The sequence below is a fragment of the Ostrinia furnacalis genome, unplaced genomic scaffold (genome assembly GCF_004193835.3).
Source record: "Ostrinia furnacalis isolate ACB-3 unplaced genomic scaffold, ASM419383v2 OfSCF1217, whole genome shotgun sequence".
NCBI lineage: Eukaryota > Metazoa > Arthropoda > Insecta > Lepidoptera > Crambidae > Ostrinia > Ostrinia furnacalis.
The window spans coordinates 513,038-568,749 of record NW_021131456.1 but is presented as its reverse complement, the minus strand read 5'-3'; the positions used below and the strand labels follow the sequence as shown (position 1 = coordinate 568,749).

The window sequence follows — 55,712 nt, the reverse complement described above, 5'->3', positions numbered from 1 at the left end:
TCTAAGCGTTTACCAATAGACCGGTTTCAAGCCTCTCAAGTCTACACCTGCACGTTTCGGTATTTCTATTATTATGCCATAATTGTCTATTAAGTCATAGACAAAGTTCATCAACTGCTTGATGGCTTTATTTAAAAGCTAGTGCTTTTGCCCTCGGCTTCGCCTGCGGGAAATTCAGTTTGTCACAGATCTAAGAGAAGTTATTCTGATGTATTTAATTTTAAACAATAACCCCCTTACTAATAAAACTTACGCGCTCGTTGAACTGTGTTTTAAAGTGACGGTATGGAAATGTCATTTTAAAACAGTGTTCAACAACTGTGTAACTTTTTATTAGTAAGGGGGTAACACTGTAAAGTTTAATTCTACTATAACTTACCGCATCAAAATCGGTTACGTAGTTTTAAAGATCTAAGCATATTACATAGGGACATACAGCGGAAAAAGTGACTTTGTTTTATAGGATTTTATGTGATTTAGGTAAGCGAGTTGTGATACAATTTTCCGTTCAAGACAACTTGTCCAGTAGAGTCTAGATGTAGGTATTTAAAAACCTACCACACTGGCCTTTGCGGTATTATGTTTACACCCGGATGTCCTTGTTTTTGTCGTAAGTCACTTACGATGTGTCTACAATGATGCGTTAAGTTCTTACAACGTTGACCTTGACTATCAAATTAAGTATTTTGATTAATCACTGACCAAAAACTTTGCTAATTGCATTTTTGGCAGCTCGTATTCTTTTTTTAAGATTTGACGATTTGCAAAAATCTTGTAAGTTAGCCTCTAATTTTATTAGTTATTCTGAAATACGGTACAAAATCAATTAAGTTAAAAGTGGTAGATTGATGTGCTAGCGATCATTGTAGAAGGTAGATGTTATAAATACCTATAACATACAACTTCGATAAAGGCAAAATTAATAAAAAAACGTTTTGTGAATTCGTGGAATCAGCCCACAGATGATATAAAATTCCTATTTAAAGACGTAAATAAAGTATTTGAGTTTCCTTCCTTAAGATTCTCTATATTTATTGGCTATTTTTTAATTGCTACAATAAAATCTATACTATCTATACTAATAATATTATAAAGCTGAAGAGTTTGTTTGTTTGTTTACTTGAACGCGCTAATCTCAGGAACTACTGGTCCGATTTGAAAAATTCTTTCAGTGTTAGAAAGCTCCTTATCGAGGAAGGCTATAGGCTATATACAATCACGATACGAGTAATAGGTGCAGAGCAACAATGAAAAATGATGCAAAAACGGGTTTTCCGTGAACGAAGTCGCGGGCACAGCTAGTCTAAGTATAAACATATTGTTATGACCTAGGTGTGTTATGATTAGATCTAGACATCCTTGCTCCGACCTACACCTGTGTTCCTATAATAAATAAAGTGTGGCGTGGTCACGTTTATGTCAATATCAAGGTATGATCTAATACCATACCTTAGCTAAGTATATTGGCCAAAGCTGTGTGTACCTATTATTGGCATACATACGAGTACATACTAAACTTCTATAAGCAAGATTTTCATGTAAATACTTTGTATGTAATGTTGTTGGTATGCCTCAATCAATAAAATAAAATAAAATAAAATACCGTAAATAGGCTAAGAGCTTAAAGGTGCTAAATTATGACATACTAGCTTTCCGCCCGCGGCTTCGCCCGCGTGGAATTTTGTCTGTCACAGAAAAACTTTATCGCGCGCGTCCCTCTTTCAAAAACCGGGATAAAAACTATCCTATGTCCTTTCTCGGGACTCAAACTATCTCTATGCCAAATTTCATCAAAATCGGTTCAGTGGATTTGGCGTGAAAGAGAGACAGACAAAGTTACTTTCGCATTTATAATATTAGTATAGACTAGTATAGATTTATACACCATTGCGTTGGATCTCTCCAACATTTATTATATGTAGAGCTAGTCGAATAAAGATTTGGTAGCTACTGGTATACCTACTCTTGATCAGTGAACAAATTACAAGTAACAAATTAGATTTGCCACAGCTGGGCATTGTATTTTTCATTAAAAATATCCATGAACCTAAATAATAAGAAGAAACGTCCCAGTTANGCTCGGAATATTTATAAATACATATATAAAATTAATATTCATACATAAAAGTACAAGGCAAAATATCGGGAGAGTTTAGGCTCCATTCACCAGGTGTATAAATTGACATAATAAGTTTATTATATTTGCTGCTACGGAACCCTTTGTGCGCGAGCCCGACTCGCACTTGGCCGGTTTTTTTGTTTTAAGTGGTTCCTACTTATTTTATTGCTTACTTGGTGTGGTGTCCTACTTATTAAAGATTCTCTAATCTAACTTTGAGACTATTTATTTCTCTTCTTTCTCTACAAACCGACATTAAATTCATATTTTATTCAACAAAGTAAAAGCTAACTATAAAACATGTTTAACTTTGACAGTGACAAAGTTATTTCAAGAAAACCCAATAATTTTTTAAGTTACTCAACCACAATCTCTTCCTGCGTATTTCGTAATGCACACAAATTGATACAGTTTATTAATAACACTTTCAAGTTACTTTCCATTTACTAAAAGCCACCTCTTCGTTACATTTGGATGGCCAAATAAGAATTGGAAAACGACATTTAGGGAACTTTACTTTTGAAAAATATTATTAAATCAATTCAATAGAGTTAAACGAGTCCTTGAACAATTCAATTTTAATCGATCTTCTTTATAAATTCTCATTTCTTAGATTCAATGCAAGTTACAGTTGCTTAGACATCAGCTACCAAACTATTTCCCATGTGAGGAAGATTGTCAAAGGCTCGTTTTGCTAGTTCCCGAAGGAAGAACAACAATTGACTTACCGGCATGCAGAATCAGGATCGCAACCGCCGCGCCAGCGAGCGAACGAGGGGGCGTCTCCTTCGACCCCATTGGACGGCTCTGCGCGCCCTTCCACAATATAATAATATACAACCTTCAACCCCCAAAACCTCTTTCTCAACCTCCTCGGTCACTTTTTTAATTTCACTCTTTAATTTGCAACTTTTCTCACTCGCGGAGGGCACCGGCGCTCGCTGCGGACTGTCGCTCCGTAACTCACTTTCACTCCGCCTTGCAACATCGTATATTGGATTATATCACTGTGTTTGCTCTTCGGAACACGTTGTTTTGACCTTAAAACTAATTATTGTCGTCGTTTCTTCTCCAGTCTGCCTTTTTGTTTTGTTGATGTTTGTTTTGTCTGGAATTAATTGGTTTGTTAGTGGATGAATTTTAGAGGTGAATGCACTTGTAAAAATAGATGTGACCTAGCAATAATAAATGACCAAGGTTGTTGGTGTGTCCAGCGAGTGACTTTACTAATAAACTTATTTGTTTATTTCAATAATTACTTTTTTATTAACGCGAGACTCTACCAATTTAGAATGTCATAGCAAGAATAATGTGCCTTTTTAATCGTTTTATAAATATTGTTTTTAAATACCTAGAATATCTGTCGAATTTAAAAATAGCAACACAACCAAAATACACGAATCTAATAAAAACAAAAATATTCATGCTCTACATTAAGCACTAACTACTTCTACTTAGCTTAACACTAAGTAAACTAAAAGCCATACATGTAGGCGGAAATTAGTTCACCGGCAAGTTTGGCAATAAGCACAAGCACTGCATCGAGGATTGTGGTACTTGCAACATTATGTCACAGTGTCACATTCAGCTCAGTTATGTTTAGGGTATAAGGGTGTAGGTAGACAGACGCAACGTTTCCAAGAACTTTACCTACAGGACCATAAAAGAACTAAGATGGGACTGACGTACATTTATGTAAAAGCTCCTAAATAAATAAAGAAAAAAAAGAAGTAAGACCAAAACCGGGCCCAAATGCGCATTTATTTATATTCCAAGTGTTATTTTTAGTTCATGATAATAATATAGTGAGTCACACCTCAAGATTTTCCTTAGATTATTTCGTAATAGATCCAAAGTCATTTAAGAAACTAGTTCGCATAAAAATGTTAAATTTTTGTTGAATACTGTAAAGCCTCATTTTGTAATGACAGGCTGACTTATTTATTTTTTAAACTTTAATGCAAAATTTTGAACATAAAACGTGCTCGTATAACGCGGGTGAAGTCGCAAGCAAAGGCTAGTATGTATATTATTTATTGTTTAAGCAGTCAAGTGTACCTATACTGCAACTACAACAAAGTCATCAAGTCATTACGGGTACGCTCTTGATCTAGTTCCAGAGGCTATGGAAAGGTAAAAGCTGGTTTCTTACGTAAGCCGTCTTGATGCTTGATCGATCAAATGGACACGTTACACCACAGTCAATGATCAGCCTAGAACAGTCAGCGTCAAATAGTTGCACCCAAAATGGCCAAAAAGTTGACAACGCAACTTTATTCCAATAGACATGTTGACATCACCAATCAATTGACGTACTTTTTAAAAATGTCAAAACGAAACTCTCCCATAGATTTTGTATGTCTATTTTGTCAACTCAATTAAACTACTTTTTTCAATTACAATGCGACCAAAAATCGTAATTTACAGGTAATTTAAAAATAATTAAGTTTTTAAGACCAGAATGAAGTGTCTTTTTAGAAAAGTTGTGATTTCGAATTATTGGAGAATGGTGTCAAATTGTCCATTGTAACAAAGACGTTTTGAAGTCAACTAGCAGAGTTATTATTATTAGCAGTTGAAATCAAATGAACTGATGATGTTGATGAAAATCGTCAGCCTGATAGAACCATTTCAGATAGACATCTTACTGCTTTTGTACTCGAACATGATTGGTTAAGATGACTGCTGTTGCAATCAATAAAACAAACAACTGATAAAGTGACAGAGTTTCTTCCGCCATCTCTTCTCAGTACCAGCCCATATGTTGTCCCGAAATGGTGATAGGGCAAGCAATATTTGGGAAGTGTACATTGTACAAGTGCCCTGGAAAAGTCCTGAGTACTGAATAAATATTTTGATTTAAAAACTAGATTTTAAAAATAACAGCTTAAAAGTCTGATAATGTAAACTCATCTGCTACAACTCATACAATACAACCGATTTTAAATTCCCATAGCCTGTTTTGAACTCTCCACCAATCAATACCCCATGGCAGACGCCTCACCCTTGCCACACATGAACAAGCACGGGATTTATCGCGAGGGCCACGGGTGTCTGCATGGGACTCGAAGTGAGATTCGAGGCACCAGACGGGGTAGTTTGGTCATAGGCAGTATACAAATTGCATGCCAAATGAATCAAATATGTATACAATTTTTCCTGAATTACATTTGAGAACATAGTAAAAAGGGTTTTTGTATTCCTCAATTTTTCGAGAGGCAGATGACAAAACCAGCTCTTGTTATGATCCTTAAACAGGATAAAATTACACTATGATTTTCAAAAGACTGAAAGCAGATACCACGACCAAATATCTCTAAATGTGAAATTTTGAAAAAAAAAAAAGAAACATGAAATTAAAGCACCATTTTCCTTTAACTTTGCCAAACGTCTAAAATCTGTCAAACTCCATACAAAAAACACCGGTTATCGTTATAGTTTCGGTCAAAGTTAGGTGGTGCAACTCAGCCCAAGTGGGGTAAGCGTTTTCCCAATGTTTATATGAAAATTTTGAAAAATATTTTTAATTAGCTTTCCGCCCGCGGCTTCGCCCGCGTGGAATTTTGTCTGTCACAGAAAAACTTTATCGCGCGCGTCCCTTTTTCAAAAACCGGGATAAAAACTATCCTATGTTCTTTCCCGGGACTCAAACTATCTCTATGCCAAATTTCATCAAAATCGGTTGCGAGGTTTAAGCGGGAAAGCGTAACAGACAGACAGACAGACAGACAGAGTTACTTTCGCATTTATAATATTAGTTGGGATTAGTTGGGATTTAGGTACTAGGTATATCTCACTCCCTCGACGATTTTTTTATTTGACCCATTTTGTAAACTTTTGCACTAACCGATGCGACATCCATGCTCGCAAATGTTTCACCCTTGGCACACATGAACAAGCACGCGATTTATTACGGGGTTGTGTATCGGACACCATAGGACTACGCAATGAGATTTTGGATCCACAAAAAATAAAGTTTATTTGGTATAGAGAGAAAAATATCTGAAGAAAGGTACAAAAATATTCATAAGACCGAGTTGTAGAGAGAAAGAATGTTACGGCCACTGGTAGTAGACACTGTCTGGGGAAATAGGGTAGACTACAGCAACTGAAATACTTTTTGCAATTCAAAGACGAAATAAATCTTTATGGCAAATGAAAGAAAGAAAAAAAATTTGGTACACCATAAAAAACCTATAGTTAACCTGTAGTTCGCGAATTCTACTATTTATTGATTTCAAACCTACTAAAAATCTAATTATGAAGCAAATAGAAAACTAACTAAATTATCAGGGTTAAGGAGTTCTTTAATGAAATGAAAGTTGTTTGTGTCTTGATTAAAATTCCCGCACGACGTTCGAAAAGGATGCTTTTAAATTGGCGCACGTCTGGATGAGCTATGCAAAATGTCTGGCACCTGCAAGACTGTAACACAAGATTCCAGTTCCTTACTCCGAGACAAAGACTAATTGTTTTGCTGTCTGGCGGATATTTATCTTATGTCTTTTCTATAACAACTTAAAAACAAAAAACTTAAGTGCAGAAGTATCTAGGAGTATGTTGTGATTTACGCATAAACTGCTCGGTCAATTTTCATTAATTGTGACAAAAAGATAGATTGGCATGCATTTTTTTTGTCACAAAATAATAGTGGCTGAAATAGAGTTCGAAAAAGTTTTGGAAACCAACCATTTATCAACTTATTAAAGATACGACCTACCTAGATAATTTAAAGACTTTCGTGTCAAATGAAATCCACGCAGGCGAAGCCATATGTAGAAGATAGTTTATTGAAAAATTTCCAAATAACGGTGTCTCTCTTTTATATTTCGTGCTTTATTCAACGTAAAATCCTTTCCATGTTCTGCAAAAAGCCTTTTAAAAACCGTCCAATATCCAATATTTCAGCGTCTTCCAAGTTCCTTATATTTAAACTTGTTGTACAAAACTCCGTACCTCATTAAGCTTTTGACGTCGATGTGATGCACTAGAGCATTGGTTCCCAAAGTGGGGGGCGCCCCCATGGGAAGGCGCAAAGGCCTTTAAAGGGGGCGCGGGCCATCTGTGTATAAAAAACCTGCGACCGCTGAAAGAATGCATTCCAGACTGCTGGATTCGACTAACAAATAATTTATAATCTTAATTATTATTACTGACGGGATTGCCACCATGTACCTACCTTAATTTTGAGTTTCGGATTTTTCGGCACTGTTGCAAGCGCCATGGTCACGGAGTAACTGAAGAAACTTGCGGGTGAGATGTTATGAGCAGACATATCGGTCTACCCTCTTTCGCAGTCTTTTATAACGATTGCCTCCCGTACCACCGTTCATGGCGCTTGTAACAACTTCTATGATAGTGACCATGAAAGTTTAAAACAATAAATAATCTTGACTGGAGGAAGGGGGGCGCGGAATTATTTGTATGATCGAAAGGGGGCGCGTCTCAAATAAATTTGGGAACCAATGCACTAGAGGGACCGACACCAAGCTTTGGAAAAGTTCAGGGGAAATCTGGGACATTTAATCTAGTGCTGGAAAAAAGCTAAGTGAGGATAGTGAACTCGTCTGTTAAAAATGACAAGAAATAGTATAGATATGAATTTCGTCACACAAGTTTAATAAATTATGTGCAATAAAATGTGTGGTTCATTAAAAAAAAAAAAATGGAAAAATAAAATTGAAAGTTTTCGTGACTCCTGAAAATTTTATTTTCTGGCACATGTAACTTTTATGGTTTGACACCCCTCATTACCCCCCCTCTCTTGATTTGAAAAAGAGGCTGTGTTTTAAACTGCTTCTACAATGGTCAGGCCAGCCCACATTATTGATCCGAAGTAGTGCTAGGGTTAAAAAATATATTGGAATGAGTAAAAGCGCTTTTAAAAGCCTGATTACAAAAAAGCTTTTAAGTAGGAATCTTTTGATGTTATGACACTGTTAATTAATGTTCAACTCTATAAAATTCTAGAGCTTTCAAAGCACTCTTTATGGACTTAGCAACCAAATAAGTTATGTTGTTTTAATACTTTATTAGCGGCCGCCCGCGACTTCGTACGCGTGGATCCCGTTTTACCTCCTTAGGGGTTTAATTTTGCAAAATCCCACCTTAGTGAGCACCTACGTTCTAAAAAGAACCCCCATGCAAAATTTGAGACCCCTAGCACTTGTAGTTTCTGAGATTTCGTGATGAGTGAGTGAGTGAGTCAGTGACCTTTCGCTTTTATAGATATAGAATAAGATTTAGCTTACATAAAGTGTATGTTTATGTTTCAAAATTGACCTTTAGATTGGCCGCCCACGCACCTTATTTTAGAGTTTAATTTAATATCACATTTAACCCTTCGGCAAGTAGCAAACTTTAATCACCCATCCCCCTGTTGTTGCGTGGGGGTTGACATTTTGATTTTTCTTTAGCGCCACAGTTTTTGTACCCTTTTGAAAGTAGACGGGAATTTGATCCTGGATTGCAATTAAGCAGTATATGAATAGAACCTGACATTGAAGTTTTCTTGTTGCTTTCACTTGGAGTTGACGCTGCAAAGAACTTGCAACGATTTTAGTTATCTAGGTATGGACTAGCTCAGCTTTAGGTGACCTTTGAGAAGAGGGGAGTAACGGGGGTGCGATGTGAGTTTTATTAAGATAACCTACTTGTAATTTTATGTTTACCTTGTAACATTCCCGCTAACCTTTCCAAGTTTAATATTGTTTTGGTTAGAAGGGGGCTTACCACAACGGTTTTGCAGTGACTTTGCAGTGGTCTCAGTCCGATACCTGACCTTTGTACCTACCTAGTACGCTAGTACCCTAGGTACCCTTGAACATCTAAGACCCAAGGTAGGTAACTTCTACGAGCACTAAACGTACACAGACGAGATCACATCAGATTACCCATTTTTTTTGCAAATTCATTGACTATAATAAGTGCATAAGACTCCACAGTTTTTACCTTGACGAGCCGTCGTGCATTCTTTGACAATTAGAATCCTAATTTTTTTCAGATGAACATAGGCATATTTGTTGAAATGAGAAGACGGGGCGGGCCGCTAGTCTGATATAAAGTGTGTACATTTTAATAAAACTCCATGGTTTTACAGAGTACTTATATTGACTTTTCATTAAAAACTACTCTACGCATGAAAAACCACAGGCTACAGCTTTGTTTGTAGACTGCATAACGGATACTCGGAATTTCATCACGGGTTTGTCGAAAAAACACATTATTTCCGCGTGATATGATTGTATTTTCTCAGAATAACGCCTGTATCCTAATTACAAAAGATATTATGGTCTGTAGAGACTGGTAAAAGTGGTAACTTTCCTCAGAAATGTACGTAAATCCTTTGAAAAACTATGGCAATCACATACCTACCTACTACATACGAGTATAATATTCGGATGTTAAATACGGACAAAGATTTCACAGAAATAATTTGGAATAATCATTATTTTAAGGCGAGTTTATTTAATTGTATAATATTTACTCGGGTCATTTTATAACAAGTTTTCTACGATAGTAGTTGTAAGTAGGTACAGCTAGGTCGCACTTTATCAATCAAAACGTTTTTTAAGTGGGTCTACTGAAGTAACAAAGGTAAAATAAAAACATTAATACTGTCAGAATTTTTCGATAATGTAGGCAACGAGATAATAAACAATAGCTTATCAACGTTATTATTAGTTCAACAAATTAAAACAATGATTAAAACCAAACCACAATCAAATGCAATGAAAATTAACCTTGTTGGTATTTCGGTGAATGTGATACAACATAATTATTATGCTCAGTAATCGTGAATTGTGGGAAAAAAAGTGGGAAAATCTCTACTGTACTCGTATTGAAAAGGTTTGATTACAGTGTTTTAATTTCTGAAAAAATATTATTATGAAATTAATTTAATAGATTGATAAAAAAAATTTGGGTGCCGATAGGTACTTACTAAAATTAGCTCATATATCTTATTACAAATAGAAATTGACTCTACCACGAATGTTGAATTTACAATATAAATATTGCTCAGAAATCATTGAAATTATAACGTAATATGACTGAAACACGATAATGATACTGTTTATTTTCATAAAATATTTCATTTTCATAATTTTCAGTTGTGTTTGTTAAATATTTGGTTAATTTTCGGTTATTTTTCGCCGTTTCAGTGCGGCAAGCGTTTTCGGAAGCGGCGTTCAATCAGGAACTAAGAATCTTTCCCGTATCCGCCATTTTGGAAAAGCTTCAAGAATTTTGGCTCTAACATGCTGAAAGTTGTAACAGAATAAACATAAGACTTAAAAGGCCTCAGCATGTTTTTGTATGAGAGACGTAATTTATATTTCATTTATTTGAAATGCGAAGAATTGTTTTCATGAAAGGTTATAAATTAATACCGCTGTATCAAATAAAAACAAAATATTTGCCTTCGTTATTTACGCTGAAAGATTTTACAGTAAATTGTACCGAAACGTAATAATAATTAATATGGATTGCTTATGTTAACACTAAGATTTATTTTATAAACAAAAATTTTTTCAGCTGAAAAACATACACTGTATAATTATTTAAGTATATTACTTTCAGACGTTTTCAAAAATAACTTGCTTTAAAAAAGTAGTTGGAAAATAAATAATAAAATGATATTTGCATTAGAAAAATGTTTATTAGATTTACGTTTTTAGGGTTCAAACTGGCCGGTAATCATTCGACTTATGTAAAATCCACAGACAGACACACCAACACACATATTAAGGTCATTTCTGAATTTTGATCGAACGGGGCGAAACCGCAATATGAAAAAATCGATTTCAGCGGTCGAGCGCCATCGGTTCACTCTAGCTACAAGATGACACTTTTATTTCTTTTTTATAGGGATTTTTGTTAGTTAAAAAAGGTTTTGAATTATAAATTAATTGTTAATTTACATTTCGGTTAGGTATTGCGAGCGTGGAGGCGCGTAACGCGCTGGCCGCGACGCGGCTTGGTTTACACTGGCGAAAAGGAGGGAAATCGCTTTTTAGGGGAGTTTTCCCCCGATCCCGAGGAAATCGGGTAATCTGCGGAGTTGACGCGGCAATTGTCGGCTGTTAAGCTTTTGATGATGTGGGGATATTGATGATTTGGTGTTTATCAGCCTTTTTAGACTGTACCCCGGGGAGTGACTTGTAGAGATCTAAAAATATTGTTTGTTTTCAATTAGAGATTGTAATCGTTTTGCTACGTGTCATTAGGATCAATACAAAACAGTATGTTTAAACTCTCAACAGTGGCTAATGCAACTTTATCTTTTAATGCAAATCGTTCGAAGTTAAAGTCGGAAAAGTCTTCACTCATCTTATTTTCCCAAGACAAGACTGAAAACGATTACCTGGTTATTTTCATGAAAATGATTGCTAATTTATTTCAAAAATAATTTAGAAAACAAACCAGTTGTAATGCGTATCCATTTCTTTGAGTTCCCGGGACGTACGTGCTTATGCAGTTTCTGATGGTTCCAAGATCTCAATGAACAAAAATCCTAACATTATTCGTTTAAGCTTACGCCTATACTACTAAAATTCTCTGTTTTGCCCAAGATCAGCTGGTAGAGAATGACACATGGCTTAAATTCGCCTTTTCTACCGCTTTTTTTTGTGTGTGCAATAAAGTTTTTAAATAAATAAATAAGGTAAGTACCCCACATGCAGCGGGCAACACCGGCTGCGCGTAGCTCCGCCCGCTACGGTCTACGAGCGCACACCTATGTACTACGCTACTACCGACTACGGCTTTCGGCATGTACCTACGATCGCACAGCTATGTACTTACGTGGTGGTTTAGTTTATTTATTTAATGGGTAAATAATAAGGTTCGATAATTTCGTAGCAATATCTTACAAAAGTACATACTGTTTATTCCTAGTGAATATCAACTAGGAGCATTAATGTCAATTAAAAATAATGCATTTATTAGAGTTATATTTAGTCTTTATGGTACACTAGCGGCCGCCCGCGACTTCGTACGCGTGGATCCCGTTTTACCCCCTTATGGGTGGAGTTTCGTAAAATCCTTTCTAAGCGGATGCCTACGTCATAACATCTACCTGCATGCCAAATTTCAGCCCGATTGGTCCAGTGGTTTGGGCTGTGCGTTCATATATCACTATGTCAGTCAGTCAGTCAGTCACCTTTGAGTTATATATTATACCTATTTAGATTTCGTAAAGTTTTTTTAAAACTAGGTACTCGTGCTTGTGTACGTGGCTTTGCCTGCGAGAATTTTCAGTCTTTAAAGAAATGACTTTATCGCGTTTCCCCTGTTCAAAAACCGGGATAAAAAATATGTTTTTTCCTGGGTCTCGAACTATCTCATCTAAATCGGTTCTGTGGTTCATGAAAAGGGGACAGACAGACTTTAGTATAATATTAGTACGGATTTTGTGTCTAAATAATCGGATCTAATTCCATTCTATTAATCCTATCTAGGATCTAATTAATTGTTAAAGTTTTTTTATTTTCTATAAATCAACCGGCATATTTGTTGTCCCATAATGGTGGTACGCACCTACCCTTGGGACGAATATAAGTGCACTGTAACACACATAATTGCTATTTTTCTGATATTACGAATCCGTAGGAGAACCAGAGTGACTGACATAGCCCGCAGAATCGCTAAAATCAAGTGGCAGTGGGCGGAGCACATAGCTCGTAGAGCTAATGGCCGCTGGGGCAGAAAAGTTCTTGAGTGGCGACCACGAGCCGGCAGACGTAGCGTGGGCAGGCCTCCCACTAGGTGGACTGACGATCTGGTGAGGGTCGCGGGAAGTGCCTGGATGCGAGCGGCGCAGGACCGGTCTTTGTGGAAATGCTTGAAGGAGGCCTTTGTTCGGCAGTGGACGGTTCGGCTGCAACGAACAAACGAACTAGGGAATGCAGAATCGGTTCTGGTTTGAGGAACCGGGTTTTTCGGGTCTGGTGGTCATGAGAACCGGGAGCCCCGGTTTTTTCGGTTCTTTCGGTTCTAGGGTTTCTGCTCGAGCTTTCTCGAACTCGAGAAAACTCGAGAAATTTGGCTTCATTCGAGACGAGAAAAAAATTACCGGAGCTCGAGAATTCTCGAGTTTCGATTTTGAAGCTTTAATATTCTTGAAAACCTATTTTCTTAGACAAAAGTAAGTTTTTAATTATTTAATAGGTTAACGTTGCGTTTAGACTGGCCTAGTCTTTCCTTTTTTTAACTAATTTGATTTGCAAGTAATGATCTTAACCGAAACTAATAATGTTCACCTACGAGTATGCTATATTTCATTATGTTTGTATAACTGACTGATTTAAAGACTGATTTTTTTTTGTTAACTATCTGTTAGTTTAGGTACTCGTAAATACGTTTATTCAAGTCGTTATCTTTAAGTTAAAAAATTTATTTAAAAGTTTTTTTTTGTTTGTAAGTGTAGGTTTATTATCGTAATTTTTCAATTAATTTGGACTTGTGTTCTTTGGAAAACAAGTGATTCAATTGGAGCTCCAGATATTTATGGTTATTAATCCTTAAAGTACACGCGACTTTATGACTTTTGTTCCTTTAGTTAATTACTAAGTTATAATTATCCTACTAATATTATAAATGCGAAAGTTTGTGTGGATGTCTGGATGTTTGTTACTCTTTCACGCAAAAACTACTGAACGGATTTTGTTGAAACTTTACAGTATTATTGATTATAACCCAGACACATTATAACATTAATAAAAACCCGTGTTTTTATTAAGATGACACACAATTCTTGTGCCGTTGGTTGCCGCTTTGCATGTAGCAAGCTTTGGAAATTTTGAATTTTCGGTAGGTGATCTTTCAAGTCTTTGATGTTATTTTATGAAGTTATTCACCGCTTTCAATACGAAAATAGTATGTAAATTAATACTCATATAACTAGGAATGTACTAGGGGTATTTTTAAATAATTTTTATTTTGAAAATATAAAAAAAAAAGTTTAATCATTGAATGAAGTAACCAACCAGTTGGTAACTGACATTGTTATTAGTTACTAACCTGCTAATGACGTTTTAATGAAAATAATAGAAATCAATATTGATTAAATAAACAACTTAAAAAATCGAACTGCCTAATAGGCTAATAGAATTACATTTGAAATCGGAAATAATTCCTACAAAAGATTTTATTGTTTTAATGGCTTCATTTGTTACCCATTAAGACTTTCCTAAGTTTTCGACTTCGACGGAGTTGTGCTTATCGAAAGGGGCGTTTTTTTGGTTTTACGGTTATATCGCGTAAAGGACTTACCCTATCGAAAACTGGTCTTCATGACAGTTGAAGGGCATTTAATCCTGCATTGAATGAGACCAAATTTTGGACAAACCGTTCTCGTGCTTATCTTCGACAAAGTACAAAATGTACGTATATTTATGATCCTCTCCACGTCCAATGGCTCGATACCCGCAGGATTCCAAGTTTTGAAAAGAACCGCCTCAACCAGTGTAATCCTGTCAAGGCTTACGAGCTGGATGCGCCTATCCTTGTTCGTCTCAGCCATTAGATACGTTGCCTAATCGATGCCTGGTAACACAGAGTCGTTCAGGAGAGTGCAAGGAAGAGGTGCAGTAACCGCAGTTAAGGAACGGCTGGGACGAACAAGGTTAGGTGCATCCAGCTCTTAAGCCTTGACAGGGTTAAACTAGTTGAGTCGGAGAGCCTGCGAGTGACGAGCCATTGGACGTAGCTCTCTACGTCATTAATTATACAGGGTGTTGATTTCAATCCTCGCCATATTTATTTAGGTGATCTGTTATGACTTATATAAACGCATTATCCACCAAAAAAAATTACAAACGAAAGTGGAATTTTTAGCGAATTTTTTCCGTGCAACATGAACTGTATTATAACTCGCAATACTGCAATACATTTACACTGCGACACCATCGAGCTACGTGGATAGCTCGCTTATCATGTCGGATAGCCTACTGAAGGAAGCCACGTAAAGTAGGTAGTGTAAATAGGTATTTTTCTTTGACTAACTAAAGTTAAAGTTCGTTTGAAATATTTATCGTAGTCAATTTTTTTACTGATTATTCATCAGAATAAGCTACTTGATCAACTCCCTAAAAGTATTGAAATCAACAGCCTGTATATACGTACATTTTGTACTTTGTCGAAGATAAGCACGAGAACGGTTTGTCAAAAATTTGATCTCATTCAATGCAGGATTAAATGCCCTTCAACTGTCATGAAGACCAGTTTTCGATAGGGTAAGTCCTTTACGCGATATAACCGTAAAACCGAAAAAACGCCCCTTTCGGGGGCCCCCACCACATAAGCACAACTCCGTCGAAGTCGAAAACTTAGGAAAGTCTTAATGGGTAACAAATGAAGCCATTAAAACAATAAAATCTTTTGTAGGAATTATTTCCGATTTCAAATGTAATTCTATTAGCCTATTAGGCAGTTCGATTTTTTAAGTTGTTTATTTAATCAATATTGATTTCTATTATTTTCATTAAAACGTCATTAGCAGGTTAGTAACTAATAACAATGTCAGTTACCAACTGGTTGGTTACTTCATTCAATGATTAAACTTTTTTTTTTATATTTTCAAAATAAAAATTATTTAAAAATACCCCTAGTATATTCCTAGTTATATGAGTATTAATTTACATACTATTCTCGTATTGAAAACGGTGAATAACTTCATAAAATAACATCAAAGACTTGAAAGATCACCTACCGAAAATTCAAAATTTCCAAAGCTTGCTACATGCAAAGCGGCAACCAACGGCACAAGAATTATATGTCATCTTGATCGCCATGTATGGTGCAATAGTTCATGTGAGTACCAGCCCTTCAGTTCTATTCAGTTTAAAAAAAATCCACTTTAAGTGTTTTTTTCCATACAAAAAAAATAAAAATATTTTTTTTCTCACACATGGAGCTACTCATACCCTTCATACTATATTAGTAAAACAAAGGGAGGTATACTAAACACAATACATATTTTTATTTATTAATTTCTGACATTAAGTTTCTATGGTATGGGAGCTTCATTTTCAGACCACTGTGCGGCGCGTGCGCTTCGGAACCTGTTCTGACCGCGTCATCAGAGTGAGCGACGTATGGATGGTTTTATTCAATACGTTGCGTATGAGCAGGCAGGTATAATACATAAATAATTTTTTAATGTTCATAATTTGTGTTTCGCTATAAATCTTTGAAGTGGATGTGAGGTACGGATAATGAAATAATAATTTAATGATTTTATTTTGTAAGACTTGGAGTTCGGATATTTTTGTTTTTGAAGCACTACCCCAGATTTCAACAAGGTATATTAGGTGGGATTTTACAAGTGAGTTGTATATATTGTATCTTGATTTGCGGGGTATGCATCGTACTATGGGGCGTAAAGAAGCCATTAATGCGGAAATTTTTTTCTTAATATGGTCAATATGAACGTTCCATGTTAAGTGGCTATCTAAATAAAGACCTAAATATTTTTCGTGTTTTTTTTCTTGTAATGATGTAGTGAAGATTGTCAATGGGTTGAATGGAGGTATGTGCTTATTCTTCGCTTTAAAAATAATGTATGAAGTTTTAGATGCATTAATTGTTAATAGATTTTGTTGCAACCAGGTTGTGAGAGTGTCAAGATCATGTTGGGCATGTGAGATTAGATTATTCATGGATGGCCCAAAATAGAACAAACAGGTGTCATCAGCGTATAAGGTAATATGACCGTGTAGTCCAATTTTATCTATACTATTTATGTAGATTAAAAATAGCAGGGGGCCTAGTACGGATCCCTGTGGAACCCCGTAATGAATTGGAAGAGTTCTGCTCTGGCTATCGCCGATTTTAACAATTTGTAGCCGGTCATTCAGGTAGGAGGTGAACATTTTGAGTGCGTTGCCACCGATCCCTATCACTGCAAGCTTTCTAAGTAGAAGTTCATGGCTCACGACTAAGTGATGAACTGTATTTAAAATGAGTCAATAGCTATGTGAAAGTAAGTATCCGGTATTTTATTTATGAGAATAGAATATCTTCTACCGGCCTCTAATAGTACTTAATCAATTTATTCGATTATGTATTCAATCATTATAGAACCTAATTATTTGATAATTAAAAAACCTAAATAAACGTTTTAACAAATAAGTAAGTCAGAACCTTATTAATTTTATAAAGATTAAGAGTGCCAACCCTAACACTCAGTTGAAGTGTAGGTATTTAACTCGCCGAAAGGGCTAAGTTTCCGTACTGCTTTAGCTCATATATCTACTGTGTTAGTACACAGTAAATTTTAATACACATTTTGTTAAACTAAAATAGGATAATTTGCTATTTCAAAAATATTATCTAATAGAGATACGCGATTACACTTGTTATACACTGAATTATTACACTTAGATTCACTGATAAATTGACTTTTGCACTGCACGACACAATTTCACTTTTATCCGATGACTTGCGAAGGTGCGTAGCCTTGGCGGCTGCGCCTGCCTTCAGCTCTGGTCGTGGGCTCGACGATGCCATAATTGTTTTTGCAGCGTCTCCATAAGAAATATCCAACGATGACGAATAGTATGACCACAGTTATTGTCGAATACATTTCCATGCTTTGGAGCATCTGGCGATGGTGATTGGCTTCAGCGGAANTATGATGTCGTCGGTTCACCTTGTGGGTGGACGTTCCACGCTGCGTTTTCCGGTACGCGGCCTCCATTCCAGGACCTTCCTGCCCCATCGGCCGTCAGTTCTGCGTCCGCGTCGGGCTATGTCCGCTGAGTCCGCTGACATAGAAATGAGGAGAAGGAAGGAGGAAATCTCCTCATTTCTGATTAGATCTCGTAAAGAAACACCGAGCATAGCCCTCCATAGCACGCTGTGCAACTTTGAGCTTCTGTATAAGGCCTATAGTGAGAGGCCACGTTTCCGAGCTGTGCGCGCGTATGCGCGGGGTGAGTGTAATTAATGAGAGACGACACAATACTTGTGGTTTGAACGATGTTTATTGCTCCGATCATTTGTATTACACTGACTCAATTTACATGACAACTTATTTATATAGAAGTTAATACATAGAAAACTTATGTGTGTATACGGCACATTACTTCCCCCTTTGAAAAGGAAATAAAATTAATAAGTATATTAAAGTAAGTTAAAAAACAATGGTAAAAAAATTTGCTAAAAAATAGTAACGTTCTATCCACATTTTTATTTATTATGTTTATACATTTTATATTGATTTTATTTCGTATCATTCATATAATTTTATTAATTAATAAGTGACAGATTACACATTTATTAAAATTTCAAATGTTATACAATTCATGTTTCCAAAAATATATTATGCAAACAGGTTTATTAATTTTTATGCCTTAGATTACAAGATTTGCAATGTTTTATAATATTGATACAATTTCCGTGAATTTAATTTAAAAATAAGAAACTAAGTAATGACACATTAATTTGAAAGAAAGTATGTAAAAAAATATAAGTCACATTATGTAAAGAACGTAATACCTAAATATTACAATTATTTTCGAGAGTTTTAACCAATGACATTAGTGTAGATAATCAAATATTATGAGTATACATACCATTTAAAATATATTAGTACACAGTAAATACACATTTTGTTAAACTAAAATAGGATAATTTGCTATTTCAAAAANAAAAGTATAATTTTTTATTATTTCTTGGCATTTTTTGTGTATTTTATGTATTTTTTTAGTATTGCCTGTTATTTACCATTATTACTGTTTTTATTTTATCAGGATATACCGCTTAGTTTAAAAGTTATTACGTTTTCTTCATAATAAGTAATTGGAAGAAAAAAAAATCTATAAAAAATTAAAGAAAAATCTCAAAAAAATTTTCACCTCTTTTTTGTCGATAAAAATAGGTCTAGTTTCATCTATTTTCATATGTACACTTTAACGTGACTCACACTGTATTTTATAATTATAATTATGTATCAAAAGTGTATAATAGTATCTTTTTTTATTTCCGCCCGCGGCTTCGCCCGCGTGGAATTTTGTCTGTCACAGAAAAACTTTATCGCGCGCGTCCCTGTTTCAAAAACCGGGATAAAAACTATCCTATGTTCTTTCCCGGGACTCAAACTATCTCTATGCCAAATTTCATCAAAATCGGTTGCGAGGTTTAAGCGGGAAAGCGTAATAGACAGACAGACAGACAGACAGAGTTACTTTCGCATTTATAATATTAGTTGGGATAATGTCTTTATTGTGAATCACAGGTTATATACATACATACAGGTTACATAAGTTTCACTGTGTTCCGCCATTAGGGCATACAATACAATAGTAAATGAAATAAATTAAATTGAATTGAATAAAATAATGATTACATTAGATTCATACGACAATTTTTCACTACTTATTTTACCATTGTCAGATAAATATTTCTGGATTGAATAGTAGCATTTTTTAACCAGAAATTCTTGGATTTTTTTTTTAAATATAATGAGTTTTTTTATTATATGATCATTTTTGTCTAACAGTAGACGTCATTTCGTTGAAACAAACGTGCGATGATATTTTTTATTAATATTATGCTTTAAGCTAAATCAACTAAATAACAATAACTATTTTTAAACAAAGTCGAAGCTGTGATTCTTCAAGAAGACAATTTTATGGCTGACATATTCTGAGGTGCACCATCTTACATTAGCTATAATAAAAGTCTGTCCAACTCCATACAAACAACCCAGGGTAGAAACTTGATTTTTAATCACTCAGGCAAATTCGCGTAGCAAATCCCTCAAAAGAGGGGTCATATATACGTTCATATTTTTCCCCCAAACGAAATCAACGTGGTTAAACTTCTCGCGCTCCATGACGTGGTAGCGCACCACGTTCCCGAGCTCGTCCCTCAGTCGCTCCACGTCTTTAATCCCTGAAACTCCGTCATTTTTTCCCGCCAGGAGGACTGTGGGCATCGTCACTTTCCATAAATCATAAGCAGGAGGAGTTGCCTTCTTATACAAAATCATGTTCTTTAATGTACCATAATCGTACTGCGCAAAGCGACCGCTATTTGAGATTTGGACGTAGTGCGAAAAAGCCTTCCGCGAGGTGCCAGCTGGGTAGTGATCCACCAAAACGTCCAAGAACTCTGGCTCCAACTGCTCCGAGTCCTCTCCCGCCAGGGAGGCCAGGACGCCCTTCACGCATAGATCGTAGCCTATTTCTCCTAGAGTACACAGGAATTTTACTAATTCATTCCCAGCCGACTGGTCCTGCAGGACTCCTTCGTAACCCAAGCCTATGAAAAAGCCATTAATTATTGGCCACAGTTTTATTAGCCCCCTTAAAGAGGTACTTATGTCGTTCAGGTAAGCTATGGGTGCTAATGAGATGAAAACTGATATTTTTTCATTGTACTCTGGTTTCACAGACCCTAATGCATAGAACATTGTGGTGCCCTGGGAATGCCCAATGGCGGACAGCTTCTGCTTGCCTGTTTTCGCCAAAATGAAGTCGATTGTAGCGGGCAGGTCGTAAATGCCCATTTCGTGGAAAGTAAAGTCCCAGAATCTGTACTTATTCTTGTCAGGCGAAAGGTTCACGTTGCGTCGTGAATATTTGTTCCCCCTGACGTTGCCCGCCCACACGTCGTAGCCTGCTTCTGCCAGGTTTATGGCTATAGATATCTCGCCTCTGATCACGTACGAGTCGGCTGAGTCGAGGATGCCGTGCATCAGCAGAACGGGCTTCTTGGACTCATTTCCAGTGATGTGGAACACTTTGAGGATGTACCCATCTTCTGTCACTACATCGTATTCTTCACAGTTCCATCCATATTTCAAAGCAAGCTGCGGGAAGGTTGGGACTCCATTAGCCGAAAATTCGCTTTGAGTGATGTTCTGGACATTCGCTGCGGATAATGTAAGAAGGCACGAAAATATGATTAGTAACATGTTGGGAGTATGCACCACGGAGTATTAGTGAGGTATCAAGGCACACCTCAGTTCCACACCATCACTAGGTACCAGAACACATCAACTGATTTTGTTTAGGTTTGTTAATTACAAAGATATTTATATAAGAACTGCATTAAGATATGGATAAGAAATCGCTATGTGGCTTAATACTATCACTAATCACTATACTTACTCGTAGCAATGGGCGATTTTTCTTCGATAAGAAGAGATATTGAGTGAGGTAAAAAAACGTAGGTGCTCAAGTCTACCTTGAACCTAGCAGGCAACTGCCGAAAAATAATCGAGAACAAATGTAACGACCGACAAACAAAATACTTGGCGACTAATACAATTTTGTGTTTAGATAAAATTTTATCAAACTTGTTACATGTTTATTGAAAAAAATTACCAAGTGCATGTCAGCGCAGTTGTAAAAAGTGGTGTGTTAAAATTATGCCGAACAGTCATGAAAAGCAAGAGCTGTTTTTTAACACTTTTTGTGTGTTTATTTAATACATTTAAATATGAATAAATACAAATACTCAGCATTCAACAATGTTGTTCATACATGATGCAGGCTGCATTCACTATGTTTTACTTTCTTCTCAGCACTTGCCAAATGTTGGTTGTCTTGAAGTGCTGGTAGGGCAAAAAAAGAATGAACCGATCTTTTGCAGAAAACCCAGAGACAGATAAAAGGGGGAGGCGGTAGTTGATAATAGGATAATAAGTATTTGAGTATTGAGTATTTAAAACGAGGAAAATTAAATCTTTCAATAACATTGAAACAGTGTCTTCTTTTGAATAATTATGTTCAAATAACTCACTTATTCTGTTTGTTCAACTACATCATGATCAACTAGCATGTGTCTAAATAAATACTCGTGTTATATACTCTGACATTTACAACATTAATAATTACCTAGCTTACTAACAAAACTCTTGACAGTGAACTTAGCAAAAAATACAAATCCACTCTTCCATATACATCAACATATTTTTAATATTCGCATCGGGTAAATTATAAAATTTCTCGATTCCTTTTAATTTAATCTGTTTTATTTTTTTAAATTCTAGTTTCGACAGTAGTGGAGGCTAATTCAAAAACTGTTAACTATTACATTACAACTTTGTAGGACATATAATTAACAATCCCTGAAGCAATACATGCCACACTTTAGTTTTAATTATCAGCAGCTAATGTGGTGGACCTTTGCACGATTATTTAGTTGTTGAAAAATATAATCGAATTTTTATAATTTTTACAAATTTTTACAATAACAATAGGTGTCAGAGCTGTAGCTCTACATTCTTAGATTCATCATGATAAGTTGTGTTGTTGTTTAACACATGAGCCTTCATTCTATGACGACTTTGATTTTATTAATAAATGCATTTTGTGTCAAATTGGCCTCGTATAAACTTATATTACCTTAATTTATTAAAGTGATGCCTTTTGCAGATGTTTGTTTATGTTTGATTATTTAGATCACAGCCATACTTACTCGTAAAATAAGTATCAAAATAGTTGGCTCCCGAAAATAAACAAGAATGAGTTTTGGATAAATAACGGATGTAATAGTATCTTTCGCACTTACGTGTAATAAAAAATTAATGAATATTACTTAGGCTGGGTTGCACCATCTTGCTTTAACTTTGACAGACGTCAAAAATCTGTCAAACTCCATACAAAAAGCACCGGTTATCGTTATAGTTACGGTCAAAGTTAGGTGGTGCAACTCAGCCTTAATGAGTGATACGTCTTAAGCTAATTCGTTGAACATGCGTCACTTATATCACAACACTCACAACACTGCACTTTCATCCACCAAACCGTTCTAACAACGAGAACACGTGCGGGAGTAAATACTTGGCCATGCGCCGGCCCCACACGTAGTCGAGATGGTTGCAGCGGCTGCGCTCCAGGACCTGGTACTCAACGACGTTGGGCAGGCGAGCCCGAAGCAGCTTCACGTCCGCCAGCGCGCTCATCCCGTCGTTCGCCGCCGCAATCAACGCCACCCTCATCCTCACCTTCCCCAAATCATAACTAGGCGGACTCACAGAATTATAAACAACCAAATTCTTCTCAACACCATAATCCATCTGCGCGAAGCTTTTCTTCAAACCCTGCTGCAGCAAATGAGTCCCGCCTTTCCTTGACGTCCCCGACGGGTAATGGGACATCACTACTGGAAGGAACTCCGGCTCCAACTCCTCGGGGTCCATACCGGCCAATGCTAGCAGAAAACGTTTGGCGCATATTTCGTAACTACCTTTTTGGGTGCACACAGTCTTTAAAATATGTATCTCCAGTGTTTGCTCCCCAAAAACTTCTTCTGTTCCCGCTAACGACAACAGTTCGTCCACGAAAGGCCACGCTTCCACGACGTGTCTTGACGGTGGCTGTAGGTGGTGCAAATAACAAACGGGTGCTAATGCGATGAGTATTTTGATCTTGTCGTTGTATTCGGGCCTCATGGAGCCCAGCACATAGAAAATTGTATTTCCTTGCGAATGTCCGATGGCGCTGAGGCTAGGCTGGCCCGTGTTGTTTAGGATGTGGTCGATGGTCGCCGGCAAGTCGTACAGGGCGATCTCATGAAAACTGAAGTCCCAAAATTGTTTATCGATGTCGGGATCAAGAGTCCGATGCTTTCTGGAGTACCTGTTCCCTCTCTTGTTGCCGACCCACACGTCGTAGCCGGCTGTACTGAGGGCCATCACCATGGACGTATTTCCTCTAATCATGAATGTGTCAGCGGAGTCGATGATTCCGTGCATGAGGAGTACAGGGCGTGTTTTGTCCCCGGGAATGTGGAAGAGCTTGAGGATGTATCCGTCTTCGGTCGTAACGTCATGTTCCTCGCAGGGTAGACCGTATTTGGTGGCTAGTCCTGTGAAATTGAGTCTCGCGTCTTCTGGTAAGTCGGGAGCGTAGTTTAGGCCAAGGATACTTCGGCATAGGAAGATTGCCGCCAGGAGTAGAGCCGGTGTGAGTCCGAGCGTCATGGCGGCGCTCGGGTACGTCTGGCCGGTGCTGTTGTGATACAACTCTGGCGGAATCTAACGAGTTTCCGATCAGCATCTATTAGACTAACTGATAATTGACACAACGTCATAAAAGTGAGCCAAGTTCTTGTGCCACGCCAGCGATCATACATACATATTCACATTCACGTATTTAAAATATTATTAATTCATAATCTTACTTTTTGTTTCCATTCTTATAAATATTAGACTTGTAAATAAGTTTTCGTTGCTTGTTCTAGTTTGAATTATATCATATGTTGCTTATTTACCTACCTTGACTTTTGTCAAAAGCACTGTCAAGGGTAGGTACATGTATAAATGTATATTAAGTATTATGTTTCTAGACGTATCTTGCCAAGAGCCGAATTGGGAACCTAGCTTCTTAAGACCACCGACCTCCGCGTTACATCACAAGGCTGTTGCTTAGGTCAGGAATGGACGAAACGACAGTTTAACGTTTTGATAGTCATGCAGTCATTCAAGTTCAAGCTGAATTAATACTGAATTAAATATTTCATATTCATTACTATTTAAGACATTCAAAACATGTGTACACAGCCTTATGGATTATTTTAAACTTTTTTTAATCACGCACGTCCCCTTTTAAAAATCAGGGTTAAAACTTCCTACGTTTTATCCTGAGACAAACTATATCTATTACGCATTTCGCATTTATAAAATTCAGATAGTTAATCCAGATAATCACAATATAGTTATATTTGAATCACACAGTGACGTTTTTAAGATACGGTACCCTCTGAACAGCAATAAAGTACATATTATTAAAGATTATGATAACGCAATTGAATGGATTGTAGATATAATAAATTAGGATTATAAGTCTACTACTGATTAAGTAGGAATTAAGTACTTTTAGAAGATCGTAAGTAATTGGGATTAATTACAATAAAACGAACGATGAATTCGACACAAGTTTTATTCTGAAAATATTCTTACAATTACAAAACACAGTGCACAGTGGCCGCCTTTCGGAAACATTAAATTTATTAAAGAACATACAATTTAACTAGAATTACCTCTAAAGTTATTATTATACAAATGTATTCAACAGGATGTCGCTAATCGGAATGTAACATTACAAAAATACTTATTAATTTGTAATATTTATTTATTTAACCGTAGTTGTACACAGAAAGCCTTGCCGTTGTCATTGATAACTAGTTTATAAAAATATGATGAATGAGTTGTATCTAGTGAGCTGGTATATTTGTTTATATTGAAACTATATTGCAGTTATAATATAATACATAATGGCATACTCTCCCAGACAATCTTTGAGCCAGGCAGGAATTGAAGGAAGAGGAAAGAACTTAAATAATAAATGCATAAGAGTTTGTGAAATTAAGTACTTAATAGATTATGTTTGTCCGTCAAAGAAGAAAGAAATAATACCTAGTTATTTTAGTTCCACGCCGCTCTACCAGACCTTTATCAATAAGTGGGATAATCCATTATGGATTTACATTGAAGTCGCCATAGAGCCAAATTGTAGTGACTACAAAAAGAGCCTTTAAAACATTGCGGTAGCCAACTTTTCCGAAGGCTTTGACATACAGAACAATACACTTGTAATCTTTGTGCGAACAATTGCCTTCCTTTTTACAAAAGTTTATTTTCTAACTTTAAACTGTCAATTCTGTTAACCTTCGAAGTATTAAATAGAGATTTAGTTAATGTTTTTCTAATTTATTTCAGGTATCAGCGGTGGTAGGGTCCCCTCTGGAGTCCAGAAGGTAATCGTGCATGTTATTGCGACGCGTTGTGGTGAGTGCGCCCGCGCATTACTGCGGGGAACGAAACGCGCACAGCTTGAAGTAGCACACCATTTGAGATCCTGAAAAAATATTTTAAAAGCTTTGTTAAAATAGGGTTTTACATTACACCACCCGGGCTAAGATGCGCGCCATGATATACTCGTACTCTTATCGATGTCAAAATGAAGGGGCGAAATCGATAAACTGGCGTGATAACCGCTTGTCGAAACGCGCATCCTAGACCTACTGTCTTATTTGATTGGTTTGCTGACTTTTCATATTTATAATGCTAATAAGTAATTACTTGGATTACATATTATGTTTTTTCAGCTGAACAAGTCGACTGCGTCAAGTGGTATTTTGCTTGCATTTCAGTCATGTGTGGGTGACGTAAATTAAAAACTCGTTTTTTTTACTTCTCATTATATTTTAGAGTTAGACAATAACGTCATTTAGAGTATTCTTAGAAGACTACCTACTGGACTACTTTTAATTTGTTCTAAGCACGTAGTTACAACGTACGAGGAAATATCATATGAGTTAAAAAACTGAACTTTACTCTGTAGAAATAGTTACTATGCCGGAACTGCCTACCTAAATTTTTTAGTAACTTAGTTAACCACATGGACAAGGAATTGACCTTAAAAAGGCTTCCTTTTTCCCTTATGAGTACCTATGGTATGGACACAGAATAATAATGTGTATGGAACTTAAGAAGAAAAATCTTTATTAGTCGGATTAATTAGCACTAATTTTATCTACCCATACAATTCACGTCAATTCACGGTTTCATTAACATGTTTAGTATTAGTACCTATAATCTGTCATCGTCAGAAACTGCAATTCATCTTGGATTCGCGTCACGTAATCACGTAATACATTATGTGCTCTTATGTTTTATGTTTGCTCGTCCAAGTAGGTGCTTGTCTGGTGAAGCGGCGCGTGATAGTGCGTTTTTGTTACGTCCAACGTCAGCGCTTCTGATGTATACGAGTATTATATTAAGTGTGTTACGTCACAGTAATATTACCTTTCCTGCACCCCTCTACTACAGCAGGAAGCCAAAATGACGTCAAAGTCAAAAAATCTTTATTAGACTATGAAATAGTACTTACAAATCGTCAATTAATATTTTGCTCTTAAGCCTCTACATGTCTCATAATCTTTTTACCCTATCAGCGCTTCGAGACCAACATTTGGCAAGTGCTGAGAAGAAGCGCCGCAACAAACTCAGTCACCACTGTCTGGAAGAGAAAGGCCTACCAAGGATTTCCATAACGACCAGTTCAGCGCTGCCCACATCCAGGTTCTTCAGTGGCCTTCACCAGATCGTCGGTCACGGCACATTTCTACACGTAATATCCGATATTGCTACACTCCAACTCAAGGTCACTCAAAGGGCGATGGAGCGGGCTATGCTCGGAGTTTCCCTGTGTGATCGAATCAGAAATGAGGAGATCCGCAGGAGAACCAAAGTAACCGACATAGCTCGCAGAATTGCTAAAATCAAGTGGCAGTGGGCGGGGCACATAGCTCGTAGAGACGATGGCCGTTGGGGCAGGAAAGTTCTCGAGTGGCGACCACGAGCTGGAAGACGTAGCGTGGGCAGGCCTCCTACTAGGTGGAACGACGATCTGGTAAAGGTCGCGGGAAGAGCCTGGATGCGGGCAGCGCAGGACCGTTCATTGTGGAAAACCTTGGGGGAGGCCTTTGTCCAGCAGTGGACGTCATTTGGCTGAAACGAACGAACACTCCAACTAGGCAAATGAATGCAGATGTGCATTCAGCAAATAAGTCATCAAGGTTGTCACTATGCCCTTATTTTTATCATAGAGAGAGTTTTTAATCGCATTTCATTTGTTTATTCACAAACGATGGGAAATCGAACGCACAGCGTTAGACCCTGTGCGTCTACGCGCACTGTGAGACCTCCTAGTAATGTTTGTGAATACGGGCGTTAATGTGTTCAGTATCCTTGAAGATCCCTAGATCCTTGGAGATCTCTATGTCTAAAATAAGACCTACCTAGTGCCTTCCCCTTCTTGATCTTCCATTTCTGCTGCGGCCTGGCGAGGCCCGGCGCCGGCGCGCGGTACACCTCGGACAAGCGCTTGTAGACGGATGCCTTAAAGGCCTTCGGCTCGTTGAAGGCCATCTGTGGATGCTCCAGGCCTCCCGGGCCTCCTTCCATCGGTATGGAATGCATTCTGCAAACATTTTTTTATAAAAATTACTAGTTTCTGTCTTTCAGCCATCTGGCCAGCGTGAAGAATAGACTAAATTCTCCATTTGCCTCTAGTAAATTAGAGAGTGTCGTGTTCGTGTTCCACCAGTGGAAACTAAATAAATGAAATGATCTGATGATGAAGACGATGATTAATGGTCGTTTTCACCATCAATCCCTAATTTTTAAGAGATCCCGATGAAAACTTAAAAATTAGGGATTGATGGTGAAAACGGGCATAATTCTTATCGGTTTCCGTAATGGTCTCCAGTTGAGCTACAAAATATTATATGCTTGTTTTAGAATAGTTCAACAGTCAGACTCCTAAGCCATAAGGGCTATTATCATATAGCTACATAGTAAAATTATGTAGGTAAGTGGACCGTCACACTGAGTTTGTGCACGTTTGTGTTTGTTCGGGCTAATCTCAGAAAGTAGGTACTATTAGCAACGGTTTTTCCGACAAAAAGAAGGGTTTTCTTCTTACAAGTATTTTGCGGAAATAAGTCGATGTAATGATATTATTTCTCAATTAATAAGTCGAAAAATATTGTCTCTTCTGAGAAGTTAGTCTTAGAGCCGAGTTGATATTGTAACAATACGTAGACCAGCTTCAACTAAAAAGATACACTATTGGTGTATTATGTCCATACTATTTCCAATACAATAAACTATACATTCCTAATTAAACACGAATAATTAATTAGGTACGTGTTATTTATCATTCAAGTAAGTCATTGTGAATGTAATAAAACCTTTCAATAAAAGAGAAAGAAAAGTCAATGATGAATTAAATATTAAATAAATGCGATTCGCAACAGTTCGCAGTACAAAAACACATTGTTTTATTTATATCATTAACTAGCTTTCCGCCCGCGGCTTCGCCCGCGTGGAATTTTGTCTGTCACAGAAAAACTTTATCGCGCGCGTCCCTGTTTCAAAAACCGGGATAAAAACTATCTTATGTTCTTTCTCGGGACTCAAACTATCTCTATGCCAAATTTCATCAAAATCGGTTGCGAGGTTTAAGCGGGAAAGCGTAACAGACAGACAGACAGACAGACAGACAGAAAGAGTTACTTTCGCATTTATAATATTATATAGTTGGGATTGCAATGTAGGCTGTTGTTAAAACAAAATTAAATATCATCAATATCAATAACATTTATATCAGTTTAAAATTCTTGTTGGAACCCACTGGGAATCGAACTACCTACCCGTTAGTGACGTCAGCGAACCTCTGCATCTGCCAGGCCTTGAGGAGCCTCCGCATCATCACGTCGCTGATGCTCGGCAGCGAGTTTCCAGACGGCCCCGTGTCGATGTCATTCTCGTCCTGCAAACAAAAGATGTAGGTAAAACATCATCAACGTCATCGACATCTAAGGCCACTTTCACATTAGGGCGTGAGAAGCGCGACAGCAGCGCGGCAGTGGCGTTTCTTGTGAAGGCAGGCATCCGCTGTCATATAGTATTGAATTATCGGCAGCGCGTTTGTTGCGCGTTTGTTGCGCGTTTGTCGCGTTGCTAAAGTCGCCTAAATGTGAAAGCGATTTAAAGCCACGTTCAAATGATGAGCGCTCACACAACATGTAGAAACGCGCGTTAGCATGTGCACTGTGGTCTAGTTGTAAAAGTACAATCCTTCCCAGTAGCGGCAGATTTTTCTATTCCCTTTGGTTGGTGGTAGGACATGTTCTACTTAAAACTTACCTACGTCTGGCTAGCGAGACTTGGAGATGGTTACCACCATCTTACCTAAGTCTCGCCATAGCAACAATGTTAACAATTTTGTTGTGTTCCGGCAGTTAGAGGAGAGATAGCCAGTTCCTCTGTATTTGAGAATTTCGGGTGAAACTCGCTTCCACCTCCGACCTTATCATCACTTTTCATCAGATGAAATATAGTCCTAGAGCTTCCTCGTTGTGGATAAATCGTTGTAAAAAAATCTTCATTTAATCTCCACTGAAGGAGCACGAGTCCCCTATTTGACCAGAAGCAATGTGGGACAAGTCCTGGCTCCCCACTAGTGTGACGACCAAATATCAGCATGTCCGCATATAAATCTCGTTTTAATTAGGTAAGTGACGCAAAATGAAATATTTAACCCGCCATTATTTTAGTACCTGATGTGATACAGCCTTGAGGGGACAATATAGGTAAAGCGGATACACAACATTGACTTAGGTGTGCCTTTGCACAAATCAGTAATTACCATGCTGTTGATAATCACTTCAAAGACGTCAGCTAGTTGGTCATTTATTAATATGAAGAGCTGTGCTAATAAGGAGTGCCTATCGCTAATTAAAAATCAACGGCTACAATAGGCTAGTTTCCTAAAAAAAATTTTTTAGTCCGTAATGTTTAATATCAAAAAATATTGGACACATATATTTTTATTTGTCAATCTAACAAATAATTACATAGTTATGGTGCGTTGAAGTTGCGCACGACGTCACAACGTGCGGCATTTTTAAGCAAGCGTTGACGTCACGGGCCTCTTCTTATGAACTTTGGGGCGCTTTATCTCTTTAAATTTTCATTAGTTTGAAAAAGTGAAAAATACGTGTAGAGTATTTTTTGATAAGTTAACTGACGGACTAATTAAAACTCTTGCTTTTTGACCCAGGCAACATCCCCATTGCGATGGATTAAGTTCGTAGAGCATCCTCAACACGTCCATTTTGAATCTTATTCTCGTTATCTTATAGCCCAAATTCGCCCGCCTGGTCACCAAGTTACCTGGTAGTAGACCTCGTCGGCTGGCATCTGGTCGTAGAGCATACTCAACCCCACAATTTTGAATCTTATTCCCATTATCTTAAAGCCCAAAATCGCCCGCCTGGTCTCCAAGTTACCTACCTGGTAGTAGACGTCGATGGGCAGCTGGTCGGAGAACATACTCAACATGTCGATTTTTAATCTTATTCATGTAATTTTAAAGCCCTAAATCGCCCTCCTGGTCACCAAGTTACCTGGTAGTAGACTTCGTCAGCTGGCAGCTGGTCGTAGAGCTCCAGGGAGGCGCCCAGGGCCACCAGCCATGCACCCACCAGCGCCCGGCACCACATAGACCACATCTTCATTACTAAGGAGCTGGAACATTCAATAAATTAGTTTCGGTACAACACGGCATGGTCAACTTTATTATGTACTTAGAAGTCTGCAGCAGACTGATGTGATTAGTGTGGTGCTGAAACATAGAGCAGAGAGCAAAGTGGTCTGCTCTATGTTCACGCACCACACTGATCGCGTCATCTTCATTATGTATTAGGGAGCTGAGACAATTAAACAAATGACTGCTGTATGTTCCAGCACCATCCTGACCACATCTGCACAGTACTAAGGGAGCTGGAATATTAAACAAAAGACTGCTATGTTAGAGCACCACACTGACCACATTTCCATTGTTAAGGGGTTGGACTTGGAACGTTAAGGCGTTGGACTTCGTTATGTACTTAGGGAGCTGGAACATTAAACAAATGACTGCTGAATGTTCCAGCACCATACTGACCATATCTTTAGTACTAAGGGAGCTGGAATAATAAATAAAAGACCGTGTTACATCTTCATTACAAAGAGATTGGGGCATTCAATAAATTAGTTCCGGCACAACACAACCATCTTCATTGTATACTCAGGGAGCTGGAACCTTAAACAAATGACTGCTGTATGTTCCAGCACCACACTGACCACATCTGCTACTAAGGGAGCTGGAATATTAAACAAAAGACAGCTCTATGCTCCAGCACCAACCTGACTACATTTTCAAGGGGGCAGGAACATTAAACAAGATTTTACTCTGTGTCCCGTCACCACACTGACCTTAATATTATTTTCATTTCTTAACATTAATTAAATAAAATATAACTGCTCTATGTTTCAACTGTTTAAAATTTCGAGTTCCATGGCCCCAAAAACCAAAGGATTACGTGATTCTGGTTTAAAATCTTACACCATATTACGGAGCCTATCGTGTACGAGTCCGCCTCGCACTTGACAGTTATAATTTCCAATTGCCGTGCCCTACAGGGCCCATAATGTTCTAATTTTAAGTACATAATGGATGCAATAAAATATTGAGTATTGAGTAATTTCTAATTACCGGTTAAATATGAGTAATACAATAACATGTCCACTATTTTTCAAAATTACAACACGGCGACATCCTATTGCCTTTGCGTATTATCTACTCAGTCAAGATTAAAATGGTTTAAAATTAAGTACCTACATACGTTGTTTAAGTTGGCCATTACATAAAACATTTATCGCTTAAGGCTTGGTATTTCTGCTAAAGTAGGTATTTCGCGCTGTCAAAATCTGCGCGCGCAATACTTCGCCGAAGACAGCGCGCCAAAGAGCTCTCGCGGCTACACAGTATAGAAATACGAAGTTTGGAAATACGCAGTTGGTTAGGTTAGGTTGACTTCCTTCCGTTCAAGCGTCACACTCACAGCACTTTCTAATACAAATCATATCCAAGTGATACAAAATAAAACAACTTTCAAAATTTTTGGGAATATATTTTAGAATCCAATAAACATAGAATATAACTGCCAAATTAAACACGGTTCAAAGAGGCGTGGCGTCACCCGACCTTCCGGAAGTTCCGCGCCGGCTAAAAGAATTTCAAATTTCTAGATTAAAGAATTTTAAGAAAAATATCATACTAAAATTGCATACATATTTGTTTGTATTGGTCTGGGTGTTTTCTTTCCATAATTTATGTATAACGTATGTACGGGGCTCTGTATCGAAAATCACTATGAGCAATAAGCATCACACACGGTTACCTGGAGTGCATTACCGCAGCAAAAAGCTTGCCATCTTAAATGAACGGTATAATATCGAGGTTTCGTCAGTACAGTTGCGAACAAAGGTGTTTGTGTAGTGTAGTTGAGTTGAGAGGTCAGATTATTGAAATAATAAAACGAACATTTTATTTTTTAAATACATTTTAAAAATAATTTACATTACAGATAACAATGAGAGGATGACATTGCAAGGTGGTGCCAGTCCAGTCTTAAATCCGTTGATATATGCTGCATCTGCCATGTTTTTGGCTAAAAGATTCTTCTATTTTGCAGTTTAGACTTTTATTACAGACCTCAGACAGTATGTTTGGAAAACTTTTACGCATGGTGGACGAAGGGACGCTCTAGAGACTCAAGTCTAGAAGGAGTCACATGAACTCCCAAGTTTTAAAGCCGTTGACATCTGCTGCATCTGCCATCTTTTTGGCTAGAAGATTCTTCTATCTTGCAGCTTAGACCTTTAGCTACAGACCTTAGACAGTATTTTTGAAACATTCTTACGTATGGTGGAGGAAGGGACGCTCTAGAGCAGTGGTTCTTAACCGGTGGTGGTGGTGTGGTGCACTTGCACACCTTGGTCAAAACCACTTTTAACTGATTTTTGCAGTCAAACTGGTTTTGACCGATTATGAGGTGGTCGGTGTCTAAGAGTCCTCCTACTAAATGACGCCTCCCAAGCCTCTACACAACGTCCCGATTTTTTTTCTGGGTCTCTTACCGCCCCCTTTAAGCCTGCAGCGCCCACAAGGGGGCGTTATCGCCCACTTTGGGAAAGACTGCTCTAGACACTCAAGTCTACAAGGAGTCACATCAACTCCAGTTTTAAATCCGTTGACATCTGCTGCATCTGCCATCTTTTTGGTTAGAAGATTCTTCCATCTTGCAGCGTAGACATTTAGCTACAGACCTTAGACAGTATTTTTGTGAAAATTCTTACGCATGGTGGAGGAAGGGACGCTCTAGAGACTCAAGTCTACAAGGAGTCATATGAACTCCAGTTTTAAATCCGTTGACATCTGCTGCATCTGCCATCTTTTTGGCTAGAAGATTCTTCTATCTTGCAGCTTAGACCTTTAGCTACAGACCTTAGACAGTATTTTTGTGAAAATTCTTACGCATGGTGGAGGAAGGGACGCTCTAGAGACTCAAGTCTACAAGGAGTCATATGAACTCCAGTTTTAAATCCGTTGACATCTGCTGCATCTGCCATCTTTTTGGTTAGAAGATTCTTCCATCTTGCAGCGTAGACATTTAGCTACAGACCTTAGACAGTATTTTTGTGAAAATTCTTACGCATGGTGGAGGAAGGGACGCTCTAGAGACTCAAGTCTACAAGGAGTCATATGAACTCCAGTTTTAAATCCGTTGACATCTGCTGCATCTGCCATCTTTTTGGCTAGAAGATTCTTCTATCTTACAGCTTAGACCTTTAGCTACAGACCTTAGACAGTATTTTTTATTATTTATTTGTGTCAGTGTGCTCTTCTAAAGAGTGTAAGACGATTGTATGTAGGTACTATTAAAATGTAATTTTAACTCATTGGTTTTGTCTCATATTTTGAGGAATGTACTATGTATCATGAGTAGAGTCTTCGTTTAAAAGGATGCGAACGATTTAAATTTCAATAGGTAGACAAAATTGAATTGAATTTAAGCTTTCTCCAGTAACACTGATATTATTATACTGTGACTCATCAAAGTCATCATTGTCAAAAATATTGACAAATCGCGAACTGTCACGGCCAAAAAACTGACACGCGTCCGACCTCCGTAAGCGCCACCGCGCGACTGATTGAGATTGTCCAAGCCGTCATGGACGATTTTTTCTACATTTTTTAACATAGTAACTAAATAAGACGCAATATAAAAATTTCATCCGTTAAAAGCCCTCAAGTTATTTCTGAACTTTAGTCTAGTAAAAGATTTAGAATCTCAAATCGCTTATTTTAAAAATAAAACCATAAATAGAAAACGAATAGAGGTAACTTTGGGAATTTATTCTATCGAGTCAACTTCATCAAATCGTGTTTCCATCCGTTAATAGCCCTAGAAAATATCGTCAACTATGCCCAATAAAAATCTTAGCCTTTAATTTTACTGTTTAGTACCTCAAAAATGAAAAATGAAAACCTCATTTTCGCCATTTTCTCTGCTACCCGGCCTTAAACTATAAATAAAAAAGTTGGTAAATATTATGCGCAATTTTTATCAATGCAAAGTAAGACACACACATTTCATGAAAATATTATGTAAATAGAGATATTTTATACCAAAAGATATGCAAATACGCTGGGATACTTTGTGTATTTCATGTAACCAGATTCGGATTTTATTTGTTTTGAAAAAGAAATCAATGAATGAGTAGGTGTGTATTTTGCCTATTGTTGAAAACCTGGGGCGAGGCGTAGTGCAAGATATTGGATCAGCTTTTTGGATCATCATTCAATAAATTCAGGCGTTAAGACTTATTAGATTACATTTAGATTGTATAGTCTTAAAGCCTGATACTGACTATTGTCAGTAGTTTAACCTACGCCATAGGACATTATACAAGAGCATAACCGGCTACTTTTGAAAAAAGTTGTTTTCCCCACGGTACGAGCAATAAGTAATATATGTGATGGGTTGTCTGACGTGCATAATTTCGATAGCAAAAATAGACGCAAGCATTTACTTATATTAGTGGTTATTTCCATCTTTATTTTGTCACTTGACACGTGGCGTGTCCCACCTCCATGTCGTCAAGATGACGCGTGCCGCCCACGCGTTAAAACGATAGCTTTCAATCACAGGGCAGACCCCAAAGGGTCGTGGTTTGTAGGAAGAGTTCGCTCAGCCTTCGGCAATTAGATGTTTTATTGGTTAATTATCGGAATCTATCGTCGAAACAACAAAGCCGAGAAGCACTACGTTCTATTCCCAATGGAGCCATGAAAAGAGGCCCTCAGTTACAGGTAAAGGTCACTTTCAGGCTTCAGCTGTAATTTCGAATTAGACACGATACGTTACACGAAAACTCTAAGGCTGGGTTGCACTATCTTACTTTGACTTTAACAAACGTCAAAAATCAGTCAAACTCCTTACAAAAAGAACCGGTTATTGTTATAGTTACGGTTAAAATGTTGGTGCAACTCAGCGTAAGATACGAAAAAGACACGAAAGTTAAATGCTTCATTGTTACATTTGAACTTTTAAAAGTAGATAAATATTTTTTCCTTCTACTTTCCTCATTTCTAAGTAAAAAGAAAAGATAACTCAGCAAACTAACTCACAAAGGGTGAAATTGCACCAGTTTACATAAATAACTTTTTATTATGCATAAAAACTTTTTCTCTCAAGAAAACACTTTCGAAGTAGATGAACTTAGTGCTTTATTAGCCTACTTATAAAGTACCTATGTTACAATAACCAAATAGCCGATCTTTCGCTGTGTTTATTTCAGCCACAAATATCTCCGTTAGTCCATCGAGCTGTGGGGCGTTCTAACATAAAAGTATAGAAACTAAAAATAGAGACAGTAGCATTAAGAAAGCATTAATTAAAGTATGATAGAGATAGACTATCTGTATAAACGTTACTTAAAATCTAACAACTGCACGTCCATTCAACTTATATATGCAAGTTTCAACTCAATCGATCTATGAGAAGTGAGCCAAGTTCAACTCCTAAGATATGCCTAAGATTTGATTAGCTAGTCAGACACCTGTCTTGAATTGAAGTTATTGAATTAACACTCAGAATCAATGCGTTATAGTGCAGAAGGCTCGTTCTTGAAAATTTATACAAATATTTTTTGTGTGAAAGTGATCAAGTTTTAAAGCCTGCAACTTGAATAATTCAATTAATCAATCGGGATCGAATTGGATAAATTCCAAATACAGGCTGCACCGTACAAATATGAAACCATATAACGAAACAAATCTGCATAAAAAAAATCTAAACGGACATCGGAACCGATATTGACTCAGAGCAAAAAAATTTCGTTACTGTTTTATCATAATCTCAAGGTCTTTTTGTGACCACCTTTCATCTTTTAAAAAACAGATTGGAAGAAAAGTCGGTTGAATAAGGCAGGGCAGGGTCTTTTAAAAAAACAACATTATCATGTCATGTCAGTCTGGTTTCGCTGATCCATCCTATAATTTAGCATTCCTTAGCGGTCTTTCCTTTCACTATGTAAGTAGAAGATACCCGCTGAATAATCTATTCTATACTTACTATATTATATGATTTTTATTATTATTTGCAGCGGTAACTCCGTTTTCGGAACCCGCGCCTTAAGAGGCTACGGATTTCCTGCGGCACAAAGGGCAATTGTCCCTACACTCTGCAATCCTCTACATACCCCTGAATATTACTACCCTCAAGAAAAGTCACCCCTCATTAAATTGAATGAAATAACAAAAATCTTAAAAATTCTTTGTATTTTCTGCATCCGGGCCGTTATTTACATACCCATTCTTAAGTTTTATGTTTAAGATTAATTGGAGCGCTTAAATATCTTTTTAGCACAGATTAAAATATTCACATTTGTAGGCATTGACTGTCAACAAAAAAAAATGATCGGTCTAAAGCGATAAGGATGGGTAGCTTGGGGTCATTGGACAAAATTCTACGTGCTCACGGACCAGGCTTTAGCTAATAGAGTCAGAAACTATAAATAAAATCAATTCACTTTCAATTAGCAATGAATTCGTAACTGGAAGTTATTCTTAGAAAATAATAACAATATAATTGACTCCAACTATTTCGTTACGAATTTGACACTTGTAGAGTTTTGCTTTTGTTTTTATTTCACTTATTTCATGATGAAAAAGTTTTCGAGTATTTATAAGACATAAAAACGCGATTAATCAATCAAAAGTTTACCGAAACTTTTCAGGCATGAAGCTTTTGAAAGTATATCCACTCACTGCAAAATTTTGATAACTACAAACGTACCTACCTATTGCGATTTTCGTTCGATGATAGTTAATTCATAATTCCAACAAAATGGGTTGACTGTCTGAGCAATGAGTTGATTGTTTGATCTAAGATGGTTTTAATTCAAGGGGTCCCGGGTTCGACTGCTGGACAACTCTATAAAAACTGTTGTATTTCTTAAATTCCCTGCTAAATCATAGTCATCGGAATGTTTCATGTTTAATAACGCAGAAAAACGGGGCACATAGCTCGTAGAGCTGATGGCCGCTGGGGCAGGAAAGTTCTTGAGTGGCGACCACGAGCCGGAAGACGTAGCGTGGGCAAGCCTCCCACTAGGTGGACCGACGATCTGGTGAAGGTCGCGGGAGGTGCCTGGATGCGAGCGGCGCAGGATCGGTCTTCGTGGAAATTCTTGGGGGAGGCCTTTGTCCAGCAGTGGACGTCTTTCGGCTGAAACGAACGAACGCAGAAAAAAGTGCTGCAATCTATTGTATTTAGGTAATAATTCAAAACATTGTTAAACAACTAATTGAAACTACAGAATGAGTACTAAAAGGTAGAGGTTTTCCACGAATCGCCTGCAATTGTAGTGTAATAAGTCATATCAATTACAAGTATGTAAGTTGATTGTTCACTGAAAAAAGCTACTAATGAATGGCACACCCCCTCCAATTTGGGTAACACGCTTTACAGCTTGTTCGCATAGTTGTAAACCATGATGTCATAATTGACGCCGTAAATCAAATCAAATCCAAAATTTTGACCTGTATTTTGGCACTTATGAATTCTAAAAATTAATAAAATAAGCCGTATTTAGTAGCATTTAGTAGCGTAGCGCATTCATTGTGGAAAACTTTGGGGGGGCCTTTGTCCAGCAGTGGACGTCATATGGCTGAAACGAACGAACGAAGCCTTATTTAATAAGGTAGCCCATAACATGTCTTTTTACCAGCGCTTCGACTTGGGAGATGGTTGATGGAGGGAAGTCGAACCTTAATTTCGAACTCCTCCTATGTTCTTCTGATTAATTTCGTTGCGGGTCCAATGACAGTTAACTTTCCCCCGGGACAAACTTGACCTTCATTGGTTGGGTTTTTGTGGCGGTCAAGCTGTAGATCCTGGCTACACAGGAGTTGCAGTGGTGGGAACGAGAGGTGGGAATAGTCCCGTTGGGAGATAGTTTACACTATCATTTGTGAAACATTGTTCTCAAAACGATTTTAACTAGTGAGCGACGTATTAGCATACGACTTCATTAATTCAAAGATAGTTAATATTTATACAGACGTGAGATATATTCAATATTCCACTGCAGCTGTGAAGATGTTTTATGCAAAGCATAAAGGTCGTGGGTGAAGGAAGTAGTCGTGACTTGTTGTCCTGACATTGTAATTGGGTTCAAATAGTGCATATTAAGTTGTCTGAATAGCTAATTACCCATATATTAACATTAAATGTGCTGCTGTCAAAAATTAAATAGGTATTTTGCATGCCAAAAGGAGGAAGATGGAGATACTAAAAAACTTGTAACACCTACTGTATGTAAGTGAACCCATGTTCGCAAATAAAAAATGATTAATTGATTTGATTCTTCTGGCTAATATCACATACCTAATCATCATCATCATCATCATCAACATTTCAGCCATAGGACGTCCACTGCTAAACATAGGCCTCCCCCAATGACTTCCACATCGCACGGTTGGTAGCGGCCGGCATCCAGCGCCTTCCTGCTACCTTTATCAAGTCGTCGGTTCACCTTGTGGGTGGAAGTCCCACGCATATCACATAAAATATCCATCAATAATAATAAACATAAAAATCTGAAATGCTCTGCGGAAAAACAACAACAATGGACCAATGGTTACGTAAAATCTGAATTTCAGTCGAACTAATAAACCTTCCGAGTCCCGCTAGGTTTTCTTATGGATAAAAAAAAGAAAAAGAGGTTTGTTAACTGAAAACAAAGTATCTGGAAATAAAACCCTATTAATTAGTTCACGGTTAGATCAGGTTGGAATATAAATAGCAGCGATCAGGTTTGCTTTCCTTGCAACATTGAACTTGAAGTTAATTGACGTTTTTACATTGTAGCCACTTCGTCAACGTCCGAACTCCGAGTTGCCAATGAATACACTCAACTTTATGCGAAATTGCGAATTAAGCATAGAGGGTTAAATTTTTAAAAGAAGTTCAGGAAAGTTACATTTTAAAAGACTTCAAAAAGGAGGAGGTTCGATAATCGACTATATCATTTTTTTTATTGTATTTTGTGTGTGTGTTATACAGGTTTTAGACTTTATAAACACACCATAAATGTTGTATGATAAAATTAAATCTAATCTGTATTGTGTGTAATAACTTTTGAGTGCCATTTAACAAATTACCTAATTGCAATGTGATTACGAATAATTTGTTTAAAAATAGGACTCTTATCTTCAATCTTCATTCAGGTCTTTAATGTTTACTTTGTGATGCAATTTGGCAAATAGGTACCTACTGAAATTACAGTACTTAATTAAAAGGCCGTTTCACCAAAGGTTTTCATTTGTATTTCATTTGTAAGAGACTTTTAATTCGTTCGGTTTCGTCAATAATAACAGGGCCTTGTTCAAACCCTTTAAATGATAGACCAGCTTTAGTTCTACAATTCCACTTTTTAATTGCCTTTAATTTTTTATACTGATAGATATAAAAGTGGTTAAAATTGTTTGATTGATGTGTGATTATTTGATGGCTTATGTAATGCTATTTTAAACTTTTAATTGCTTGTTAAAATATAATTGTTTTACTATGGGTTATTTCGTGCTCTTTAAGAAATTTTGATATGATTTTATTTATCTTGTTGTTTGGTACCGGTAGCAATCTGATTTTTATTATAGTGGCATTACTTAGTTCTTATATGACAAACGTTAGTAATTATTTTTATGATTATCGGTAGTTTAAACTTTGTAAGCCCCTTGACATATCCTAAGATACCACGCTGCAGTAGCGGTTATCTATTTTATAGACCGCCTTCAAAAGTCTCAAAACTTGTGGGCGTTAATTTTTTCATTTGGAGAATTTTCCAACTTTTCCGTCAAAAAAAATACAAACTAATAACTTTATCTAAATAAACGTAAAATTAGCGTAACCTTAATTTTACCTGTTACTTTTATTTAACTTACCAGATATTCCTTTAAGCTGCAAGTTCGAAAGCACGGTAGCACGCGCAAAAAGTCCAAAAAGCTAAAGCTGCAGTTACGTCGGGCGGCGCGGTAGGGCGGGCGGCGCGCTGTGGGCGACTGTGAGCGCCACTTGCCCGCCCTCGCTTATAAACTGCCCAAAAACGCCGTGGGCAGCTGAATATCATTTACTGGATATGTTTAAACTTGGCGAAAGTGAAAATGTCGTGGGTTGCTAATTGCAAGTTAGCTGCAGAATTAAAAAATCTGTCTTTAGTAAATAAGTTATCTTGAAGAGCTTTCAGTAAAAAGTTAAGTTAGGCTCTGCAAGCTGCATTATTAAAGTATTGTTAAAAATATAAAATATCACAATTTTGAAGTAACTTATTGTGCAAGATTCTTTTGTGATTTGCACATTTTCTTTTGTTATACAACGCGCTCCTTTTGTTTTTCGGAAATTTTAGGGGTACTTATATTCTATAAATAAAAACTAGTTATAATTGTAATAAGTATAATAGTTTTTATTTATAGAATTTAAGTATAATAAATAATAGAATAGAGTCTTAGGAATATGTGTTTCTAAAAGCATATTTTTGAAGATATTGGTTGATTCAAATTCAAATTCAAATATTAAAATTATATTATAGTATCATCAATCTAGTTTTTTTTTTTTCAAAATTATCACCTAGTCTTTTTGTGCAGACTTTTTATTGATAAGTGTATGTAAATTATGAATTACTTCAGTGAAAATTAAGTTTTTAAATAATTTCGTATGAAAGAATAAGTCGAAAAAAATTATTGAATTTAACAAAAAATGTAATGCCATTCCATTCTTTGAAGTGGTCTTATTAATACCCTAGAGTTCCAGGAAATCAAAAAGAGCACGTTGTATAGTTTTCTATGCTAGCTCCAAATCCTGAATACTGAAACAAAAAGTCAGTTCGTTACTGGTATAAAGGCGAACTTAATATCATATAGCATGGTCATATAGCTCAGTTAACTAAAGGTCAAATTAGGGTATTCTAGGCCAGTCAATATCCTTGTAAATGCAACAGGCAAGCCTTTGAGTGCACTCGCCACGTCATCCATTTTAGTGCGTTTAACATTTTTCCTTTGGAGTTAGAGGAGGTTTTAGAAAGTCCTCTATGCTCTACGCGGGTCTTTCATTACTTTCTTCTGTGACTGTACGCTCTACAAAGGGCACAGAGTAACAATGCAGGCTGGTTTATTTTTTAGGGTTTTTGCTTTTCTTTCTGTAAGCCTTTCTTGTATTTTTATCTGTGATTTTCTACACGAGGTTACGAAGTTTCTTAATAGCAATTTAATACATAGTTGAAAGTGATTGTTTTTTTTTTCAATTAAAAGCTTGCTTGTTTAAAATGTAAAACGTTTTGGAGGAAAAGGTATTACGAAATATTTTTCCATACCCATTTACTCGATTTAAAGATTTCATGAGACCGCTAAGATAGTAGATTAGAGCCAGCCATCTAATTGTTTTTTTTACTTCTATTACTTTATTTTCTTGTATTATTATAATATTGGTATTATTATTTTGAAACTTTATCCAGACCTAACTTAAAGTAAGAGATTTCTTCGCGTACCTAACTTGATAAAACAAGTCTCTGATGAAACGAATTTAAAAATAGAAAGTGGACTTTTATTACTATTTTTAATTGCTTATAATAGAAATCTAAAGGGTACCTACCAACATAAGGTGATAAATCAGTACAATTTAATATGCTTGTCTCGAAGAGGTCTACCTACTTAATATGTAAATGTCGCTGAATGTTCCCTAAAACCTGAAGGCTCACATTGAAAACCTTCCATGCCTAGTTTTGTCCTCATTGTTCTATAGCTAAAAGTATTTTTCAACAACAACAGTGTCCTAAAGAAAAAAAATGCAAAATCAACAATAACAAACAAAATTCTAAAGAGAAAAACATGTAAATCAAAAATCACGTTGTCATTTATGAAATCTAAGAGCAATTCAGCAAATAACTTGATATTAAATGTAAAACTTGATTGGAAAAACAATAAACCTGAATAGAAAACACGTGTATCAGTCTGAAATGAGGAAAGTACGCAGTGTCTTTAAGTGGGACTGCGGGACCCATTATTGGATTTTAAGCCATTGAGACAATTTTTATTTCCTGTTTATATTTACAGTATCAGTATTTTTCCCTTTGTATAGTTTTCAGCCGCAACCTGTGTGCTTACCATAAGTTTACGTTAGTCGTTAGAATTAGACATATTGTACAGCGCCCCCAGTGGATATTTTCGCTGACTAAAATTTTCATAGATTTTTTTGACGAACTCGCTAGCGAGCACACTTAACGCAAACTCATGGTAAGCACACTGCAGTGGTCTCGAATTACACCGTTCTCAACACAATTAAGACTTGGTGCAAACTTTGCACTCTGCAACTTCTTTATAAAAGCTCACAGAAACTGGATCAGTGACAAATACCACCGCACAATATGACCCGTTGACTAAAGTAATGACGCATTTAGTCATTGGCGTCAGAGCACCTTTTAATTCGCAGTTTGATTAACTTTAATCATTGTTTGTATATTGTTATCATAGCTGTACTCGTATAAACACAGCTAAACTAACATTATTTTAAGGACTTGGGTGAATGTTATTTTTAAATAACTACACGTTTTTTTACTCGTGCCAGCCAGTTAATAATAAACGTATAATAAGTGTATGGTTACTAATTAGGTGCCCCAATTAAAGCAGCTTACACCCAAAGCGGACTAAGAAAATAGTTTCTCTCGAAATGGAAGGGATTAATGTAAGCTCCTGGCTCGGGTGTCGACCTAGATCTATTGAGTATTGACTTTAAATACTACATTTCCCTTTGACTAGAAGTAACAGTAAAGCTGAAAGCCATTCGATACTGCGGAAAGTTCGTTTTGTAATATCAAACATCTTTTCATTCGACAGCAACATCTCCGACAGCTATAGAGTGTTGTTTTAAGTTTTACGTTTGTCCTGTTTGTATTTGTGTTAGATTTTTTTAACAAAAGCGCTAAATAGCACGTCGTCTTCGTGATTTCAGCCAAATGACGTCCACTGCTGAATGAAAGCCTCCCCCAAGGTTTTCCATAATGAACGGTCCTGCGCTGCCCGCATCCAGGTTCTTCCCGCGACCTTTACCAGATCGTCGGTCCACCTAGTAGGAGGCCTTCCTTACGCTACGTCTTCCAGCCCTTGGTCGCCACTCGAGAACTTTTCTGCCTCAAATAGCATATAGTCTCAAACTAAGTTGATCTTTTGCTATGGCGACTGAGAGCATTAAAACAGCGAAATGATTTTTAAATATTTCTTGTGATTTTATTTTTATTCTTATACATTAAAGCTTCACCTAGATACGCTAGAAATATTGATAAGACATAGATAACATTATTAAGACATAACATAACTAATGATGACGACAACTGAACAGATTGGAATAAATTGAGCTTTACTTTCTAATATAATGTTGGAACCAACCAACCGACCTCTCGACCAACCTCTCCAACCCGCCTGCCTAGCGTGGAGATTATGGCAAAACCCTCCACTATAGTGGAGGAGGCTCATAGTCCAGCAGTGGACTGTAAAGGGCTGTTGATGATAATGTTGGAAATCCCTCATGTTCAAGATTTAGATTTTTGCCAATGTATTTTTGGTTGCGGTGCTCCACAACGGAAGGATTCTAATTAGCGTTATTTAATAACTAACTATGAGTTCCTTCTGACACAGAGAATTTGGAATTTTCTAATTTTAGATAAGTAGGTTTGTAATAATTATTAAGTCGGAATGATGAAAGTGAAAGGTTAATAAGTAGGTACCTACCTAAGATTCTGAAAGATTTCAAAGCTTCACAATTTTATTTGTTAGGTTACCTGATATTATATGCCTATATAATATATAATGCCTAGTGTGGAGGTCTGTCTTTTAGTTATTGTATTGTTTGATTCTGGCAATAAATATTTTCATTTTCATTTTCATTCATATTTTCTACTATTTGTTATCTATGTCGTCAACAAATTGCATATTAATTCAGCGGTAAAAACAGGTTTTGCGGTCAAGACAAAATAAATTATGAAAGTTGTTAAGATAATGTACAAACTTTCTTCTTCTACTGGCAGCTAAGAAATAATGAATAACAACTTTGTGAGGTAAATCCAGTAAACCAATATTACCTACACTTCCTATAACAAAAAGACACTTTTTTAACATAGGTACCTAACTAAGTAGATACCTACTCATACTATAAAAAAAAGAAACCAAACATCTACATAATATATCAATGTATAACATATTGACATGTAGTGTATCTCGTGTACAATGTAATATCAGTAATATTATGTTTTCTTATTCTACGAATTAGCTACATGTTGTTTACAACTTTCCTTCTTTTCTATGTTAATTGTTACTGGACTTGGCTTGTAGGTATTGTCCGTCTTAATTTATCAGACTTGTGTAACATAAATTATCTAATTCTCACTATAACTGGATTTGGCCACACACAAACATTTTTAAAAAGGTATTTTCACGACCCAAAAATCCTGTTAACTGATCGGCATTAGGTACCATACTAGGTTGATACGTGAAGCTATTGAAATTAAAAAGTACAAGAATTTCAATCGAGAAGACGGATTTAACCTATCATCAGCGTAGAATCGAGTTTTAGGACGTCTCAAAGAAACCCGGACCACCCGGACATTGTTAGTGTACTTTGTCAGACTGACTGTACCATGGACTAAAATATTGTGCAAACGCGGGTGGGTGAAGAAAATTAATCGCGCCCGAGCCGACGACGCCGCATCTCTTCAGTCTGCCCGCGACCATGACTCGAGCCACCGGGTCGAAACGTCGGGAAGGTAAATACCTTTTTACATTTTTAAAGTGTTTGTGTGTTGCCTAATCCCGTTTAAAATATAAATTAATTTCCTTATTATAATAAATTAATATTGGCGGGTAGTTGCATATTTGCTTCGCCAACTTTATTTTCGACGGTCGGAGCAAGTCTCAGTTGTCCGGCGACGCTCAATGCGCACACCCGTGTGTCGCGCTCGCGCAGGTAGTCTGAGTGACGTTCACTCCTTCGAAGACCGTGTCTTTTGCGATTGTTCGCGCGTGTAGCTGTGCTTATCGTGCGTATTATTATCATCATCACCATCAGCTCCGAGGATACTCAGGCAGTGCTCCACCGCCCAGAATGCCGTCCGTTGCGAGGATCGGCTCTAAGGTTGGTGAAGCTCAGATTACCTGTCTCTGTATTGTACCTTTCATCAATTTTCTATAACAAAAACCTATACAGTCCACTTTCTCATCAAATATCCTGAACCAGCGTAATAAGTAAACGCAATTTAATCATAACTTTCTTGTTCCTGCTACGATGTTTAGCCGTTTGCTTTCGAAAATACCGACAAAATTTTGTTTCACGGGACGTAATGAATTGTTATTTATTTAGTAAAACGATATTGCCGTACCAGACTTCGGATTTTTACGGTTCGCGTCAAAATAACCTTTTGATTTAATGATTCTATAAAAGGCTTGTGTAATGACAGAGAGCCCCGACACCCGATCTGCGTTAAAAAGGACACTACGTTAAATATTCACACCATATTCCGTTTTTTTAACAATTAATTTACGACGCTTTGTTCTCGTTTTAATATAACGGCCTATAATTTTCATTCGGGTAATTGTATTATCATTCACTGTCTTTTGCGCCTTAATTTTGTTAAAGCTACCCAGTAGCGGCGTAAGGGGGGGCGGTGGGGGCGGTCCGCCCCGGGTGTCAAGCATCAGGGGGTGACACAAGTCGCGCAGATTAGTACTCACTGGCATATCTGCATGGCAAATCTGCGGTCTATGTCATGATACGGGGGGGTGGGGGATGTGATTGTCTTTCAATCTTCGAATCGGTAGGTAACCCCAAAATCCTGGGGGGTACCAGGGGGTGCCATAGGACTTGTGACGGGGAGGGGGTGGGGGGGGTGGGGGGGTGATCGCCCCGGGTACCAACCCATGCTACGCCGCCACTGGTTGGGGGGGGGGATCCCGGGTACCAACGTACTTAACTTCAAACTCCTCCTGTGTTCTTCTGATTAATTTCGTTGCGGATCCAATGACAGTTTAATTTTCCCCCGGGACAAACTTGGCCTTCACTGGTTGGGTTTTTATTGGCGGACAAGTTGTAGATCCTGGCTACGCAAGAGTTGCAGCGGTGGGAACGAGAGGTGGGAATAGTTTCATAATACTTTACCTTATTTTTTCTCGCCCAGTGTGCCGTACGAGCTGCATGTGCATCGGTTATTTATTACACTCTTGGCTCCATTACGCCCTCGGCTACACTCGGTTTACAATCCCGCCTAGTCTGAAATGAGCTAGGTACATAAAGATTTTCAAGTTCAGGTAATACGTGCATTTTAAGGGTCAAGTAGGCCTAAGATGCGCGCCATGATAATTTTTATCGACGTCTAAATGTATGGGGAAAATCGATAAAATGGCGTGATAACCCCTTATCGCGGCGCGCAACTTAGGCCTAAAGGTTTCCTTTAGAGCTTTGTTTTATGTCTAAAATATCTAGTGTCGACAAAGTAGTACTTAAGTAATAAGTACCTGTCTTTTTAATTATTATCACTTTTTACATAATTTTAAATAATACGCACGCTTCTGTAACGCTACATACCTACCTATAGTTTACGAGCAAGTGCGTGGAAAAATTAATCAAACATGAAAAGAGACAATGGTCATCCACATATTTAAACTTTTGTTTTCCTCGGGACCACCATGCGGGCAATAATCAACTCGGATATGACTGATCAAAAGTAATTTGGTAAACGACAGATATTTGAATCGAAGTTTTATTTAATTTGATTCTAGATTAGTTTTGAATTCTGACATGAAAATAATATTAAAATTGATATTGTGCTATGTACTATCCATAAATAAATAAATTATAAGAGATCTCGCAAGCAAGTCGCAAATATAAATAATGTATTTCCTAGTAGCTAGGTAGGTACTAGCTTCTGTCCACGTCTCACACTTAGCTTTCGATCGTAATTAAGTACGCGTTTTGTAATAAAAAATAGAAACTATTTCACCGCCAATTTTACTAATTATTTATAGTAATGTAACCTGTCTTTAAAGGACAGTTTTCCTCCCACATATTGGACTAAGGCTGGGTTGCAAATTCTTACTTTAACTATAACAAACGTCAAACATCTGTCAAACTCCATACAAAAACACCGGTTGTCGATATAGTTACGGTTAAAGCGGTGGTGCAACTCAGCCTAAGCAATCTCTTGTTAATTATCTAAGTACATAAATTACGATATGGGTATTTCTCATCGCCACGGTTCTCATCGTCACCTTCGTGGCGAATTTTATTTCTAACTTATTTGAACTTTTTGCAAACAAAAATTGTAGCGCTTGATGTGAAGATTGTATTCTCAGTAAATCAGTCAAATAGTGAGTCTCGTTTGGAAGCTTTAACGTTTTGAATTTTTTGATGCCACGAAAGTGATTCTGTATTTCACAGCAATTATTTTTTCAAACTTTACTACTGTAAATGACTCTTAAGTGTTTATATAACACATATTTTGTCTTATTTTCATAGATAAATAGCAATAACATAATATAAATAGGTACCTACTTAAATACAAGATACAATTTTACCGATTAACTCATCTACTAAGTTACAAGATTCTACGCAATTGGTTTTAAGGGTGACACTGGTGGCATTCTGAAATGCTAAAGAAGCAAAAAACGGATTTAGAACCTCAATAAAAAAGAACTCTTACTGATTATCAGTCCCTCAACAAAAATATATTTTTTATTTTGGCCAGAGGGCCTCGTATTTTATTATTATTGCAAGCTTTTATTTACTTTCACAGGTCTGGTGTAGGCAAATCTTGCAACTTAAAATTGACCAACTTCCCGGTTTCCCATTGAGCTGAAATTTTTCATGCATGTGTAAGTCGGATGACAATGCAATATTATGATGACATGGAGCTAGAAGGTAGCCATAGGAGCTCTGCAATAAAACGACATAACCCCATAGAGTTTGGGCTCATTTGATTTTATAAGAAGATATGTTTTTGACTGTTGTGTGGAAAGTATATTTAATTACGATGATTTTAGTATATGATACACACAAATTGAATGAAAATTGTGAATGCAGTAACCAAATGTTTCATTGCAACCGAAGGTGTGACACGATGAGAACGCGAAAAATGACCCCGTTTTGTATCGTTTCATGTGATTTTTTCGTATTATTTTTGCTTCTATTACGATAAAATTTATTTTGTATGTAGCTAAATAGATATTTTATCATCTGATTTCAAAGTTATTGTTCTAACTTATACCGTTTATGAACTATTACTGTGTGACCATCAAATTTGAGTGTAAATGAGAAGTACCCATATAGTCAACCAGAAAAGTTTTAAACTTAGGAAAGTAGAAGAACAAACAAGGTTCCATTGTCGCATATTACAAACACGGGCCTCTGTACACGGCGGGATAAAATACAATCCTCACGCTATGCCTACCTGACTAGTTAGGTACTACAACAAACATAGTGGGGACTTTTAAATGAAAAAGCTCGGAACTTTTGTTCAGTTATTAAAAACCCTCATCCAGGACACTGGACGCTGAAAGCTTACAGGAAACTTGCGACTCATGCCACTTTTAAAAATCAAATCAGACTAAGTACCTAGAACGTTTTGAGTTTCTTAAACGTAACTAATAAATTTGGTTCTTCTAGACTTGACTCTTGGAGACGAATAAAAAGTCAAGCTTAGAATTTACTACTGGATTACTAATGTTGGGCCAAAAACCTTTCCCAAAATATCACATCGCAAACAACGTTTCGCAAACATTTCATTTGGCAAAACTTACTCTTCCCAAAATATTGGGCATACGATGAGCACGCATGACATAGGTAGAATACAAATTAGCTTAGGATTATATTTTGTTAAGCGGGTAGTTCGTTTTATTTATTTTATTTGATTATTTCATTAATTTTATGGAAATTTCCAAATGATTCACTAACAAGAGAGGTGGAAGTATACCACTTTTTTTATAGGTCCATGGTATACCATTACTACTTTTAGTGTCAATCAAGGGTTCGTGTATCAATTTGACTACGAGAAATTACCTGTTGCACGCACGCCAAATAAAAAAGCTTTGAGTTGTGAAGGGCAAACTACTAGATAAAGCAAAAATAAGAGGATTAGTAGGGGAGACTGGGGCTGGTCCTAACAAATTTTGATTTGAGCGTAATATTTTCTAAACTGCTTTAGCAAGAAACATGGTTTTTTGGTACGTGATGTCAAATTTAATGAGCTTTACGTAAAGTACAACAAAATGTATATAATAATTACCATATCTGAGAAAAATCGAGTTTTGCCAAACAAGTCACTTGTTAGATCTTACCCCCGGTTTGGGGTTGGTTTTAACATCGCTGGGGAAAGTTTTAACAGCGGGGGTAAGAAATGATTTATAGTTGGGAATGGAATTTTTGGTTAAGATAAACAACAAGATAATAATCAATGTTTATTAGAAACACTAATAAAATTAAATGCGGTTCCTTACCGTTCATAAAATAAACAGAAAACTTAAATTTTATTAGTTAAATAAACTGACTCACTCAATCAGCATTACTCAAATCAAAGAACAAAAAATAATTTTTGATCATCAAATGATCATTGAAATTCGGCTCCTTACCGTTTAAACATGTGTAATAAACTTAAAACTTACTAAATCTATCTTTATCAAATAAAATAACAAAAAAAATACTCCTCTAATAAATCAACATACAACTTTGGTTATAAAAGTCAGTCTTACTCAATGTTCGAGGCAAATATTAACGCGTTAGAACCTACCCCGTGCATTTTGTTAAAACCAACCCCACGACCTCATTTTGCACAAAATTATTGTTTTTCTTTTACCGGTTATATTTTCGATTAAAACTTTGAAATTAATGAAAAATACAATAAATTCGGATTTATGCAATACCAAAGCCAATTTTCTACGATACATATTTAAAGAGTAATGCAAAAAATTAAACACGTAAAAAAGTTCATTTTCCTGTGAAATTGGAGGCGTCTGACGCAATCTGCTCCCGTGGCGCTTGGCCGGCGACTGACAGGTCGAGACACGTTCGCGCTTATTCGTAGGCACAAAGTGCGTTGGAATTAGCGTGGTAAGTCGAATAGGTTCTATGTAATTACGCTGTTAGTATTTACCCCTGTTAAAACCAGCCCCAGTCTCCCCTATTAGACAAGTGCCTATTATTAAGCCAATTTGAAAAAATATACTTAGGTACGAGTTTTTCATGCTCCTTAAGCTTTGTGAAAAATCTTGTTTTTAGAAGATAAAACCAACTGTTACAACGATTCCATTCTGACCTTAAAAAGCTATATTTAGAACGTGTATTATGTACGCTGAAAAGGTCCTTACTAAAAATAATTTGAAGATGCAAGAATTACTAAAATAGGTTGTTCCTGAATTTAACACTTTTCATCTTAAGACACTATGCTTCATTATTCATAATACATAGTACCTACAATCTCATGGTACAATCCAACTGTTTGGTCTTCAATTCCTAGGTTGTGACTTGCGAGACAGAAAACACACGTACCCTGAAAATATTGCGTCTCATTATTTACTAGTATTAGGGTTCATCCACTTAACTAAAACAAAACAACGAAAACACAGCTCACGTACTCGTAGTTATTAATATACCTCCAACTACTACTCGTTTATGTAGGAATAGGTACCTACTATATCTACATAATTCATATAGGCAGGCAGGAACATTGGTCTGCCCATAGTATTGTTCGTGGGTAATAGGCGAGAGCTAAACTTATTAGGCCAGTTAACACAGTAGGTATCGAGTTAGTCAAACGTGTCATAGTTGACAAAATGAATTTATTTATCCATCTTGTTTCAGACTTCTATCAGTCATTATTACGTAATTCCCTACTAATATTATAAATGCGAAAGTAACGAAGTCTGTCTCTCTATCACGCTTTCACGCATAAACCACTGAACCAATTTTGATGAAATTTGGCAGAGGTTTTTGAAACAGGGACACGCGCGATTGTTTTTCTGTGACAAAATTTCACACGAGTGAAGCTGCGATCCAAAGCTAGTTTATAATAGTTATTTTGGTAAAGCTCCTTACAGGGTTTTAGAAAGTCCATAAAAACGTTAGTACTTACCCTTATAATAAGATCTTGGAATCCGTCTTTCATAATGAAACTCTTCGCAGAAACTACTTGGTACCTACTCAATCAGAAAGTGGATTTGAAAGGTTGATTTGATTGCTATAAAACTCAAGTAACCCAACCCAAAGTCAAGGTAGTAGAGTTGTGGGGAAATGGTAACTGATCTGAAACTGGAAAGAAGGTTAATAAGAAGTACCGTAATACTTAAATGAGTTCGAGAATTTGTAACAAACTTCCCTTCAGTTACAAAGCGGAAGTCCGATAACAAATAAAAGTGAGAACCTGAGACCCCGAAACAATAGGTACTTGTTGGCGACAAGCATGCTAAATTAAGACATGATTTAAAGTTCCATAAACTTTACATTACAGAATACGACCTGAAATTATAGATAGATGACTAGCGACCGCCCGCGACTTCGTACACATGGACCCCGTTTTACCCCGCTTTAATCTCGTCTTAGTGAGCGCACCTACGTTCTAAAAGAAACCCCTATGCAAAATTTAAGACTCTTAGCACTTGTAGTTTCTGAGATTCTGTGATGAGTCAGTGACCTTTCTCTTTTATAGATAAAAAAAAGATAACTTAAGACAATTTGTCTGAAACCTACCTATTTTCAGACAAATTTTACCTAAAAGTTAAACAAAAGGATAAATTTGTGAAGGATATTAACATTAGGTATCTGTCTGTGTAATACTATTGCTATTGTGAAAGCTATAGCGTATTATGTAATAATTTTGTCAAGCCATTTCTAATGTGCTTTCTAAGGTGTCCCGGGCGCGCGGGCGTGCCAATAAACAGCGATATAGGCCTACCTATTTTGTTTTATCCAACTAATTCAATTTGGATTCGAGCACACAGTCACACGTCGAACGAAGTGATGTTTTTCCGATTATCACTGAGTATTGTAGTTAGAAAAATATCCTTAATCTAGTTAGAAATACAAGGTTAGTTAGGTACATGTAATTGGACGTTGATATCTTTAGTTGGAAACGATAGGGAAACATAAGCATATGAATCAGTAAGCTTATTTTCTTGACTCACTCTACCTAGTTTCCAGGGGTCCGTGGCCGAGTCCCCCTGTGTTCGACGCACCCGTGGTCGACGCCCCCGGTCAGATAGAAGCAATTTTTAATCAAATGTACAGTCAGTCACAAAAATATTTATAAACGAATAAATATTTATACTGATCGTACAAATAAATGTTTAATATTATTTTATCAAAGTGATACCTAAAAATATAATAGGTTTTATTTTAACCTATCATATTTTATCATAGGTTTTATTTACCTATAATAACATGTAAATCGTTTTACCTAATCAAAATAATTGTAACAATCAGTCTTTAAAATAACTCTACTCTCTCTACATTTAACTAACTACAAATAAAAGTTTTAATTATAAAAGTTTTAAGTATTTTTAACAAAAAAATAAATACATCATTTTAAATAGCGTCAAACATGCATGGTTTTCGTTGACTGTACTTAGTGCAAAAGCCGAAAAAAATATGATATTAAATTTATTTAAATCGGGGGCTTCAACCACGGGTGCGTCGAATACTGGGGGACTCGGCCACGGACCCGTTTCCAGGACGAGTACGTGTATAACGTACATAATCAAGGCTGAGTTTCACCACATAACTTTGACCGTTACTTTTTTTGTTGTCCTCTGAATTACCTACTAAGTCAGCCACCATCAAGGCGCATCTAAATAAACTATCTTAGTCATATATTTTAATTGGATTTGTCTCATATAAATATCCTTGGACATTTTATACTGCGCTTCTAGTCTAAGCAAAGCTTGTACTATGGGTACTAGACAACGGATATAAACATTATTAAATACTTTTTTTTTGTAAATACATACATATTATACATCGAAAACACCCAGTCCAATACATAACTTTGACCGTTACTATAATCTACTACCGGAAGAACTTAAAGTACTCCAAGGCCCTATATTTAAAAGCAGATTGAGTTGCTGGCTTTTGGACAAATGTTTTTATAGTTATAAGGAATATTTTAATTGGCGACATTGATACTATTAATTTAATTTTACATTGACATTTTCTTAATTATTTGACATTAATTCAAATTCAAATTCAAATTGTTTATTTGCCTACTAAGTGTACATTAAAGGTCTTATCATTAATACATGAGTGCTTATTACTTAGTTACCTAGTTAAGGCATTGCAAAGGTTTGATGGGAGGGCTACATTATTTATTTTTATAAATAAGTAAGTATGAGTAACATTACTATTAAATCAAATATTCTATTGAATATAATATATTATGTTATCTATGTTATATATAATATATTTGCTAAAGACTCAGAGCGCCATAATGAGATATTTTAATAAAAAATTAAAAAGTTTAAAAAGTTAGTTTGTTGTATTATTTATATGTTGTTTTATAGGGTTTGTTATTTAAATATTCGTCTAGTTTGTAGTAGCAGTTATTTATTAAGAATTGTTTTAGCTTGTTGTTAAAAATTGTGTACTTTTGTTCGTTTTTTATTTCCAGTGGTAATTTATTGTATAGCTTGATGGCCATATAGTATGGGCTGCTATTCAGCATTTTAATTCTCGAGTATGGTAGGCATAGTTTTTCTTTATGACGAGTGTTTACGTTATGGGTGTCTTGCATTTTTTGGAATGAGTTTATGTTTTTATAAACAAATGAACATAAATCGTGTATGTATATTGATGTTAGAGTCATTAATTTGTATTTTTTGAAATATGGTTTACAGCTTTGTGTATTATCTATTTGGGCTATAATTCTTACACATTTTTTCTGTAGTAGAAACAAGTCATTGGCATTTACGCTGTTGCCCCATAGCATTATGCCATATTTCAGCCAGGAATATGCGTACGCGTAGTATGTCGTTAATGCTGTTTCTGTGTTGGTGCTGTGTTTGATTTCGAAAAGGGCGTATGTGAACTTTGATAATTTAGTTTTTATTTGATCGATATGTGTTTTCCAATTGATGTTTGTATCTATGTGTAGTCCTAGCAATTTAAAAGTATCTACTGTTTCTAATTGTGTTTTGTCCAGTATTATATTTATGTTTAGGGGAGCTATTGTATATGGTCGGAATTGCATTATTTTTGTTTTATTAAGATTTATTTCTAGGTTGTGTAGTTTAAGCCAATGTGTAATATTTGATAATGTATCATTGATAAGGGTGTTAGGATTTGAGTTTTTTTCGCACTTGATTAAAATAGACACGTCGTCTGCAAAAAGTATGGGAAATGATATTTCTCTATTTAAGATTTTCGGAAGATCGTTAATATAAATTAAAAAGAGTACACAACCTAGTACACTTCCCTGGGGGATGGAACAGGTCATGTCTCTTTCTTCTGATGTGATTATTTCTATTTTGTTCGTTGAAGTGTTGTGATATTCTATTTGGACTATTTGTTTTCTGTTTGTTAGGTATGATTTGAACCAGTTGTATGCAGTACCTCGTATACCTGAGCCATATAATTTGGACAAAAGGATGCTATGTGACAC

General features: G+C 36.6%; 3 protein-coding genes across 3 annotated transcripts; all 3 read right to left on the bottom strand.

The window, feature by feature from the left end:
• Positions 1-19,762: 19,762 nt before the first annotated feature.
• On the bottom strand, positions 19,763-21,110 carry LOC114351875 (lipase 1-like). Its single transcript, XM_028303220.1, has one exon. It carries the CDS (start codon positions 21,039-21,041, stop codon positions 19,857-19,859), a length of 1,185 nt encoding a protein of 394 aa, XP_028159021.1. The 5' UTR covers positions 21,042-21,110; the 3' UTR covers positions 19,763-19,856.
• Positions 21,111-22,726: 1,616 nt separating this feature from the next.
• Positions 22,727-24,086, bottom strand: LOC114351874 (lipase 1-like). The gene has a single exon (XM_028303219.1). The coding sequence runs from the start codon at positions 24,054-24,056 to the stop codon at positions 22,866-22,868; it is 1,191 nt and encodes a 396-aa protein (XP_028159020.1). The 5' UTR covers positions 24,057-24,086; the 3' UTR covers positions 22,727-22,865.
• Positions 24,087-25,065: 979 nt separating this feature from the next.
• Positions 25,066-41,090, bottom strand: LOC114351880 (uncharacterized). Its single transcript, XM_028303229.1, has 5 exons — positions 40,981-41,090; positions 31,052-31,172; positions 29,294-29,412; positions 27,878-28,059; positions 25,066-25,932 (listed from the first exon to the last, which is right to left on the bottom strand). Exons 2-5 carry the CDS (start codon positions 31,160-31,162, stop codon positions 25,880-25,882), a joined length of 465 nt encoding a protein of 154 aa, XP_028159030.1. The 5' UTR covers positions 31,163-31,172; positions 40,981-41,090; the 3' UTR covers positions 25,066-25,879.
• Positions 41,091-55,712: the final 14,622 nt, after the last annotated feature.

Bases quoted from the DNA above. Each gene is read 5' to 3' on its own strand.
- LOC114351875 (XM_028303220.1), bottom strand. From the start codon at position 21,041: ATGTTACTAATCATATTTTCGTGCCTTCTTACATTATCCGCAGCGAAT.
- LOC114351874 (XM_028303219.1), bottom strand. From the start codon at position 24,056: ATGACGCTCGGACTCACACCGGCTCTACTCCTGGCGGCAATCTTCCTA.
- LOC114351880 (XM_028303229.1), bottom strand. From the start codon at position 31,162: ATGAAGATGTGGTCTATGTGGTGCCGGGCGCTGGTGGGTGCATGGCTG. The intron at 29,413-31,051 runs GTAACTTGGTGA...TTTTGTTTGCAG, and splicing joins CTGACGAAGTCTACTACCAG to GACGAGAATGACATCGACAC. The intron at 25,933-27,877 runs GTAGGTCTTATT...ATATTTTTTCAG, and splicing joins CAAGAAGGGGAAGGCACTAG to GATCTCAAATGGTGTGCTAC.